The sequence below is a fragment of the Helianthus annuus genome, chromosome 7, assembly GCF_002127325.2.
Source record: "Helianthus annuus cultivar XRQ/B chromosome 7, HanXRQr2.0-SUNRISE, whole genome shotgun sequence".
Taxonomy (NCBI): domain Eukaryota; kingdom Viridiplantae; phylum Streptophyta; class Magnoliopsida; order Asterales; family Asteraceae; genus Helianthus; species Helianthus annuus.
Window position 1 is genome coordinate 136,017,672 of NC_035439.2, and position 72,089 is coordinate 136,089,760.

At 37.0% G+C, this 72,089-nt stretch overlaps 2 protein-coding genes across 2 annotated transcripts; both read right to left on the bottom strand.

Annotated features, from left to right (window-relative positions):
- Nucleotides 1–35,606: 35,606 nt before the first annotated feature.
- Nucleotides 35,607–55,008, bottom strand: LOC110866993 (cytochrome P450 71A8). Its single transcript, XM_035975046.1, has 2 exons — nt 54,121–55,008; nt 35,607–36,218 (listed from the first exon to the last, which is right to left on the bottom strand). Exons 1-2 carry the CDS (start codon nt 55,006–55,008, stop codon nt 35,607–35,609), a joined length of 1,500 nt encoding a protein of 499 aa, XP_035830939.1.
- Nucleotides 55,009–68,505: 13,497 nt separating this feature from the next.
- LOC110866992 lies at nt 68,506–70,320 on the bottom strand. The gene has a single exon (XM_022116138.1). The coding sequence runs from the start codon at nt 70,318–70,320 to the stop codon at nt 68,506–68,508; it is 1,815 nt and encodes a 604-aa protein (XP_021971830.1).
- Nucleotides 70,321–72,089: the final 1,769 nt, after the last annotated feature.

The window sequence follows — 72,089 nt, forward strand, 5'->3', positions numbered from 1 at the left end:
AGTTTTGTTTTCTCAATAGTGATTTCAGGATCGTATCAGTAATTTTTTTTTAAAACAAGATATTTTATACAAATTTCGAGTATGTTGTTTCGATGTGGTTATTATTTATATTCGCCTAGATACAAATTTTAATAAAAACCATTTCGACATTAACCGGTACAGATACTATTCTAATAAATTGAATATAAACTTAATAAATATTTTAAATCAACATCCCGCCGGAATGCACGGGTTAACGTCAACTCGTTAAATACAAAAATTAAATGAAGTAAAATAAATCATTTTAATTGGCTGAAATTTCTTCTTTTTTCTTCTTAATTTTTTTCTCATTTAAATACTCCCATATATATATAGGGTAGGGTTATAGAGCGAACAACCTCCCAATAGTGAATTGTGAACTGATCATAGCACTTGATTATCTTTTTTGTTGAAAAGGATAGGATTGTAATTGTACATTAAGTTATTATTAATTATTTATTTTAATTAATAAATAAAAGTTACACTTTCCTATTTTTTTTGTGATTACCCAAAATATCTTTTAAATCTAAACAAGATCTATATTATAATCACCATTCAAAACAATCCAATTTTTTTTTTCAATCGAGCAGTTCTTCATCATCATGTATTTTTTTCTTTATCGATAAAAAACCTAGATTTTGATTACGTACAAACATGCATGAATCCCAAAGTACACCTGTGTATTTAAATTTAATAGACCTATATACAGACATATACGCAAGTGTACACCCAATTTACACAGGTGTATACACAGTTTATACCCATCTGCATAAGCAGAGTACATATGTGTACACTGACCTGAAACACATAACTACTACTATACACATGTGTAAACCCATTTGCATAAACAGAGTACACATGTGTACACCGACTTGAAACACGAAACTAAACCCTAACATATTCAGCATCATCACCTTCATTCTCAACCATCATCTGAATATCTGCATAACGTCTGCATAACATCTACTCACCACCGCTACACCGTAACATATTCAGCATCGTCACCTTCATTCTCAACCATTATCTCATTCATCACCATCCCGTTTCATCATACCATCACCCCCGGTCGTCTCCATCCACTCCGGTCATCGTCTCCGATCATCATCTCCGGACGTCTGCATCATACCTTCTTCATCTCACCAACAGTTCCGTCATACTTGTCGGATTTATACATCAAACATAACGAATCTGAGATGAACATGAAAATACACACCCGATACACTCACCAGAGAACACTAATCATGAATAGGAACCACCTGCCACTGTGGCCCCAAGTTTTCCGGCAACTCAGTCGCCGAAGAGACCTCCGGTCGTCGGTTCTTTACTGTTTTCTCTAACGAGGCCACGTACAACCACCGCGCATCCACCGACGAGAATAACCACGAACCAAGTCAAATCTAACCCACCGCCACCTAAAACCGAACAAATTTGATGAGAAACAGTACATACCGGAATCACTCTAGATCTCCCCATTGGAAAAATGAGTGTTCACCGCCCTGAGTCCCTGGTGCATCATTGTTGTTGCTGCTGTTGATCGCCACGCGCCGCCATGGCCGTTGTCGACCACCACCATGGCCGACGGTCCATATTTTCCACTATTTTGCCTCTCTCTCGAGATCCTCTCTTTCTCTCTCCCTACGACCCTCTCTCTAGATCTGCACAGTGTGTTTGTTTGTGTGTATGGTGATTTGTGTGATTAGATTTTAATATAATGGAAACAATTTAGGTTTCCTGTTTTAATTCTTTTTTATTATGTAATTACACATATACCCTTTTTGTATTTAATTAAATGGAAAAAACTAATCAAATAATTACCATCATGCCATTCATTTAAATCTCAAGATTATAAAAATCAAGAGTCTAGATCTGTTCACACAGTTCACAAACAAGGATGTTGTTCACTCATGAACCTAACCCTATATATATATCATCCATGGGGAAGGTTCATTTGGGAACACTAAAAAAGTGGGGAACAACAGGGAACCGACTCAAACGAACTCCGATTTGACTCATTCTAGCGGCGTTGGAACCGGCTCGTCAAACCCTAACTAGGATCTCTTAACCCTACACCCTAAATCCTAACTCCTAAACTCTAAACCCTAAAGCTAAAAAATAAGGCTAAAACCTAAGCTAAACCGTAAAATCTAAACTATAAACCCTAAAGGCTAAACCTAAAGCTAAACCCTAAAGCTAAACCCTAAAAGCCAAACCCTAATATATTTAGGGTTTAGGGGTTATGATTTAGGGTTTAGGGTTAAGAGATCCTAGTTAGGGTTCGACGAGCCAGTTCCAACGCCGCTGGAATGAGTTCAATCAGAGTTCGTTTGAGTCGGTTCCCCACTATTTCCCACTTTTTTAGTGTTCCCCAATGAACCTCACACTATCATCCATATATAATTATTTCAAATGAAATTCTAGTATTCTTTAGCGAGACACTCACACACAGAATACACCCATGCGATCTCATAATCTATACTATATAATAAAAGAAACCAATAAAAGGACACGTGTCATTATTCTAGGCCATCTATTATTACTTAATTATTATTTAATTTAAATTATTAAATTTAATAAATGTTTCAAACATTTAACAAATTACAGATAAAGTTCCATAAATTATCTTATTATTTATTTATATTAACAACCGTTTAAACAACCAGAACTTTATTGTATTTATTTTTTAACCCCAAAGGTCGACTGTCGTGTCTTTAGTTCCCCCTTGCCTCACATAATGACTATGGATCACCAAACTTCATTCGAGTCCATTTAAATTGATGTGCCTTGTGGGGTTTATAACAATAAAAGTAAATAAAGTGAATATATCAAAAACATATTCAATAATATATTCTTTACAAAATGAAATATAAGTAATCTTATTCTAAACCATCTACTTTTACTTAATTGTAGATAATTATTATTTAATTTAAATTATTAAATTGAATATTTATTTCAAACATTTAAGAAATTACGGATAAAGTTCCATAAATTATCTTATTATTTATTTATATTAATTACTAGGTTAGAAATTATATCTTAATAATTAAAATAAATATCGAGCATTTTCATAACGAGGGTGGAGGGAACGATTTTCTTGCTTAACAAATAATTTATTTATTTAATATATTTAAAATACAAGAAGAATAATAACTACATTTATCATACTAATAAATTTATTAAAAAACAACCATTCTTTTAAGATGCAACTCAAGTCCATATATTTAAATTTTAAAGTTATACAACTTAACAATTACCGATAACTTATACTTATATAATTAATTTAAATATTATTTTGTAGCTATAAGTTTATCTAAACATTTCAACAATATTTTTAGAACTAATAAATTAAGACCACTGTTATTTAAATAAAACTTTGGTTCACGTCATGAGAAAGTCGATGATACAGTTTATCTTCTAATCGATGGTTCAAATGCTTTTATATTTATAAACTTGACAAACATCACAAGTTTTGATCATACATAAAACAAAATTTTGTTAAGATATCAGAAAAGTGTCTTAAAATATCGTTTTATAATTATTAAATCTTCGTTATTAACTATTTGATATTTTATTTACTTAACCCGTGTAATATACGGGGTTATAACCTAGTTATTGTATATATTAACACGAGCACTTATTCACATAATCACTTATCAAATATCAAATTTCACATAAGTCATTAACTTATATATTTATTATCCATGAATATTTATATACACACACTTATTCACATAGGGGGAGGTTCATTTGAGAAGAAAATTAAATTGAGAAGAAAAAGAATAAAGGGTACAATTGTAAAACATTAAATAGTTTTTCTTTCATCTCATTTATTATTAATTTTGACTAATTAATTAGTCATAAAGACTATCATCCTCCACACTAAAATTTTTGCCTAGACACATAAAAATTTATCCTACACATTTTTGAAATTTATATTACATATACTGAAATTTATCCTACACAACTCGTAATTCATCCTACACACCTCATAATTTATCCTACACTTTAAATTAAATTTTTCTTCTTTGCAAAAATATATTTTTTTTGAAAATAAGTTACAAATTTAATTTAGTTAGTTATTAAAAAGAATGACTAACAATTAATGATCTATCTAATTTTACTGATATACCCTTACACCCATATTAAATACAAAAATTAAATGAAAGAAAATGAAGCATTCTTATTGTTTGAAATTTATTCTTTTTTATTCTTACAAAAAGTTTCTTCTCATTTGAACCCTCCACTATTCACATAATCACTTATCAAATAATGAAGACGAATAAGAGTGTGTTTGGGATTGCTTTTTCAACCTGATTTTTTGATTATTGTGTTAATCTAAAACGTGATAATCTAAAAACTAATTTTTTACATTTTGTAGAGATCAAAAAGTTTTGTAGAGATCAATATATATATATTTGCCAAACACTCAAATAATTGATTATCTGATTATTGTGATATCAAACAACATAATCAAATCCAAACATTATCTTTCTGTAGCACGTTTTGTTACAGCTAATTATCTGATTCTGATTATTCAAAACGTATAATCTATTTTCAAAACTCAACCCAAACACCCTCTAAATATACATGATAAATAATGAAGACGAATAAATATACAAACTAGTACTATACATGAATTTGTTTTTTTTTTTTTTTTTTTTTTTTTTTTTTTTTTTTTTTGAGATTTGAAAATATCTACGATATAGCCAACTTAATAATAAATTATTCAATGAAGTACTTGAAATAAGATTTGACGAAAAAAAAAGATCGTGTTAACACGCAACCAAGAACATTGATTTATTATAAAAGTTGCACAACTACTTTGACCATAGATCAACGATTCTACCGACGGATAGTTAACTCATGTCCACACAAAATGAGTATAAGAAGGAACTTGGTGCGAGACAAGAAGGTAAGAAAAGCAGCATCTCCTATTTTAGAAAATACAACAATGACAAAATCTTAAGCATGACCCACCCATTTAAGTCAATGAATTCATCTCACACGTCTCCTATTTCACATTTTGATCCATTTTTCTTATTATGTAGCAATCTAATTTTGTTGTTTCAAAAATATCACTATTCTGTCCCTTCATTTCCAAAACTAACACCCTAATTTATCCTTTTCATCGGAAAACAATATAAACTTAACAAACAACTCTAATCAACATATTTCACACTCTTGTATTGATAATTCAACAATTTAGTTTATCTATATAACTATATAAAGCAAATCTAATGAACAAGATTGAAATTTTATTTCACGTATAAATTTTGAAGCATTATGTACAAGAGAGACAAACCATTTTAAAGGGGGTAAACTTGCCCCTTTTTCTAAATTTTAAGACACCTTTGTAAGATTAAATATATTTTTATGTTATATTTAATCTAGTAGCCATTATAATCATTTACATTATATAGATCAAAATATATAACAACCTATTAAATAATTAGTTGGTAATTGTTGATGGGCCAAATTACCCTTATTAACTAATTAGGGTTTCCTCTTGGGTGCATATATAAGGAGACTAATGTAGAGGTTTAAAGGTTAGACAACTTGATTAAACACAGAACATCAAATCGCATCCTCTCCTAACCGATTCCCCTTTATCGGTTTCTTCATCACCATCATTAGATTGCACCCTAAGAAGGAACTCGACCAATCTGAGGAACATGACGTCTACTTCATTCTCTAGTGTGGTTACTGGCTAATAAGGTACACACGTCTTATCTTATTGTTCATGATTGAATTTACACAATTAGGGTTTACGTTTTACCCATGTTCTTATGATATAATCAACATGTGGTATCAGAGCAATGTTGATTATATGAATTTAATCATGATACATAATTTTGTGTTTTTTAATGTGGAAACTATAATAAGTAAACAATATTTTAATACCGGGCATCATCAGAAAGAGAAGGGAATTTCGAAGCCCATAGCAGAAACTTATTAACTTTCTGACTTTCTGCAAATTGGTTAAATCTTTTGATGAGTCTAAATACGAAGAAAATTTAATTGATTTAACTTTCAAAGTGTTAATCTTTTAATGAATTAAATATGGCACTTATATTTTCTCAAAAGATGTGTTCCTCATAACTCATTGTCGCATGGATATCTGTATTCATACACGAAGGATGTGAATTAATTAAGTTTTCCATAATATAGAATTATTTTATTTTTCTTAATTTATATGAAGGATATCTTAAAAACAATATATATCCCATTACGTTTTTGATGACATAATTCTCACATCAATCTTAGTTAGGGATAGATTTAGAATATAATTATGTTTCCTAGAAATTGTGTAGCTTTATCTCCAAGTTTCGAATAACATATTATTTTAATTATAATCGAATAATTAACTTGGATAGATACAGATAAGATATTTTGAATTTATAATCAAATCCCGTAAAATTAGTTGATTCAACCTTATCACACTAACAACTGTTTATAGAAGGTTCGGGATCATCCTTAACGAGTCGAGACCAAGATTTCGACTCGAGACCGCAAGGTTGCGACATGAAATCATAAAGGGTTTTAATATTTACAACTCGAGACCATAAGGTTTCGACTCGAGACCACTGAGGTTTCGACTGGCACTAGTGACTCGCAATCTGATGATTGCGATTCGAGACCTTAATGATTCGAAACCTCATAATGATTCAAGATGAGTCGAGACCTCACTCGAGACCTCATAACTGAGTCGAGATCTCATAACTGAGTCGAGATCTCACTCGAGACCTAAGACTAACTTGATATCTCAACCCCATTACTTTATTAGGCTGTTTAATGTGAATTGCTATTAAATAATTGGTTTTGTAAATACTTAGTTAATTAATCAGAATCAAATAATGTTTTACAAAACCAAAATGGCTTAACTTGAATAAGCTTATGATGTATCATTTCTGGCCAAAGCTGATTTAATACATCTATTTATCGTTCAAGTATTATGAAAGCCATGTTGAGTATGCATTACAAACGTGAATGTCTTAATTTCTGGCCAAAGCTGATTTAATTCATTCATGTATAGCATTCTTAACAAGTGCATAACTAAAGTGATTGTCTCATCTCTGGCCAAAGCTGATTTATCACGATTACTTTGCACACATGCTTAAATGATTACACTTCTGGCCAAAGCTGATTTGTCTTCGTTTAAGTAGAATTTTAACTAAGTCTATTATTTTGATGTTAGTAATAGACATATCACAACTTCTTCATATAATGATCCTCACATTAATGATCCTTCATTAATCTTATGATCATTTTGTCTGCCTTATTTTTTAGTACCCATAATTTTACTCACTGTAATTTTTTTCTAAAAATCAATATCTCATCCACTCTAATTCCGAAACCTAAAATGTTTTGTTTTATTTTAAGTTTTATAAGAATTAGCTCTTAAATTAAATCCTTGATTATCTCTTAAGATACGATAATTCTATTGCTTTCTTCTGATAAAGGTACTACAGAAGAAAAGTAGAGCATGATGAATAGGACAAATCGAACATGATGTCTCTTATGATAATCAAGATCTCTCTAACATAAATGCTATCACTAAAAGGTTATTCCAGATTAAGTTTTTCCTAAGACTAATCTATTATCTGTGGAATAATTACAAGAACTCCTAAGATGGATGTCTTCATTTAAAATTCTAAATTATAAGGTTAAGTGGCATTCATGAATACATTAAAATGTACAATACCATGACCCATAAAATTAACGGCTTACGCATGGAAATAAGTACATTTTTCTAGTACATTACATACTAAGATTTTCACTTGTACAATTTGATGCATTATAAATCAACTATAACACTCAAAAGTACCAAAGGAAAATGAGTGTGTTGGTAAGCAACATATGTACAAAGAAATAAATGTTTGAAGCTGGAAAATAAGTTGTTACTCACCTTACAACCACTTAAACTTTAAAAGAGGATTGTTCTAAGGTCCATAGACAAATTACAAGTGCTAATTCCACATCTAAGGTTCTTCAAGGGAAAATCTCACTGCATAGTTATACCATTAGACTAGGCATAAGCAACGAGACTATCCATTATTCAGAAGAACGGTTGGATAAGTTAATTAGGTAGTCACTTCCTATGATATCTAAGTCTGCTGATTTTAATATTCCTATTAACACATGATAAGTTGACTCTAGTTCTAAACGTTTCCTTACCAGAACTCAACAAATAATTAACATGAGAGTTAGTGACAAAATTAAATGTTAAGGCTATAAAAACCATAATAAGCAGTCTTCTAACAAAACTTTTCGATACCTTACATATTCTGAAGATTAATCAGAATATAGTATCATAATTAAGCTATGTTATGAAGGTTGTGAGGTTTGCATAGTCAACATAAAGTCACACTTACCATAAACTCTCATTTTATTTGTTCTAAATATCTGGATTGAAACATTACTAAGATAAAACTAGATGATACCTTACACTTTCACAACTTTTGTCATCATGCAAATGAGAATTTGACAAAAGGAAAATGAGACTTATAAATTTCATCCATTATAATCGTTCATGAGAAATCATGACATGGTTAATGAGGATGATTTTCTTTCATCTAATCTCATTCTAAGTTATTTTAGATCATGACGTTAAAGCCATAAAATATTACTTGGCTTAAGAAATAAGTATGGGTCCATCATAAGTCATTCGTTGACATTCATGGAACTTAGAATATTCAGACATAATTCATTTATCAATTAAAGACTATCTGCTTGTATCTAAATTAGTCGCATATGGCCCCTGGTCTTAAAGAAATCTATTCATATATGTGCGTAACATGATTTCTATTAAATATGTCCCTAAGTTTCTTATGGCATCTGGACATTAAGGAAATCAAGTAAAGTATAACATATATATGATAGGTTCCCACGTCACACACCTAATTGAAACTTATCTTGTAGCATTTCTAGAGACATCATAGATCAGTGGGAGCATTAAGTGTCTTAATTATAACTTGTAAAAAGTTGCAAGAGGTGGGGGAGTGCAAACTTCACTTTACTTCAATTTACACCTCTTGTACAAGACACTGCTCATTTTGGCACTGTTTCATCAAAATTTGTCTCCTTACAATCTAATGCTACACTTACAAAAGTTTCATTGTTGCTTAATTGTGGGCACACTTAGATTTCTTACCTAAACTAACATAATCCTCAACAAGAGAAACTACAACGAATAGCGTTACTAATTTTGTGTTTCTCTATTAGAATTTGTTGGTCGTTAAAATATTGACCCTAAGCATGCTGAGTTCCTTAAGATTTCTAAGGGCAGTGGTAGCAGTCAAAGTCCTTATCATGACTTGCAAGGAATACAAGAGGCGGGGGGAAGAGTGTCATTAAATTTCACTCTGAATTTAACTCCGATTACACCTCTTGTACACCATATTGCACCAACTCTTACAAACTTAGAATGAAAATGATAGCAACCTAACCAAGAGCTAATCCATAAACTGAAACTTCTAATAAACCCAATAATTAACTCAGGAGGTCATCTAGGTTTAAAAGCCTACTAACTTTGATGATTATATAACCTCCCTAATGAAGTTGAAATGGATTTTGGAAATGTTTACTGATCCTATCTCTTCAAATTAAGCCATTAGCGTCAATTAATCGTCTAAATGGAATAAAACAGTTTTCTAGTAAAACTGATTTTAAATGTTCGTATAACGTTTGGGATTTGATTGAATTACCTAAGAGTGTTCATAACTAAACCAAATCCTGATATAAGCATTAAGACATGAAGAGGCATGATTGATTGTCAAAGGTTATACTTAGGAAGAGATAAATTATCAAAGATTTCTTTGAGGATCATCACTGTTCTAGTAGCTTATAATAGCTTTGAGCTGCATTAGATGAACATTAAAACAATTTTCCCTAACAATTGGATGACACATTTACATGTTCATAAAGCAACCTGAAAGCTCTAAACTTAAGGTTAAAGAATAGTTTGTCTATAAGCCAATAAAATCCATGTATGGGTTAATGCAAACATCATAATGTGATGAAATCTTAACACAATTATTTTCATCAAGAATCAAGTGGATTAATGTACCTACCTCAAAATGAGTGGGAGCAACTAAGATAAACTTGTCCATATAGATGATATTCTTTTGACAAGTATATGTTACATAAGTCAAAGCATTGTTAACACAAACTTTGATATGATAAATCTCAGAGATATCTCTTACGTGATTGATATCATAACATACCGAGATAGACCCAATAGGACATTAGTTACGTTCCATAAGTTTAACATTAAATGGGTCCTTACATATGTAACAAACAATACTGCTCTTCCTTTAGAGGATAATAGGATAAATGAGATTATTTCCTTACGCTTCATCAATCAGAATCCTTATGTAAGTTCAAGTCTATACTTGTTTAGATATTACTCACATTGCAACACACTAGATATGTCTAGATTAATATGAAGCATCTAATGGAGTATTATAATATCTTTAAAAGAAACGAGAGGCTACAATTTAAAGAAGAAGTGAGAATTAAAACCGGTTGATTACTCTAACTTTGTAATATTCAAAGATGCCAAAAATGTAATTTCGGGTATATCTTTATGACAGCAGACAAAACCTATCTCATGGAGGAGTCATAATGGACTGATATCAACAACCTAAGTTATAACGACATAATATAGTCACTAAATGTTGTTGGAAATTTATCAGTGGACTCATAAGTTTATTAACTCTATATAATTAATGTTTTGAAGACTTAGTGTGATAAAGTCAGCTACCATGACTCCTTGAACAGTAACAGTTCAAGAGGTGCTGCATTAAATTTTCGATACACAATTAATTATTCGTTTATGAACGAATTGAGGAAACTAAGTTTTGTATCGAATACATTCATGATATGCTTATGGATCCTACAACTGAAGGGCTATTACCCATAAGTCTTATTAAGAGAGCTCATAGACGGGTATTAATTAACGGTCGTGCGCAACTGCATATCGTACTATGAATGACTAAGTATTAGTTAATTTTCCTCATAAGTTTGATTTTGTATGTCTCTAAGAATATGTCAAGCCGGCATAATGGCATATAGACAAATAAAGTTACAAATCAAACAAAGGGCTTATGTGTATTTTGATCATAACGATTAGGTTTTAAATTAAGGCTATAGTATGACTAATGGGGGTCCCGAGTCGCATAATGATTCAACGGCTGTATTTCTCTGCTATAGTTCTTGTTTAAGGCTAAATGAGTGTTAACTCCTGATCAGGCTTAAATAATACTCGTAGTAAATGATTACTCGGCTAACTGGGAGAATGTAAGATTAAATATATTTTTATGTTATATTTAATCTAGTAGCCATTATAATCATTTACATTATATAGATCAAAATATATAACAACCTATTAAATAATTAGTTGGTAATTGTTGATGGGCCAAATTACCCTTATTCACTAATAGGGTTTCCTCTTGAGTGTATATATAAGGAGACTAATGTAGAGGTTTAAAGGTTAGACAACTTGATTAAACACAGAACATCAAATCGCCTCCTCTCCTAACCGATTCCCCTTTATCGGTTTCTTCATCACCATCATTAGATTGCACCCTAAGGAGGAACTCGACCAATCTGACGAACATGACGTCTACTTCATTCTCTAGTGTGGTTACTGGCTAATAAGGTACACGCGTCTTATCTTATTGTTCATGATTGAATTTACACAATTAGGGTTTATGTTTTACCCATGTTCTTATGATATAATCAACAACCTTAAGGGTGTTTTAGGGATTTCATCCATGGAAAAACCCTACAATTAACTTGATGTGTGTAAAATGCAACATATAAATCACATCAATTAAGGCATAAAACTAACCCTTTTTAAGTACTAATGTTGGAAATATAGTGTTTTTGTCTTCCTTTTGCATTTTCAGGATTAAATGAGCTCAAAATCACAAAAGAAGCAAAAAGACAACTAATTCTAGCATAAATACAAGAAAAGGAACAAAAGTAGACTGCCCGGACCCTCAACGGCACCTCCCAAAGCAAAGGAGAAGAAACAGAGTCTGAACACGCCCCGTGTCCAGCGAACACGGGGGCGTGCCCAGGAAGCAGCAGAAAAGACAAACCAGTAGAAGCTTCCATTGCCCACCACGGGGCCGTGTCCAGCGGGCACGGGGGCGTGGTGAAAGTACAGCAGGCGCATTAATTGTAATTCGCAATTACAATTAATGAAGAGAGAGAATGTCAGACGGGCACGGGGCCGTGTCCAGCGGACACGGGGCCGTGTCCAGCCTTCTGTTCAGCCTATAAATAGAGGAGCTTGGCTTCATTTTCTCTCATCCCTTGCCACACCACCTCTCTCACACTTCATCCACCACCCACCACCACCATAACACCATCATCCACCACCATCATCCATTGTCCATCGTAGAGTGTGTGAGTCGTCTCGAGATCCAAGATTGATCGTAAGAGTTCTTGACAATCAAGGCCATGTTTGCCTAAGTCTCTTACATCACTTGGTGAAGACAAGTGTTTAGTATAATACTTTTTATTTTTAATCTTTTGCACTTTTCATTTGGTTTTGTATTAATGACTTTAATAACTAGTTACTTATGTTGAAGGTGATCTTTCCTTATCGTTTGTCCGTGGTGTCTTGGCATTATTTTACTGTCTATATAAAATAAAAGATTTTCACCATTCATATCTCCACAGTCTATATGGAGGTATGTTGGCTACCTGGTCGGGGGTTAAGGGAACGGTTTGGTAAGGGTCTTGCCGTTGTTCAGCGTTTAGAGGTCCTGCTTGGGACCTGGGTCAAATTTAGTAGGATCTCCTTCAATACCCATAGGTATTGGATGGCGGGGATCCAAACTCTTTGACCCCCTCATAAGTTAACTACTATTAATACTATAACCCGGCTATTTAGGACTGTATCCCTGCTGACTCAGACTACTTAGCCGAGGGTAACGTCACCGCCAAAAGCGGGGCCTACCACAATTTGCATTAATAACTTAATTCATTATCTTTCAATAATCCGACCCTTTAGGATTGTATCCTTGCTGACTCAAACTACTGGGTTGAGGGTAACGTCGCCTTCAAAAGAGGGGCCTACTACAATAACTAAGATAATCTCTTAAACAAGTGCAAAAGTGCAAAAATAATCAAAGGTTATACTAATACACATGTCGGATCCAAGTGATTCATCTTGTCTATCTGTTTTTATTTTATTTTTATTTTTCAGCATTTAGTTAGTTTTTATTTTTCTTAGTTTAAAACATTTTTCTAACTTTTTGATTTGATTAGACGTTGAGGATAAACCGGTATTAAAAGCTCTTGTGTCCTTGGACGACCTCGGTATCTTACCAACACTATACTACGTCCACGATGGGTGCACTTGCCCATATGTGTGTTTAGTGTTAGTGAATATCGTGTTTTATAAATCTAAAACTTGACTAAAAGTGTAAAAAAGGGGCTTAAATATACATCAAAAATATATACACACCGACACACATCAAGTTTTTGGCGCCGCTGCCGGGGACACAAGGATTTTAAGAAAGTTAGGAATCAGCGGCCTAATCATATTTTTATTTTTCTTTAATTTTTTTTAGGATTTTTTTTAGTTTTTCAGCTTCTGCAGAGCTCAACACGGGGCCGTGCCTGCTGAACACGCCCCGTGCTCAATCATTGGAACTGGCAATCCTGTTTTAAGTCAGACAGTAGGCTGAACACGGGGCCGTGTCCACTCAACACGCCCCCGTGCCCAAGATTCAGTTGCTGAAAACAGAACCGTTAGATCCCGGCGGTTGGTAATTTCTGACACAAACATGAGTGATAGTAATTCTTTTTACTTTCGGCATTCTTATGGTTTGTGGTGTCGAATATGTGGAGGCGAACATGAGGAATTAAAATGTTATTTTCTCACTTATAGGCCCCACTATATAGACCCACCGATTCCTTATTACCTTAAGAGGGGCGAAAGTAAAAATAAGCACTATTTCTCCCTCGAATGCGCCCAGCCAGATATTCTAGGAGAAATGCTCCTTGACGAGTTATTTCAACTAGAAGAACTACTTCTCAATTGGTCAAAAGAACTTAGGAAGGATTTTTTAGATCCATCCCAAGATGATGACCATGAGGAAATGTTGGAACCGCATTCCGACAACCTCGTTGCTCCCGAAAATACCTTCTTACCTAGAAAAGACGTGGACGATAGTCGTCCCTGTGCCGATTGTGCCGTGAAGGACTCCCCATCGACCTCGTTCGGTGCATACATAGACCTGAGCGATTCGGCATACACCTTCTTTAACGAGAGCCCGGGAAAGGGTTGGACTTGTCCACCTAGAATGAAAATAGGAATTACCCTCACCGACAACCTCTTGCGTTCTCGCCTTAGTATAGGACAATTAAGGTATCTTAGGCACTTTGGGGTTGTTCCAACAAGTCAAGAGCCACCCGATATAGATTAGCTCCTTAGTAGAGACAAAACTTCATAAAACAGCTTTCCGACACGGGGCCGTGCCCGGCCAACACGCCCCCGTGTCCACCACAAGATTCCCTTCTGATCAGAACGTCAGAATACGGACAAACTGTGTCAGAATTTTATCTGCACACGGGGCCGTGTCCAGCAGGCTGTCGTTTTCTATAAATACAGCCAAAAATCCTGCACATTTGGACCAACTTGGGACAGAGATTTGAAGGAATCTTCTCTCAAACAATCCTAGGTAAGTCTAAAAGAAGTTTCCAACAACCCATCTTGTCCTTTCCTCTTCTAGACATTTCCTTCTTCTTCATCTTTCTTCAAAAGCTACCATGAAAAGTTTGAATTTTTCAACTTTTGTGGTAGGAAACAATGAGTTTTGATCATGAAATCTTGGTAAAAACATGTTGTGTAACATTGTTTAAAGTTATTTACTGTCAAAAAGTTTACATAAACTCAGGAAATAACTTAAAAACCCAAGATTCCTTGCTCCAAAATTCTGCAGAAAGATGAACACGGGGCCGTGCTCAATGAGCACGGGGCCGTGTCCAGAAACTGTTTCGTCATATAAACTGCTTTTGGTTTATTTTTCGTAGAATGGCGAGTGAAAACAGCGAAACATCATCCGTTCATTCCTCAAACAGCCGAAGGGGAAGGAGGCCCTCCGTTGAAGCTACACTTGTGCACTACGTGATAGCACTAAGGGAAGCTCTCGACGAAATGACGTCAGTAGAGGAGGTCCTCATTGACCGTATTAACGATCTTACAATGGGACTTGAAAGCAGCTTCCAAGAGATTAACCTTTTGCACCAAAGGTTAAACATTTTGGTAGCACCTCCTATGGAACCAGTCCTTCCACAACAAGACTGGAACTTGGCACTCGGGGTTAACAACCCTACCGGGTGGGGAGACTTTCCCGCAGAACCTCCCATGGAAAACCCACAAGAAGTTCCAACGGAAGTTGAAACTCCTCAAACTAATGCGAACGAGCCCTCTTTTCTCCTTCCAAGGGAGGTAGAGGAGTGGCTTGCCGACATATGAGGAGAACCACGCCCGGAAGAAGGAGTTCTAAAAGCCTTACCTAACCAAGATTAGCAGCTTCTTGGAAATTTTGCTAAGTTAAAATAAAACATAGGGCTAGAACTCCATAAGTTTAATATTTATGTACTTTTATCTTTATCCTTATGTAATGCCTCTCTATGATTTGCAATGTTATGACGGTTTTTAAGATTGATGGTTGTTTCAACAAATAAAACACACTCATGGTGGTAATGAATGAAAAAGGGAACGAGAAAAATGGAACCATGCACGAAGAACAGAGCAACCCGACAAAAATCTCCATCAGAGAAGGCTCAACACGGGCCGTGCCCAACCAACACGGCCCCGTGCTGAGCCCCCTGCAGAAAATCACCCAGTTCAGGTAACTGGACACGGGTCGTGTTCAGCGGACACGCCCCCGTGTCCAGGCTTCTGTTTCAATTCTCTAATTTTTGTTACTGGCACTTGACCACGGGGCCGTGACCGGTCAACACGAGGCCGTGTCCAGGATGCCAGTAACACAAAACTTTGCTTTTAAACCCACTTTTACACATTCTAATCAACCAAAAACTTTATTTTTGGACACATTGAGGACAATGTGTAATTTAAGTGTGGGGGGATGCTAAAACCTTGAAATTTTGCAAAATCCTAAACACAAGCCTTACACAAAACTCTATTGGAACCGCTAAACACCCCAAATTTTTTTCAAAAACTTTTTCATTTTTTTTATTTACTTGTCTTAGTTTAAGTTGGGAATAACAACTTCTAAAAAGGTTATATTTTTACAAGTTTACAACCGATAGCGTCGTGATAAAAAAAAGAACCAACATAAGAAAATTATGAAACGGCATGACAAGCTTAGTTAAAAACTCGATTATATATACTTGGTCACATTAAAAACCCATTCCCACAAAAGTGAGTTTTGAGCCTTTATTGAGCACAAAAATATACATATTTAGATTAAATGCTCATTTTTCGTTTCTTGTGTGAATAGCCGCTCGGTTCTTATAAATCTAGAACTTGCCACGAGGATACATTCCCGGTCCTTACCAACTTAAACCCAAGTAAGTAAATGATGGAGGCATTAGGACTAACCATTTTTCTTTCAAAACCATTATTTTTCAATTTTTTTTATCACCTACCCAAAATCCCCCTAGATATCCCCTTTGAGCCTAAACCTTTCATTTCATTACCCCAAAACCCTTTTTACCCACCAAAAACCTTTTTATTTTTCACCCTTTATTTTAGTAACAAGCTCGCTTTTTCGTAAACTCACCTTTTTATGTGACGATCAAAAAAAAAAATATATAGTGATGAAGTCAAAAACAAACAAAAGCTATATAAAAGCTTGTTTGGAGAAATACTTCAAAAATAAAAAAGTCACTAAAAACAAGGTACTTCACGAAAACCGACGCTTTTTACGATTTTCGCCCTTTTTACTAACCACAAACCCAACCACCCACCTTTAACCCAAGCCTAACCCTTCACCCAAAAGTCCTCTTGATATTTACAAAGGTAAAAAGTTAAAAAGGAGGAGGATTGATTGCTTGGCAAGCCTATGGAAGGCGTAAGTTCCGTGCCGCTCTCGAGTGATTCACTAAAATATACACCTTGGATAAATAATTTATCTTATGAAACGTTCAAAATAAATCATAACGAATAGGATTGTAAATAAATAAAAATAAAACTTACAAAGACCTTGGATTCCCGACACTCTAGGACAAGCTAAAAACTTCTCTTCTACCTATTCCATTTGGGAGTGTAAGCCAAATTTAAAGAGTTTTGCTTGAGGACAAGCAAAAGTTCAAGTGTGGGGGTATTTGATGTGTGTAAAATGCAACATATAAATCACATCAATTAAGGCATAAAACTAACCCTTTTTAAGTACTAATGTTGGAAATATAGTGTTTTTGTCTTCCTTTTGCATTTTCAGGATTAAATGAGCTCAAAATCACAAAAGAAGCAAAAAGACAACTAATTCTAGCATAAATACAAGAAAAGGAACAAAAGTAGACTGCCCGGACCCTCAACGGCACCTCCCAAAGCAAAGGAGAAGAAACAGAGTCTGAACACGCCCCGTGTCCAGCGAATACGGGGGCGTGCCCAGGAAGCAGCAGAAAAGACAAACCAGTAGAAGCTTCCATTGCCCACCACGGGGCCGTGTCCAGCGGGCACGGGGGCGTGGTGAAAGTACAGCAGGCGCATTAATTGTAATTCGCAATTACAATTAATGAAGAGAGAGAATGTCAGACGGGCACGGGGCCGTGTCCAGCCTTCTGTTCAACCTATAAATAGAGGAGCTTGGCTTCATTTTCTCTCATCCCTTGGCACACCACCTCTCTCACACTTCATCCACCACCCACCACCACCATAACACCATCATCCACCACCATCATCCATTGTCCATCGTAGAGTGTGTGAGTCGTCTCGGGATCCAAGATTGATCGTAAGAGTTCTTGACAATCAAGGCCATGTTTGCCTAAGTCTCTTACATCACTTGGTGAAGACAAGTGTTTAGTATAATACTTTTTATTTTTAATCTTTTGCACTTTTTATTTGGTTTTGTATTAATGACTTTAATAACTAGTTACTTATGTTGAAGGTGATCTTTCCTTATCGTTTGTCCGTGGTGTCTTGGCATTATTTTACTGTCTATATAAAATAAAAGATTTTCACCATTCATATCTCCACGATCTATATGGAGGTATGTTGGCTACCTGGTCGGGGGTTAAGGGAACGGTTTGGTGAGGGTCTTGCCCTTGTTCAGCGTTTAGAGGTCCTGCTTGGGACCTGGGTCAAATTTAGTAGGATCTCCTTCAATACCCATAGGTATTGGATGGCGGGGATCCAAACTCTTTGACCCCCTCATAAGTTAACTACTATTAATACTATAACCCGGCTATTTAGGACTGTATCCCTGCTGACTCCGACTACTTAGCCGAGGGTAACGTCACCGCCAAAAGCGGGGCCTACCACAATTTGCATTAATAACTTAATTCATTATCTTTCAATAATCCGACCCTTTAGGATTGTATCCTTGCTGACTCAAACTACTGGGTTGAGGGTAACGTCGCCTTCAAAAGAGGGGCCTACTACAATAACTAAGATAATCTCTTAAACAAGTGCAAAAGTGCAAAAATAATCAAAGGTTATACTAATACACATGTCGGATCCAAGTGATTCATCTTGTCTATCTGTTTTTATTTTATTTTTATTTTTCAGCATTTAGTTAGTTTTTATTTTTCTTAGTTTAAAACATTTTTCTAACTTTTTGATTTGATTAGACGTTGAGGATAAACCGGTATTAAAAGCTCTTGTGTCCTTGGACGACCTCGGTATCTTACCAACACTATACTACGTCCACGATGGGTGCACTTGCCCATATGTGTGTTTAGTGTTAGTGAATATCGTGTTTTATAAATCTAAAACTTGACTAAAAGTGTAAAAAAGGGGCTTAAATATACATCAAAAATATATACACACCGACACACATCATAACTCTTCAACAATTGAGTCGTTTCTTTTCCTTCTGCAATTGAACCATCTAAGACGCCCCTCTATGTCTTTGTTATCATCCTACGTTTGGATCTTAAATAACAACCTATTCCAATTATAAAATCTAAAACGTGATCGAATCATAAATATGTATTTTAAATTAATTGAGTTAATTACACAATTAGTCCATGTAATATAGTTAATTACATTGCTAATAATTAATATATCTCTGACTAGGGCTCCGACCACGTTTAACACATACACAATCATAGCAAACATAATATATGTATTATATATAAACCAATTTTATCATTAGATCTATATCTATCTATACTTTCTATAAAAGGAGAAATCCCAATGAAATAAGAAAAGCTGATGTGGCAGCCGTAGAGGCTGTCCAACAAGGCTTTTCTTATGTCATTACTGCATCATAAACCTTAATATATAAAATCACTTTAATTTTCAAAGATCTGACCCACATCTATACTTTCAAAGGTCTGTCCGTTATTAAAAATTTAAACCCCTGCCCACATACAAAAGGGCAGCTGTTTATACACACTTCAAACCTCTGCCCATAACTTCTACCCATACTCAAAATTTAAAATCCTGACTCCAAATTCAAAATTCAAACTACATATGAATCTGGCTCCCTATAAATAATATATATGAATTTGGCTCCACATCAAATTTCAATTTATCTCTCTCACTCGTATTTGTGTTCATATCTCTCTCACTCAAATGCATAGCTCTCATGATTGAGCCGGTTAATCTCCGATTACAGTTCTTTGTTCGAACATTTGTTGACTTTGTTTACACATTATCCTTCCAATATCATTGTTCCAACATCGTTGTTTCATTGAAGCTCTGTTTCACACATCAACATTTCACCTCAGCTTTCCTTATGTCACTTGGTTTTCTCTTTTTATAGAAAGTATAGATAGATTATTGCAGAATGTAGAATTTCCATATTCAGTCTGTTCATCTCCGATTACAGGTTTTTGTACTTCACGTAATTTTTCCAACATTATTGTTGCAACATCGTTGAGAGTATGTTTTTTTTCTGTAATTTTGAATCTTAAATTCTGAACTGATCTATTCTAATTCTCGCTTTATATTTCAGCCTAATCAGAGTTGTTTGAAATTAAAGCAATCACTTACGGGTTATTTTAGGTTTGTGGATTCTCTTAAACTGTTGATAATTTTGATTTTAAAGTGTCGATATATTTCAGCTTTGTTTTTTTCGAGTGAGCAGTGGGAAATTCTTCTGCACTGTTCTTGAAGTCTGATGTAGGAGAGTGGAGGACTTCATGAAGCAATCCGATGCTGCTCTAGGTTTTCTTGTATATATTATCACTGGTGATGTCGATTTTATATATTAGTTCTTCATTTGCTCAGTTGTGTTCCACAAACCTTGTAAAGGTCTGTTAAAGTTAAATTTTGCCAAAAGAGAACAACTGCTTGAAATCATCGCCTGCTGATGATTAAAGCATTATAATGTCTTCAGAACATCAAAAGTCCATTCTTAAAAAATAGCTATTTTTAAAAAAATAGCTAAAAAATTTTTAAAAGTCTGTTGAAAACAACTGTTTTTAAAGATCTGTTTGGCTAAAAATTCATCCACTGCTGAAAGCTATTGTCTGTTCTCATAAGTTCTGTTTTATGTAATGACTGTTGAATTGCTACTATTGGCAACATCTGTTATTGCCCAGCAGCGGTTTCCAAAAAACTGACAACCATTAACACAACTGAAGTTCTGAACATCTGTTATTGCCCAACAGATCTTTGTAAAATGTCAACACAACATCAAAAGTCCATTCTTAGAAAATAGCTATTTTTTAAATATTTTTAAAAACTCTTAAAAGTTTGTGGAAAATCTCTGTTTCTCTAAAAATTCCGGTGACTTAAGAAAAGTTGATTTGGCAGCCAGAAAGGTTGTCCAACAATGCTTTTGTGAGGTTATTATTGCATCATAAGTCTTAATATATAAAATTAATTTAAAACTAATCATCAGTGTTTTCATAGTATTGGTTGATTTTTGTGAATCAACTTCTGTTTGGATAAAAATCCATCCACTGCTGAAATGTATTGTCTATTTTTATAAGTTCTGTTTATCCTAGCGATGAAGTGGTGAAAGGTTGATTTACCACTGTTTACAATATCTGTGTCCGATGAAGTGGTAGAAGCCTGTGTTTGTCATGTAGAGTATTGTTGGTGTTTAAATGAAGAGTTTTTTTTTAATTTTTTATGCCAGAGGTTTAAAAATCTTTCCTTTCGGTTTCTTGATATTTAATTTTATAGTTTTCCCATGATAATTAATTTTTGAAAGGTTTTGCATTAAATGGCTGCTGATATTTAATTTATATTTTTAATATGAATTTATTTGTTTATATTAAAAATCTGTTGAAAAAAAATTGTTTTCAAAACCTCTGTTTGACTAAAAATTCAAACACTGCTGAAGGGTATTGTCTGTTCTTATAGGTTCTGTTTAATCTAAGGACTGCTGACTTACCACTGTTGCCTAACATCTGTTGTTACCCAACAGTGGTTTCCAAACAACTGTCATCCATTATCACAGCAGAGGTTCTGACATGGACAGATGTTAGCCATCAGATCTTTGTAACGTCTGACAAGTCAGCGTTCACTTTTTCACTTTATAAAACCCCGTTTCATCCCCAAACAGAGGTTTTACTGTCGTCTCGAATTTAAAATTCATCAAAGCAGTTTCCACCTTCTTCTTCAACACTTCTTCGTCAACATCTCGCAAGTTTCAATTCCGATCATGGCTATGATAATGAAAAAGCAGCATAACTACCTGGCTATTTTGGAGAAAACTGAGAACAATACTCTCTAGCATTCAATGATTGATGTTCTTACATCATCAAAATATAAGGCCATTCTTACCACCGACGCACCCATTTACCAAGAAACACTTCGCGATTTCTGGGCAAATGCGAATATGAAGAACAAAACAATGTTGCATTCAGTATAACTTCAAAAGTCGGAGGTGAATCGGTTGCTATTACCCCCACTACCATATCAACAACATTTGGGGTAAACGACTTGGCAGGTAAGACATCTTTCTCGAAAAATGAGATTCAAACAGAGTTGATTGAGAGGGGATATGATGGACAGTTGAATAAGGCAACTATGTTTAAAGGTAATTTTCCACCACCAATGAAATTCCTGTTCCATACTCTCTTAATCTGTCTCTCAAATAAAACTACTTCTTTTAATGAAATACCTTTGAAACTTTAGTCATTCGGGTATGCAATTTTGACAAATACTGATTTTAACTACTCCTAGGCACTATTTGCTGATTTGGTTGCAAATTTAAGAAACATTAAAAAGGGGAAAACTGCTGCTTTTCTTATGTTTCCTAGACTATTAAGCTACTACCTGCAAAAAACATGTTTCTCAAAAAGCTTTTGAAAAAGGTAAAGCTTTTAAAGTGAATAGTCTAACATCTGAAACTTTTACTCATCTTATGGCTAAAGAGTCAGATGTTTCCAAAACTGAAGCAGAGGGGAATGAGAAAATTTTAGATGAGTCCACAACTGCTCCTCAAACCTCTGTTGCTGAGCCCACTGCTCTTGGTGATCACAGCACTACAACCACTGCTGTGAAACCCCTACCAACAAAACCCAAAAAGACCAAAAAAAAAAAAAATCCAAAAAGCTCACCGAAACCACAAAAACGGGTCCTCTGGAATATGAGAGCCCAGAGGTTAACCTTGTGACAACACAGATGTCATTACAAACCACTGTTGCTACTTCCTCACAACATGCGGAAAGATCTCAACCCTTAAACCAAACTCCTCATGATTCCTCACAAAAGGAACATTTTGTATTCACAGGGACACCACAATATGATGTCATACCCTCATATGAGAGTATACTTAAAAGCCCTTCTCCCGGGGCAATGTCTCTTTCGACAACAATCCCTTCATCTTCTATTCCACCAAAGTTTGTAACACTGCTTCAAGCTATTGACATTCAGACTCATAGCAGTCCCTCCCACAAACACTTTACTGAGAGTTTAACTTCAACAATAGATGTGTCTGAACCTGTTCAATTAGCTAACCCAGAAACAGTTGAGGAGGCTACACCTCTTGAATTTCAGGAAATTCTTGATGGTATTTCAAGTGGAACAGCTACTACAAATGTCAAATCCACTGATTTACATTTGGACAGTAGTTTCATCAGTCAGACTCCCTTGAAGGCAACCACTGCTGTGTCTACCAAGGTATCCACTGGTGAGTTCAAGTTAACCACTGGTGAGATCACTAAGGTAACCACTGATGCAGAGGGAAGTCCCTAGAAACAAGAATAAGGGGCATCTGTAATGAACATTTGGAGATACCTCCTCTTTCAAAAGCAGATACAACCACCTCTGGTGGGAATTCAGATGATCCTATTAAGTTAGGTGATGGATTAAAATACCAGGATTTGACGGAGAGGATATCCAACTTGGAAACAACTATTGCTGATATGAAAGATCAATTGAAGCAGTTGGTGGATGCTTTCAAAAGTCGACCTTCTCATCAGCAGTTATGCCAAGAGCTTTGGAATTTAGTACAACCCATTCTTGCAGCTCAAAGAGAACTGGCTGAGATTCAACTTAATTCCCACATGAAGCTAATTAGAGTTATGGTTGAAGCAAGATACAAAGAAACACAGGCTAACATCAAGGGCATAAAAGAATCCATTACAAAGTTAACTGGTACTACCCATGCACATGTGTTTGAAAAAGACGATGAAGATGATGCGGAAAATGGGGAGAAGGATTCCATGAAAAACTTTGGCAAACCAACACCAAGGAATTAGCCAAAACAAAATCCAAAGCCTGCCAAGCAAAATCTGATACTGGTAAGAAAAAGGGAATTGATGATACCCTTAACAAACAGACAGAAAAGGAGATTGAACGAAAGCAAAAGAGGAAGTATACAAAAGAGGAAGACGAAATGCTCAACATTGGAACCTCAAATAGAAGAAAATCACACAAACATAACAAATATCCTATTGTGATATTTCCTAAGCCAATATCACCACCAGAAAAACCAACCACTGCTACGAAACTTAAAACCACTTCTGAACCTATGAAGCCAGATTCTAGTACTGTCGCAACCCCCGTCCCCTAACAAACCCGGGAACGGGCGGCCGCGGCCAGTTTTGGTGGTATCTAGGTTTGTCATTTTGGCAGCGGAATTTACGTCAGGACCGTAGTTAGGAAATATTTTATCAGAGTAAATTACCACACATTTTCATAGGGATAAACCCTACTTTATTTAAATAAAACATCTCTTTATTTTAGGTAACTTTATAGCCACTTTTCCAAGCCTTCAGTGCTGTACAACTGGCTTCTATTTGGCTTTCACATTTTGTTACCTGAAACGCGTTTAAAAACATTTTGTGTGACAATTGTCAAATTTGCATGCATCCGTACGTTTAATTAATATTGATTGGTGCTTAATGACTATGCTAAATTCCAACTGATGATTAAACTACTCTATGATTTTTGTGTCATAGATATATATGCATCACATTTCATACTGTCACTCCATTTATTGCACACAAACCTTAGTCACAAACTTGATGCACAAAGTACAGTTAGCACAGTGAGCGGATAATTCAGAAACATGCTGACAATGCCATCACATAGACAAACAATGTTTTTGAGGCTAGTATGAGCCAGAGACAGGATACTACACTAGTATGGAGTGTAGGGAAGTAAGGACCGTAAAACTGCATCACTGGGAGATAGTTTAGGTGCCGGAAAGTGCCTAAAACCCACTTAAACTGCAAAATTCTGCATTTATAAGCAAAATTCAGCATTTTAATATGCTAGTATTGTGCAAAAACATGGCAAAATGGTCATGTATGCTTTCCTAAGTGTCGGGAATTGAAAGTGTCACAAAAAGTTACATAAAAGACACTATACAGTATAACTTAGCACTTTAACGGAACGGTATCTAACCGAACAACCAGACACTACCCGAAACACCAAATTTTCACTAGAAGCATTGTTTCATCATTACCAAGCTAGTTATGGTCCCCGAACATCAAAACACCCCATATAAATATCTCGTAACTAGATCTTAACTACATACTTAAAATTTAACTAGTAACTAACTAGTTTAGTTAAACCTAGTCTATGGCCAACACATGGCCTATTTAAAAGATTTTATTTCAATATAATATAAGATCTTGTCTCCTACTACAAGACATATTACACAATGGATGGAATGATTAAATGGGTTATAAGTATACATGGAAGGTTAGAGCTCATTTGTGCACACACTAAAACACACACTTGATCATCTTCTTCTCCCATTGGGAGCTTTGAACCCAACACCCTCATCATCATCATTTTTCAACTAATTCTCATACATTCCAAGCTTATAATAAGGTGCTAGAAGGTGCACAAAGGAGCTAGGAGCTTTCGGAAGATCAAGAACCTTCACCGTTTGCTTTTATCCACTTCATTTATCCTCTTGATCATCCCTAGCGTTGAGCTAGTGGTAAGAACCATGATCTTGCTAGTTTACTTCTATTTTTGGTGGTTAAAAGATGATACAAGATGATTATCATGAAGAACACTAAGAAACTTGAAGATGAAACATGAACATAAGCATAAAACTATAAGAAATCTTAAAGAAATCATGTTGTTTAGTGTTGTTATGATACTTGATGATTGATGGTTTGTGTAAATGATGAAGATCATTATATGATCTTGCTAGATCATGATTAAAAACATAATCTAGTAAGATGAGAGGATGAAAATGTTAGAGATTTATAAATCATCCTCATGCAAGACATGAACTTGAAAGAATATATTGTTTTCCTGAAAAATAATGATTAATGTGAGTAATAATACTTATAGATCTAAAGATTTATGGAGGATTTCTAAAGAAACCAAGCTAAAAATATAAGTTTCGCTAAAACCTGGTGCTTACATAAACAAATCTTATTTTTAGTGGTTAACCAGTGTAGAAACACTTGTGTAACAATAAGAATACATAAAGAAATATTTTTGAAAAATATGATTACAAGTTGTAAACATCTAGATCATACAAGAATGATATTTTTATATGAACAACCACACTTTAAAGGGTAACTCAACTTACTAAACACACTACCAAGTTACTACAAATTGTTACAAACTTTCAAGTTCATGAAGTAGTAGAATATGCATGATTTTGGCAAGATTGGTAAGTGAATGTTGTTTGTTGATGATTGTAAATTGTTTGTGATGATTTTTACAAAAGAAAATGATATGCTTGAAAGCATGGAAACCTCCATTTTTAGGGGAAACTATGGCAAAATTTTCTAAAAATATAAACACTTAGAAAAATATTTTTAAACAAATATTCACAAGTGTGTTTATAACCTTGTTTTTCAAAATAAACTTTGCCATAGGTTTTGTTACAAAAATACAAAGTGTTGGAGGTTGGTTTTAGTAAATAAAATGGGTAAATATATATTTAGTATATATATTTTATATTAAGACGCTTGTGTGGATATTTGTTTATCTTGTGGAATAGTTATATTATTTTAGGGTAAAATAATATAACTTAACAAAATACCATGACATTTACAACTCCAAAATAATACCAAAAATCACAAGGAATGAAATATAAGTTACACCATTGATATTGTAAAGCCGAACGATAAAACGTAACTTATGAAATATTCTGGAAAATATTCTTATAAATATATTTTTGGCAAGTATTATTACGGGAACGAAAGGAGGGAAAATATGATTTTCGTACATATTACCAAGTATATCATATTTTCGACAAAGAGAAAATATATTATTTTTGGGGAGTTAAAAATACATTTTTCCTAAGTATATTTAGAAAATATATGATTTTTGGGAAAAATATATATTTTCTTGGAATACATTATTTTTTACAAATAAGTTATATATATTTTCTAAGTGAGACTTGAAAATATATTGTTTTGGAAATATATATTGGGAATATATTGGTATATTTTCAATTGAAATAATACACCGGAATACGACGCCAATACATGGCTAAAGACACACATACAAAAATACGAATACACATGCATGAGATACCCCCATCCTTGGGAAGGAAATACGAATACAAATACATGAGAAGTATTACTACAAAAATATTGTTTAACAAATTATTCCAAAAATTCAAGTTAAAATATTTATTATTTTAACAACTAATTATATAACTTGGAATAATGATGAGGACACTTGGAAACGTAACTCAAAGGCACTAATTAATACTAAGTCAAGGCACAACCCGCTCATCTAATAAGACCATAGTACATTGTAGGTAGTCGTGTACACCAGAGGACACTTTGAGTTGCAGGCAGATTCGAAGAACGCAAAACAGTGAGTTCATGTCCCCCTTTTCTTTTAACTGTTTTCAGTTTTACAACTTCGGGGGTGAAATACATGTTTTATACATGGTATGATTAGCTAAGGAATGTACTGCTAGATCACGTGAATGGGTAGGTGATGCGTATCAGTGTGTATATGTTTTAGGTGTATATTTTAAGCCCTTTTTACACTTTTTAGCCAAGTTTTAAATTTATAAACACGATATTTACTAACACTAAACACACATATGGGCAAGTGCACCCATCGTGGACGTAGTATAGTGTTGGTAAGATACCGAGGTCGTCCAAGGACACAAGAGCTTTTAGTACCGGTTTATCCTCAACGTCTAATCAAATCAAAATGTTAGAAAAAGATTTTTTTAAACTAGAAAAATAAAACTAACTAAAATGCTGAAAAAGAAAATAAAAATAAAAACAGATAGACAAGATGAATCACTTGGATCCGACTCGTGTGTAGTGTAACCTTTGATTATTTTCGCACTTTTGCACTTGTTTAAGAGATTATCTTAGTTATTGTAGTAGGCCCCTCTTTTGAAGGCGACGTTACCCTCAACCCAGTAGTTTGAGTCAGCAAGGATACAATCCTAAAGGGTCGGATTATTGAAAGATAATTAATTAAGTTATTAATGCATAATGTGGTAGGCCCCTCTTTTGAAGGCGACGTTACCCTCGGCTAAGTAGTCTGAGTCAGCAAGGATACAGTCCTAAGTAGCCGGGTTAAAGTTTTAATAGTAGTTTAACTTATGAGGGGGTCAAAGAGTTTGGACCCCCGCCATCCAATACCGTTGGGTATTGAAGGAGGTCCTACTAAATTTGACCCAGGTCCTTTGCAGGATCTATACACTGAACAATGGCAAGACTTTTACCAAACCGTTCCCTTAACCCCCGACCAGGTAGCCAACATACCTCCATATAGACCGTGGAGATATGAATGGTGAAAATCTTTTATTTTATATAGACAGTAAAATAATGCCAAGACACCACGGACAAACGATAAGGAAGAATCACCTTCAACATAAGAAACTAGTAATTAAAGTCATTAATACAAAACCAATTAAAAAGTGCAAAAGATTAAAAATAAAAAGTATTACACTAAACACTTGTCTTCACCAAGTGATGTAAGAGACTTAGGCAAACATGGCCTTTGATTGTCAAGAACTCTTACGATCAATCTTGGATCCCGAGACGACTCACACACTCTATGATGGACAATGGATGATGGTGGTGGATGATGGTGTTGTGATGGTGGTGGGTGGTGGGTGAAGTGTGAGAGAGGTGGTGTGCCAAGGGATGAGTTGCAAGAGCTCCAAGCACTCCTATTTATAGGCTGAACAGAAGCCTGGGCACGGCCCCGTGTCCACTAGGCACGGCCCTGTGTCCATCCGACTCTCTCTCTTCATTAATTGCAATTCGCAATTTCATTAAATGCGTCTGCAACAGTTGACCACGCCCCCGTGTCCGCTGAGCACGGCCCCGTGGTGGGCAGTAGAAGCTTCTATTACTTTGTCTTTTCTGCTGACACTTGGGCATGCCCCCGTGCTCACTGAGCACGGGGCCTGTTCAGTCTTCTGCCTTCTTGTTTTGCTTTTGGGAGATGCTGTCAGGAGGTCGGGCATGCCACGTTTGTCCCTTTTCTTGTATTTATGTTAGATTTGGCTGTATTTTTGCTTCTTTTGTTCACCTGAGCTCATTTAATCCTGAAAATACAAAAGGAAGATAAAAGCACACTTTTTCCAACATTAGTACTAAAAAAGGGTTAGTTTTATGCCACAATTGATGTAATTTATATGTTGCATTTTGTGCACATCAGTAGGCTATTGTCTTAAGACCATTAATCCTTGTATAAGGACCGATGGGCATGAGTGATAGATCTATTGGGTGTTGCAAGCCCCACCCATGGGCCGGCGAGTTGGCTGCATGTGGTGACTATGTCGTTCCGCCGGAGGGGCCGGTACGAAATACGCATACAGGTTTGAGTGCTTCCTAGGCCATGTCACTTATTAATGTATTAGCTACACATTAATTGATCTGTTTTTCCTTATTGCTACATACTAGGGACATACATTTATACAGACATACTTTAAAGGCTTATTCATACACACACATGAACTCGCTCAACTTTTGTTGATGTTTTTTTCAAACTACATGTATTTCAGGAAATTAAGTATGGATCTGGCGGGCGTTGGAGTTTCAAGTCATGTTAAGCATAAAAATGTCATCCATGGTCTTTGGATTTGGTCAGTGTGTCTTACTCCTGGACGAGACACGTCTTCCAAACTTTGATTACAACTAATATCTTTGACGAGTCCTTAGCGAACTTTTACACAATTCATATGGTTTGTAAAACTTAAATTTGAAGTCTACGTTTTAGATAGTGTTGTTATGTTTTAAACTCATTTTATGGATGCCAAATCTTTGGTTTTCTTCATATAGTTGTTTGATATGGTTGAATGCAATGATAACAAGAAAGTCACACCATAATCACGCTTCCGCAAAAGTCAGGGTGTGACAGCTTGGTATCAGAGCTTCGATCATAGCAAACTAGGATTCCTTCTCGAGTCTAGACTACGATCATTAGGGCTCTCACGAAAATGTTTTACGACATGTTTTCATTGCATACAAAAAACGTCCAGATCCGGGGAACAAACATTTTTACAAACAAAAGGCACAAATACACATTTCAAAATTTATGTTTATAATTCAGTCTTAGAGACTGAGGGAGGATCAGTCTTAGAGACTGAGGGAGGTTCAGTCTTAGAGACTGGGGGAGGTTCAGTCTTAGAGACTGAGGGAGGATCAGTCTTAGAGATTGGGGAGAATTAGTTGGTCTTAGAGACCAGGGATTTAGTCTTAGAGACTGGGGAGATTTGGTCTTAGAGACCAGGGATTTAGTCTTAGAGACTGGGGAGATTTGGTCTTAGAGACCAGGGAGTTAGTCTGAGAGACTAGGGAGTTGAGTCTGAGAGGCTGGGTGGGATAGTCTGGGAAGACTAGGACGAAAATGTGAATACATGATTACATTACGAATTATCTTTGTTTGCAATACACAAAGTGTTAATGATTAGTGTGAATATGCATGCTATGACTATTATGTGCCGGCACACACGTCACCTTCCTCAGGGAACGACTTGTAAGATGATATTCTTTTCCTACGTTCATGCGCTCCTCTATTGAACCATCCTCTCATTAGGAGGGAAAGGCTCTTCAGACTGAGCCTTAAACACGAATATCCCTTCTTCATTGTCAGCTGAATACCCTGAGAGGGCAGGCTGTGAAGAGGTGCCTTCGCTCCTAGGTGAGCTGGACAACTGACGATACGCGTCGGAAGGTCCTTGGTCGCTCATACTGTAAACTAACAAATAGTCAAATAACACACAACAATAAAATACAAATATACACGTAGTTCTGTAAAAAATTTCCTAACAATTTAAATAATATCTTGGTGTCAGCAGAACACTTCTGTGGTTGAATCAGTGGCTTAGCTCTGGTACCACCTTCTGTCACAACCCCCGTCCCCTAACAAACCCGGGAACGGGCGGGGCGCGACCAGTTTTGGTGGTATCTGGGTTTGTCATTTTGGCAGCGGAATTTATGTCAGGACCGTAGTTAGGAAATATTTTATCAGAGTAAATTACCACACTTTCATAATATTAAACACGTGGGAATAATCCCAAGTTTTAATTATACATATTTTCATAGGGATAAACCCTACTTTATTTAAATAAAACATCTCTTTATTTTAGGTAACTTTATAGCCATTTTTCCAAGCCTTCAGTGCTGTCCAGCTGGCTTCTATTTGGCTTTCACATTTTGTTACCTGAAACGCGTTTAAAAACATTTTGTCAGTGGGAAATACTGGTGAGTGAATCCCAGTTTAATCAAGTTAAGTAAAAACCATTGTACAGTATTGAGGGCGGTCGCGCAATTACATTTGTTTCCATCTATTCAATTACCACCCACGGTACTGTCAACCCGACTTGTGGTCATGTTACTCCTCGCAAGGTAGTAACAAATTTTGTATACAAAACCCCAACATACCGATGATAATTGTAGAATACAAATACTCAATCACTGTTTAATATATTATTAATTGTGTGAGGTTTTGTAAAAACAATTTATAAAAAGGAGATTACTCACATTGCTGTCTTAGGGTTTCCTGGTGATTATCTATTAAATACACAAATGCACACGCGTTAGTATAATAACCCAATATTTATATTAACAATACCCTCCCAGAGACGACATTCCAACGACTACGTCGGGCAGAACCACGACAGCCGTTACGGAACCCTGGATCAATCGGGTAGCGTATCTAATATGTAACCGGGGCTATGATACTTACAACGAGGCAAAACTTTGTTATTTAGGGGGGTATTATGCCCGGAAATTATCTTTGCTATTCAGAATATTGAGAGAGAGATCGAGAGATGAACGAATTGAAACTGAGGCTGGAGGCCTCAATTTATAGGTGACCTTTCGACTTCCCTCGCGGCCCGCGAAGGACGTAGCCAGGAGCTACGCGGCCCGCGTAGTAGGGGCAGTAGGGCCTAGCTTGGCCTGGTCACCACTATAGGCTCGACACTTGTACACGACGTGGCACCACCGGGTTAAGCCTGGTGGCCCGTCTATCGCGCCCCACGTAGGAGGTAGCCAAGGGCTACGTGCCCCGCGAGAGACCACTAAATCTTGTTTTTATTTAATTTTTACAATATCAAAGGTATTCGGGGTCGGTTTTCGCACAATACAAGTTATTCATCTTAACACTTCTATAACATGAATTTAACATCAACATTACACAATTCTTCCATAAACTTTACTAATTTTTCACTACCTTTCACAATCTCAAGTGCGTTTTACCCCAACTACTAATACAATCGAAATAGCACATAACATAACTCCTAATTGTTCATATCATCCAACATATAGGTTCAATTTCATACAAACATCATGAATTACACATAACCTACTAATTCAAACATTGTCAATTTATGAACTTAAACTTACTTGACACTTATAACACTTAGGGGATCATGATTCCTATCTCTTGCATCGAAAATTTAACCCTTTTGCCTTCTTAATTTGTAGAATTTTAGCCAGAATTTAAGAACTAGGGTTTACCCCTTTGCTCGCTCTCTCGTTCGTGTACACACCCTCACTTAGAACACTGACCAATTCCTTTTGATGTTTTATTTTCCACATTTTTCATTTTAAACCCCCATCTTTTAAAAACATGACACTTTTCATTATTACATACTAATCTAATAAACTTTCATACATATTTATGAAATTTTGGATTTGCTAAAAGCTATAAATCCTAATAATGGTAAAAATTCTATATTCACCATTTCTTTTCGTCATAGTATTGTGATTTTAGCATTATAATATGTCATACGAAATTTGGGGTGTTACACAAGTCAAGAAGATTTTGCTAGAGACCTGAGTAAGAAAATGTCAAATCTGTCACCAAATGCTGAGTTACAAAAGACATTAAGGAACGATTTCTTGAACATTATCATGGATACCAAGCCCTACAAAGCCTACAGGTCTGATTTCAAAGACTGGCCCCTTGAAGCTCTTAAAGAGGAAGTTAATGGAATTGAAAAGATGAATAAACATCCTCAAATGCAAAAATCTGCTCCCAACTGGAAACAATACAGAATGGTTGAAGTGGATGAAGTGTTGAAGTACAAGAGAATAAGGGCAGAACTTGTAGCAGCTAAGTATGGGACTGCTAGACAAATTGGAAAATGATCTAGGCAGTATATTGATCAAGCTTACAATAAGCTAGAAGAGCGAAAAAAGACAGATCCATCCCTTCCTAAAAATCCAGTATACAAAGATGAAACCACTGTTAGACGTCGGAATACCATTACCTCTAAAAAGTTGTTCTCATCAGCAGATGTATCCATCGCTGTTTTGAACCAAAGAAAAAAATCAACAACTGATTGATGAGGAAGATGAAAAGAGAGAAGCTGAAATCAGAAAAGAGTCTATCAGAAATCAGTTACGATATGGATTGGATGATGCTTTGTTGCAATTACAAGCTCAAGTTGCTCAAACACTTCAAACGTTGGCAAGAAGGCCTCAATCGCCAAACTCCTCTCAAATAAAACTTCTCCCAAGAAACCCATTAGACCCAAAAATACTAAAGTGGAAGTCTGACAAACAAACCCATGAATTGAATTTGATCAAGTCTGATGGTAGTGTTGAAAAGATATCAAGGGAGAATGCACTTGGTCTGAATCCAGTTGACCTCCAAGATCTTTTTAACCTTCAGCTTGATAGGGATGAAGATGATACTGATTCCTTGGATTTTGAGCTTCAATTCAAAGGGCAAATCCTGGAAAGGTTGATGAGAGAATAAAGATCTGCTGATTTATAAAGTCTGTTGATTCCTTGATTTAGCTTTGCTGAAAATTGTTGAGGCAGGTGATTGTGTGTTTGTAATTAATGTTTGTTAGAATTTAAGTTGTATTCAAATTCTATTAAGTTTTGTTAGACATATTTTATATGTACTTATGTCTATAAACTGTTTATATTGTCTTTTTGGGTAAACAGTTTACATTGTCAATGGGTGGATACGTGCTTTTTTGGATAAGAGAATGGAAATAATCGTATGTAACTGATATATTAACCGATAATCTATGTTTATAGCTGTCTTTTAGCTATAATAGATAATACGTTTTGATACAATATCTATATACCTATCTATACTTTCTATCAAAATGTGTTATGCATGGTTTTCTAAAAGCGAACCGTGTTTGCACACGGGTCTTACCGCTAGTACTTCTATTATAAAGTAAACCTATTGGAGACACATGTCGTATTATTACGCATCCTCATAATTATTTTCCCACCTTTTTTATCTAATTTAGTTAATTTCTTTCAGATTTAAATATTATTTATATATTTTCTAACTGATAAGTGATAAGCCATAATTATAGATAGATTTTATTTATTTTATTTACGTATTCTTTATGTTTAAATATTATTTATATATTTCCTAATTGATAAATGATAAGTCATAATTATAGATAAGTTTCTTTTACGTGTTCTTTAGGTTCAAATATTATTTATATTTTTTTTTACAAATTTCATAATATTATTAATATTCTTAAGGCTATTTTTCAATTCATTCATGATTTTATTATTATTATTATTATTATTATTATTATTATTATTATTATTATTATTATTATTATTATTATGTGGTTTTATAATCAGGATGCTACTCAAATAAAAATACATAAAAAATGACCGGCTTATAACCTAACACTATCATGACGTGTGATAAATGTGTTTCGACAAATTATCTACTAAACTGCGTAAAATACTTTTATTAGTATTAATATAATTAATATTGTTGTTGTTGTTGTTATTATTATCATTTTGCATCATATGTTATAATTTAGTAAGCCGAAGATTTATTTCCCCTCTTATTTCACTCTCTTTCGGACTCTATACCTATGGGGACACATACTTGATTAATAAAATATTAAATAGTTATTAAAAAGAAGAGAAAATAAAAGAAATAGTTAAGAAATAAAATATTAAACAAATAAAAGATAAGCGGGAAATTATGATTTTATAATATGTGAAGTATATAAAGTATATTTGTTCTCTCTAAATACTGAATTAACCGGGTTTATAATCTAGCTTTAAACTTTAGATACATAATAAAAACTAATTAAGTTATATTTTCATCAAGTAAAATATATATATATATATATATATATATATATTTCAAGCTTTGTGGTTTTACATTATTTTCAAAAGTTATTTTAATAATTTATTATAAAAAAGAACAAAAATTAATCTTATTAGTTATTACTAAGGGTGTTCAAAATTCGATTTAAAACTGTGAAAGCGATCAAAAATGGTCATCGGTTTGATTTCACTGTTTGATTTGTTATTAACTTTCGGTTTATGTATTAAGTTACTAATATATTACTTTCGGATTCAAATTTAAAATTTTAATTAAAAAAATTAATAATATCTAATCACAAAAACTGTTTTATAGTATTCTAATCTTCATTATTAAGCTTATTTATTTATTTAACCTGTATAATACACATGTTTCTAACTTAGTTAAATATATAATGAATTAACGACAATCATTCACATTATTCGAAATCAAATGACCTCTACATTGATCTCACAAAACTCATAAATAGTGCCAATAAAAAATCACTTAGAAATGCTTAAGTACATATTTTGACGTATAAGCTTTACAAAGAAAATGGTGTGGCAACAACTAAAAGAGGAATTTTTTTACGAGTGATAATGCCAGGTTGTTCATTCATATCTAAATCATCTTCATTCTCTCCATTTGGCAACTCCCAATCAAATTTGTGCAAAAGATTAGCCAACACATTCTCATTTGTTGTCATTGCAAAAGAAATACCGGGACATCCCCTCCTTCCAGAACCAAATGGAATCAAGTTAAAATCATGACCTCTGAAATCAATAGTACAATCCAAAAACCTCTCAGGATGAAATTCATTAGGATTATCCCACACTTTTGGATCTCTTGCAATGGCCCATGCGTTGGTGATAACCCTAGTTCCTTTTGCAACATCATAACCCATGACTTTGACATCTTGTCTCGCTACTCGAGGAACGAGGGTTGGAATTGGTGGATGAAGACGGAGAGTTTCTTTCAACACAGCTTTTAAGTACTTCATGTTATCTATGTCATCTTGGTTTATCCACTCCTTACCTTTAAGAATCGTCCTCACCTCATCTTGTACTTTCTTTAGAACCATAGGATGTTTTAAAAGTTCTGTAAATGCCCATTCTAGTACCGTTGCCGTCGTGTCTGTTCCAGCAGTATAAGCATCCTACGTGAAGTAGAAGAGAATTAAGTTGTGAGTAATAAATATGGATTAAGCATGTTTAGGTATTACTTCGACAAACTACAAATGTTCTTATTCTAGTCTTAGATATGCACTTTTAAATAATATATACATTATAAATCATTCTTAAAAAGAGTACTTAAATACAAAAAAAAACATGTATTTTACAAGTGTATTGATTTATTTAACGTATTTTTCTATTCATTATAAATCATTATATCCGGAAAATATATATATTTCACCATTTGAAAATACCAAACCACCATGACTAATTAATTCAAAATCCAAACACATGCATAAGTCTAAACCTACATCATATTAAAAAGTGCATACATGAACCAAAATGGTAACCTGAGAGAACACAAATCAACTACTAAAACTGCTCGGTATGGGGAGCGCCTAGGGCCGGCGAGGGCCGGCGACGCCCCAGCACACCGCCCCCTAGGTCCGTTCCCGTCGTCTTCGGCTTCTCCGACACCCAAGACATGCCTCTCTCTCTTTTTCTCTGTACACACACATACATATACATACAAAGTCGGCTCAAGCCCAAGTATTTTGAAGTTTGGTCTTTGGGCCTCCAACTTAAAAAAAAAGATTATATATGATATTTAGGCTGGGACGCTGGGTTGCGATGGATATTTTCGATGTATAGCAAATTTGAAGGGGGCATATATAGAATAGGTCGTAGGGTATTATTGTGGTTGAGCGGCAATTGCGATTTAGTAGATATGGTGATAGAAATCACCGTCTGGAATGCCGCTGGCGCTAACAGAGAGGGAGAACCAGAACAGTCGCTTGTAAATCTTCATCATTTATCATCCGCCAACAATAACCTTTTAGTTTATTTTGCCGGTCGGAGGCCCAGATAGAGGAGGAGCCTTTTTCTCAAACAAGGGTTTTTTTTTTTTTTTTTTTTTTTTGGAAAAAGACCTCAAGTTTTTACTTTGCTTTAGGTCACTAAAATGGTTGAGCCGGCCCTACATACATTCACACACACACACACACATATAGGGGAAGGTTCATTTGAGAAGAAATTTAATGTGAGAAGTGTTGGTGCACTTGTGTCTGTACTTTGTCTGTATTCGGTCACGATGTAAACGATGTCCTTGTCAGTCCTGTAAGTTGACCAAGTCAACCGTCCTCCTGGTTTGACTTGGCCAACAGTTAGTAAATTAGTTGTATTGTTCTGTGTCGAAGGTTGATCTATCGAAGGATTGATTCTGTCCTTCGATGACCTCGAAAGATATGTTTCGAAGGATGATGTTGGACTTCGAAGGATATGCCATCCTTCGAAGTATATGTGAATCCCTCGAACACTTTGTCATCGATAGATGATCTTTCGATCATCTATCGGATCCTTCGACTAGACATGCAGTGTATGGGTATATATACCCATGCAGTGTGTTGAGAACAGAGATGCACACAGACAGAAAGATAGAGTTCTTGAGAGCATTCTGTCCGAAAACACACACACACACTTGAGAGTTTGCAAGTTAGATTTGTAAACATTGTGCTTGTAAACCTTCATACGTATTAATACAGTGGTGTTAATCGGTGAACCTTGTGTGTTGTGCTTTTTACTTGTCTCATCCCGGTTTGCTTGCTAGCTTGGATTCCGCACTTGCTAGTGGGTTAGTATAACAAGGTTTAGGTTCGTAATCCTCCGAGAAGGGACCTACAAGTGGTATCAGAGCTAAGGCTCTTTACCTTGTTTAAAACCGGGTTTTATTCAAGTTCTTGGTGTGTTTGGACATTTGGTTTTGCACCCGTTTTTTTGGAGTTTTTATTGCACTTTTAAACTGAAAAACGTGTTCTAAACTTTCGGGAGTGTTCAAGGTTGGGTTGGGTAACTTAAAAACTTGTTTTTTAAGCTTTTGGTGATTTCCGGCCATATCTCCGGTCATTATTCCGGTGACTGGTTCTGGATAAGGGGTGTCCATTTTGGGTAAAATTTTCAAAGTTGGTAGGAAAGTACATCTGACCATATCCTTTCTGCCGAAAGTTGACTTACCAACCCATCACCTTTTCACCAACCTGTCACATCAGTGTCAGTGTGTCAGAGTCGCTCGAAAGATATCTTTCGACATCGAAAGACCATCTGTCGATCAAGGAAGGCTCGATAGATCATCATCTTTCGACCCATCCTTCGAAGTCCGAAACATATCTTTCGATCAGGGAATCTATTCGAAAGACTGCTATACGGAAGATAAGGATATATACTCGAAAGATAGGGATCTTTCAAATAGTGAATCCTTCGAGTTTGTGAATCTTTCGAAATCATTGTTCGAGATTCAACAGTGATCTTTCGAGTACTGTTGATCCTTCGAACAAGATTTGATCTTTCGATTGTGGTATGCTTATTGTTAACACGTTTCTGTGATTTTAGATCTTTCGAACAGGATCCTTCGGCTGTGTGTGATCTTTCGGAATATTAACTTAGCATTTATTTTGCTTATCAATCATGAATCCCAATTGGTGGAATCCGGCCCCAGACAGTGGTAAATATACAAGTTCAGGTTCCACTCCCTCATGGTGGGGTACACCGGCGCCAGACAGTGGAAAATACACGTCTACAAGTCTATCGCCTTCATGGGCCGAGTCTCCGGTATCGACATCTTCTCAGGGAAATCAATGGGCATTGGTATCGAATCAAACTCCGAGTATCCAAAGTATCTTACTGAGCGAAAGCGAAACAGGGAGTTTGAATCGACCTCCAAAGCTGATGCATTTAAACGAGTATCCGGGTTGGGCTGATAGATTCCGTACATATGTTCTGGGTCAAAATACAGAGCTGTGGATACGTTTCACCACAGATTTTGATCAAGCTATCGAAGTCGCCGCTTCATCAACTGCTAGTTTTGCCGACCTTCCAGAGGATCAAAAGAAAATATATGATCTGGAAAAGAAAGCCTACGCCATTCTCACTCAGGCGTTAAGCAAAGGCATCTATCATCAGTTTGTCAGCTTCAAGACTACAAAGAAGTTGTGGGACGGTTTGAAAACCAGAGGAGTAGGGAATGAGGCAACACGCCAATTGCGTCACGATCTTCTCAAGAAGGAATTTGACAGTTTCACATGCTTAGATAAGGAGTCTTTGGGAGACATGACAAGTCGGTTTTATCATTTGCTTACTGAGTTGAATAATTTTGGGGTAGCGACAACTCAATCAGAAGTGGTGAAAAAGTTTGCTGATGCTTTGCCTCCCCAATGGAGTAGTTTCTTGGAAATCCTGAAGTATAACGGAGTGTTGAAAACTACAAATATCAACGACTTCGTGCAGCTTTTGGATAACAAAGATCAGGAGGAAACATTAAAGGCGAAGAGAGTTCCATTGCCACAAAATCCAGAAATGTATTTTGGAACTTCCAGTACTTCGCCTGCAAGAACAGGTCCACATGCTCCTTTACAAACGGCGTTTGTCACAAGCACGGATATGTATGGCAATCCGGTGCAAGTTCCTGTTAAGCCACCTCCCACCACAGACATGTATGGAAATCCAATACAACCACCTCCTCCTCCTCCTGCTCAACAACAACATGCATGTTATGGAGGAACATCATCTGCTGGTCAACAATCAAAGCCAAGTACTGTACAGCTCGACACTTCAAGCTTTTCTAAAGTCAGTGTAGAAGTAGCTAAGGAACACATGGAGCTGCTTAACACTGTAGTGAGCGCGTACTGTGGGTTAATTGAAGGTCAGATTGGCAACATTAATCTGACACAAGAAGATTATAGGCAGATTGATAAAGAAGAGATGGACTTGATGGATATCAAGTGGGCCTTTGCGAGTGCTGTGAGAAGGGCAAAGGATTGGATGGAAAGTACTGGCAGAACCAGCTTGGAAAGTAAGCGAGACACCAAGTATGGGTTCGATAAACAGGCTGTAAAGTGCTTCAACTGTGGTGAACGGGGTCACTTTAAACGGGAATGCACAAAGCCAGCACAGCACGGGAACCAAAACCCCTTCAGAAATCAAGGCAACCAGCAGAACAGAAACAATGAGCGTACATTGGTGCCTGTCAACAACCAAACCAACCGGGCACTTGCAGTTCAGGTGGATGAAGGTTGTGACTGGTCAATCCAGTTGGGTGGTGATGCTCCCGATGGAACAACATGTTTTGCTCAGATTGTGAAGGAGTTAGTTCACACCAGTGGTGGAGAATCTTCTTCCAGTGGTGGTGAATCGTCTGAAGATGAAGACTCGTCTGGGTACAGCAGGAGTGTTGATGAAGAATCATCCAATTCTGGTGATGATCATGTGGGTGAGACATCAAATGCAACTATCGATGCAGATATTGATGAACTTTTGGAGGAAGCTGCAGCAGAAGCTCAAAGAAGATCTATTCTGGTGGATCAAGCTGCTTATACTTCGTCTTCTCTCCATTCAGCCTTTATGGCTAATGTCGACGGTTCATCAAGTCAGGTATGTGTCGATGAACCCACTGCTATTAACTGTGATGAATGTGATAGATTGCATGCTAGGTGTGCTGACTTAGAAGGAAACATGTCTGAGTTGCAAGCCAAACATGATGCTTTACAAGCTAGTTTGTTTGACTTGCAAGACAAACATAGTTCCTTGAGTGCTGAGTGGTGTGACTTGCAAAGCAAGCATGAGGCTTTGCAAGAGAAATATGATGTGACATTCATCCACAATCAGAAGTTGACTGTGGATCTCTCAAAATGCACAGAAGCCAACATGTTTTATGAAAACCATGAAAAAGAATTTAAGTCAGTAATTGAGACCTTAAAGAAAGATAAAACTGAACTGACAAAAATGGTTTCAAGAAAACAAACTGATATTAATTTGTATATATCTCGCCTTGAGATTATGCAAAAAGAGATGGCTTGTGTGAAAACAGAAAGCGATGCGATCCAGCTTAAGCTAGATAGTTATTTGAGCTCTAGCTATGTGTTGGATCACATCATTGATGTTCAGAAGGAAAAGAAGGATGTCACATGCATTGGCTACAAGAAATGTCCACCACCAGTTAGACACAATTATGATGCCATGCCTGATGAAGAGGACAGGGTGTTCTTTGAACCATCTGTGCCTCTAGATGTGAAAGAGTTTGCAGCAGGACTCGGATACCAAAAGGAAGTATCCTCAGATTCAGATGTGTCAGCAGATACTTTTGTAAGTGCTGAACAGAATCAAGATCCTCCAGTTGTGATTGAGGATGCTGATTCTTCTGATGATGAATCTGATGATGCTGTCCCAGCAAAGTCTGATGCGGTAGCCAAAAATGAGGACATACCTCTCGAGAATCACATTCTATGTGATCCCCCTGTAAAACCCGCTAAGACTGTTGCAACTGAGTCCTCATCTGCAGAAGAGCCGGAGAGTGTGAATTTACTGTACACTCTTGTTGGTGATGATAAAATTTACTCAGACAAAGATTTTCCCATTAAGAATGTTAATCAATCCTTAATCTGTAAAGTCTTTGAAAATTCGACAAGTAAGTTTCTGGGAAAGACAGGACCACGTGTTACAGTTACACAGTGTCCTCCTATTCCAAAGGCTGAAATTCGAAAACAATTTGGCAACAAGAAATTACCAACAGTGCCAAAACAGCAAAATCACACCAAGCCCAAAGAAAAATCACCGGCTCAAGTCCAAAAGAAGCCGAATCAAAAGAAGAAGAAAAACGTTAACTTTGTGAAATCGACGGGAACGGACAAAATTGAAACGTTTGAAAATAAATCTAACTTAGATTTTGTCAAGAAAGCTACTGTTTTGAAAAGAAATGAACAAAACAGTTCACAGCCTAGTACATCGGGTTCACAAAGTTCAACATCATCGGCTAAGCGATCACATGATACTTCGGGGTTTGTAGAACGAAGATCATGTTTTGAGTGTGGAACAATTGGACATATAATTAGAAATTGTCCATATCTTCATAAGCAAAAAGAAAAAAGTTGATGTTCCCCGTGACCACAATGACCGTAAGCGATCTGTTTCTGTGAAGCAAGATCCCCGCCTTGCAAAAGAAAGGGAAAAGAAACAGAAACGCCAACAGGTCAAGAAGATTGAAAAAGCAATTAAAACCGATGTGGTTCAAAAACAATCTGTTGCTGTAAAACCAGAAAATTCCAAAACTTCAAACAATCAAGAAGTTAAAATTTTAAAGAAAGACACTGGTAAAACAAAACAGACCTGGAAACCAAAATCGGTTACTGAATCAGGGGGACCATCACAATTCACCAACCATCAAAGACAAGAAGTTATTGTCATTGATGAAAATGGAAGACCCAAGACCACAATGGCTTGGGTCCCCATCTCCAACTAATTCATTTGAGTTCATGTGCAGGGTGTTCCAGGAGGAACTGTCAGTAGTCATTGGATTGTTGATAGTGGGGCATCCAGGCACATGACAGGCGACATGAAGCTTCTCTACGACGTCAAATCTATTAGAGGAGGTTATGTTGCTTTTGCTGGAGATAAAGGTGGATATATAACGGGTGAAGGAATGATATCCAACGGGATTGTCAGCTTTGACAAGATCAACTTTGTGCAACAACTTGATCACAATCTTCTTAGTGTTTCTCAAATCTGTGACAAGCAGTTTTCAGTACACTTTGATGCTAATGGATGTTATGTGCTGAAGCCGGGCTTCAAAATTCCAAAAGAATGGATTCTCTTGTCAGCTCCAAGGATAAATGATTTGTACGTCCTTGACATGAGCCAAGCTATTACTACGTCTTCACAAGCAACTTGTTTCGTTTCCAAAGCCACAGAAAAAGACACTATCTCTTGGCACAGACGAATGGGTCACATTCACTTACGCAAAATGAATCATTTGGTTTCAAATGAATTGGTGAATGGTGTTCCCCTCAAAAATTTCCATCTTCAAGACGTCTGTGTTTCGTGCCAGAAAGGAAAGCAAACGAAGAAGAAGCACCCTACAAAGAAGATCAACACGGTGGCAGTTCCTCTTGAACGTTTGCACATGGATTTGTTCGGTCCTGTCAAGCACAAGAGTATTCGGGGTGATCAATACTGCCTCGTGATAACTGATGATTATTCAAGATTTTCTTGGGTAGCATTCATGGCACACAAGAGTGAAACCTTTGGTATTATCAAAAACTTGATCGTTCAGATTGAGAATTTGTATAAATTGAAGGTTAGGCGGATACGTAGCGACAATGGTACTGAATTTAAAAATCATTCCATGACGGAGTTTTGCACTTCAAAGGGTATTCTTCATGAGTTTAGTGCAGCTTATACTCCTCAACAGAATGGCGTCGCTGAACGTAAGAACCGCACATTGATCGAGACTGCTAGGACAATGTTGGTAGAGTCGCAGTTGCCCATTCCATTCTGGACTGAAGCTGTGGCCTCTGCATGTTACACATTGAACCGAGTCCTTACAGTCAAAAGGCACAACAAGACCTGCTTTGAGCTTCTTCAAAAACGGAAACCAGATTTGTCTTATCTTGAACCGTTTGGAGCTCCATGCACAATCATCGATCCTAATGGAAAGTTTGGGGCAAAAGCAATTGATGGATACTTTCTTGGGTATGCCACCCCTAACTTACGAGTCTGGAATCTAGAGACTAAAAGAGTCGAGGAATGGTCTGAGGTCAGAGTACAAAGGCACACCCTGCCAGTCAAATGTCCGGGTCAACCTTGGATGTTTGAGTACGATGACTTCTTCAATTCGATCAATGTTGAAGCCGTTGAAGAAAGTGCTGCGGCTAGGATGTTTTTCGAGAGTGACAATGCAACAGTTTCACCGGTGGTTCGTCCAATTCTTGTTAATCAAGAACCATCTTCTTCGGTGAACAATAATACTCTCAACAATGAGGATTTTCATGATGCAAACGAATTGAACGAATCTTCAGAGGATGATGAATTTCTAGATGCAGATCAAGAAGCCCCAACAACAGCAGTTCATGGTACTTCAGAGGGTACTCCTCCAGTGGATGCCCATAGAACAGCTGAGGCTACTGCAACATCCTCTTCGTCAATTCCGGGCCTTGATTTGGTTGTTGATCTTAATCTTAACAACCTGGGTATAAATATTCCAGTTCCAGATAATCCAGAAACAAGGATTCATAATACCCATCCTCAACAAAACATCATTGGAAATGTGCAAAGTGGCGTTCAAACAAGAAACATGTTGCGGAACAACAACAATGCATGCTTGTATGCGGCTATTCGAGAATCCGGGCAACAAAACGATTGGTCTTTCGCGTGTTATGTCTCACAGGAAGAACCAAGAACTTGGAAAGAAGCCTTGAAAGATAACGCTTGGGTTGAAGCAATGCAGGAAGAGCTGCAACAATTCCAGAAGCTGGGTGTCTAGAAACTCGTAGAGAAACCTGCTGGATACAAGAAGATTGGTACCCGTTGGGTTTTCAAATGCAAAAAGGATGACCGCGGAGTTGTTATCCGAAACAAAGCACGTTTAGTCGTTCAAGGTTTTCGTCAGATTGAAGGGATCGACTACAACGAAGTGTATGCACCAGTGGCACGTCTCGAAGCAATTCGAATCTTTCTAGCCTATGCGTCTTTCAAAGGATTCAAGGTTTATCAGATGGACGTGAAAAGTGCATTCTTACATGGTGTGGTTGAAGAAGAGGTATACGTCGAACAGCCTCCAGGTTTTGAAGATCCTATCCATCCCGATCGGGTTTGGTTGCTCAACAAAGTTCTTTATGGTCTTCATCAAGCACCGCGAGCTTGGTATGCAACCTTATCACACTATCTGCTGGAGAACGGTTTTCGAAGAGGTCTTATCGACTGTACTCTTTTCATCAAAGAACAAGATGGAGATCTTCTTCTGGTACAGGTATATGTTGATGATATTATTTTTGGTTCTACTAATGATGTCTTGTGTAGGAATTTCGAGCGCATAATGCAGGATAAATTCGAGATGAGTGCTATGGGGGAAATAACCTTCTTCTTGGGCCTACAAGTACAACAAACTGAGTCTGGGATATTCATCCATCAGACTAAATATGTTGGTGACATCTTGAGCCGGTTCCAGATGTCTGATGCAACGCCCATTGGTACCCCATTGCCAACTAATCACGGAATTACTCCAGATTTGAAGGGAGAAGCTGTTAGCCCCTCAAACTATCGCGCAATGATCGGATCTCTTATGTACCTCACAGCATCAAGGCCAGACATAATGTACCCAACGTGCCTGCTTGCCAGATATCAAGTCAATCCAAAGGCCTCACATCTTGCAGCTGTTAAAAGGATTTTTCGTTATTTGAAGGCGTACCCTGACACCGGTCTGTGGTACCCTAGGGATAATAACTTTGAATTGGTCGCTTTCAGTGATTCTGATTTTGGCGGATGTAAAATCGACGGCAAATCCACAACGGCTGGATGTCAGTTTTTAGGAAATCGCCTAGTCACATGGCAGTGCAAGAAGCAGACATGCGTCGTTACATCAACATGCGAAGCTGAATACATTGCTGCCTCAAGTTGTTGCTCCCAAGTTCTTTGGATCCAACAACAAATGCGGGACTACGGTTTTGAATTCCTAACTACTCCTATTTACGTTGATAATTCTGCTGCTTTAGATATCACTAGAAATCCTGTGCAGCACTCAAAGACCAAACACATCGAAATCAAATATCACTTCATACGTGATTGCTTTGAGAAAAGGCTAATCGATGTTGTTAAGGTCCACACCGATGACCAACGTGCCGACTTATTTACCAAAGCATTTGACAAATCCAGATTTGACTTTTTACTATTGGTGAACGGCATTAAGGTCAAGCAAGAGTAAAACCAACATCGGAAAATCATTTTTGTAAATATCTTTGTGTTTTAAATTTCTCTTAGTTTATTGATTTTAGGGGGAGTAAATCCAAATATCTGAAAATCCAAAAACATCGAAAAATTTCAAAAACACAAAAACAATAGAAAAGCAAAAATGAGTTTCCTGGCGAGCAAAAGAGAAAATGATAGTACATCAGTGGTCTATCCAAACCTCTTTAAACCTTAAATGAAAAACGATAAGCAGCTCTATATAAGATGTATCGGTAGGCTCACAATCATTTTAAAGTGTGCAGGGTGATATAAATCTTAAATCGACTGAAGATCAGGTGGGAACCATTCATTGGCATATGGTCTTAGTACCGAAATTTCGTTTGATAGATTGCCGAGGTTCTGAGATATTCGGTCTTTATGCTGCTTATCATCTGGGTATCATGGTTGTATCTTTTACCGAAAAAATAACGGGGACGCAAGTCTAAATCTTCCATGATACTATACATACGTGTACATATTACATACTGCATACTGCATTCGACCTCAATAAGTGATAAACAATCACATGTCCATATCTAATAAGTGATAAAATATCACATTTATCCGGGTGTCAAGTTCGTCTCTCTGCTGTAGGAAGTACTGACCTGTTCACGGACTTGCTCCTGTGCCTCATGCATATGAAAATCAAGTTCCTCATCAATAAGTGATTATATCACATAGGGCTTGTTTTCAAATCAAAATAAGTGAGAATCTCACATCATATACGGTCAAACAGATGATAATCGGTATACTCACCGGTAAGATGAACCCTCGTGCATACCTTGATATGGGAATGTGTCGTGATGTGGATGAACACCGGTCGATAAGTATAAATCATACCTTAACGTATCCCATTGCCATGATTACATTTGATAAGTTGAGCTTAAGTGGACAACAATACCGATAATCGTTATAGGATGCTTATCTTAATGTTAACTAACTGAACAACAAGAGCGTTTTGGCATGACCGTACACTGATATGATTCTCTTACCCTCGAAACTCGCAAAAAGAATGTCTGTATATATTTATTTACTGCTTTCAGTCTTTACATTTGAAAAATTCAAAAATTTCAAAAAGATTTTACTTCTGCTTTATTTTCGATCGTACGATGTTGGAACTCGAGTCTTCGTTACCTGAAACCTGAACGAAAACCGAACTGACTAAATCTTCATAAACGGTCAAAATTTGAAAGTTGGAAACTTAAATTGACAAATTTTTAAACTTTCAAACTGTCGGACGGTGTTTGATTGTGACATGGTCATTCGTGTGTCATTTGTTTATACTATATTCCAAGCAGTTGTTCTCATTACGCGTTTAGATTTCTGGCATGTGCAGATTCTAAAGGCTAGGAGAACATGGTCGATGACGAGCTTCTGAATGAAGACACGACGTGAAGGCACTCAAAAGATGAAAATGATCGAGTTGCCGCTGGCCATCATCAACACCACAAGGATTTCACTTCATAAAGATCAAGTCATTCACGAGCATAGCTCAAGGGGGAGCTTATGTTAAGGGGGAGTTTGTCAACACACTTCCTACATGATACGGGTAGTTTGTTGATACACTCTCTGCTTTCAAGACGTGAAGACTTTGAAGATCCTCCGACATTGAAGACTTGAAAGGACATCAGAGTCTTGAAGACATGAAGATCAATGATGATCAAGATCGAGACAAATCTGCAACCATCGAAGATCGAGACAAAGCTACAGCCAAGGGGGAGTTTGTTGGTGCACTTGTGTCTGTACTTTGTCTGTATTCGGTCACGATGTAAACGATGTCCTTGTCAGTCCTGTAAGTTGACCAAGTCAACCGTCCTCCTGGTTTGACTTGGCCAACAGTTAGTAAATTAGTTGTATTGTTCTGTGTCGAAGGTTGATCTATCGAAGGATTGATTCTGTCCTTCGATGACCTCGAAAGATATGTTTCGAAGGATGATGTTGGACTTCGAAGGATATGCCATCCTTCGAAGTATATGTGAATCCCTCGAACACTTTGTCATCGATAGATGATCTTTCGATCATCTATCGGATCCTTCGACCAGACATGCAGTGTATGGGTATATATACCCATGCAGTGTGTTGAGAACAAAGATGCACACAGACAGAAAGATAGAGTTCTTGAGAGCATTCTATCCGAAAACACACACACACACTTGAGAGTTTGCAAGTTAGATTTGTAAACATTGTGCTTGTAACCGAAACCTTCATACGTATTAATACAGTGGTGTTAATCGGTGAACCTTGTGTGTTGTGCTTTTTACTTGTCTCATCCCGGTTTGCTTGCTAGCTTGGATTCCGCACTTGCTAGTGGGTTAGTATAACAAGGTTTAGGTTCGTAATCCTCCGAGAAGGGACCTACAAGAAGAAAAAGAAGAAAGGGCATATTAGTAAAATACTATTTCATTTATAACTCATATCATTAATTTTTCTCTATTTAATTAATTAGTCAACTAATTATTAATTATCCTACATTTAATCTACAAAACCTACACATATCAAAATTTTCCTACATATACCCTACACATTATAGAATTTTATCTTACACAGTCGAAATTTATCCTACACACCTCGAAATGTATCCTACACAACTCGTAAGATATCCTACACAACTATTAATTTATTCTACACTTTAAATTAAGTTGTTTTTTTAATTTGGAAAAAATATATATTTTGAAAAGAAGTTACAAATTTAATTTAGCTAGTTATTAAAGGGGAAGAAAACAAATTAATGATTTATGTAAATTTACCAATATACCCTTATATTAAAATTAAATACAAATATTAAATGAAGTAAAATAAAGCATTCTTATTGGTTGAAACTTCTTCTTTTTTCTTCTTACAAAAAAATTCTTCTCATTTGAACCCTCCACCACACACACACACACACACACACACACACATATATATATATATATATATATATATATATAGGGCATGGATAAATCGAAAACCCACTCCAGTTGACTAAACCCTGAAAACACATTAATCACCATTGATCAAAGTTGATGGATGGCTAGGATTAACTTTTGCCCCATCAATTGCTTTTGTGTACTTTGTCTCAATTTTTAATGTATTTAATGTAATGAAGGGTAATATTGGAACAAAGAAAGTGCAGTAAAGTACTGTCACCCATTAATTTATATTTTCTCTCTCTCTCTTGATTAAAGTACTTTTCTTTCATCATTTTATGTTTTCTCTCTCTGATGATTAAAGTTCTCTCTCTCTCTCTTGATTAAAGTACTTTTCTTTCATTAATTTATGTTTTCTCTCTCTCTCTCTCTTGATTCAAGCAACCATCAACAAAAGCACTGATCAAACACACATAGAGCAAAAATGTACAAAAAACTCAGTGAAAACAAAAATGTAACACGGATACAGCAAAAATGTATAAAAATCTGAGGCAAAAATAAAATGTAACATGGTAAAAACAAAACCAAAAAATCCATAACATATAAAATTCTCGGATTCAACACAGCAAAAGTCTATATAAATCTCAGGCATTTTTGCTTTGATTGATTGTTACATTTCTAACACAAAAAAAAAAAAAAAATGTAACAGGCATTTAACTTTGATTGTTACATTTCGTAACTATGTTCAACATCAAACATCTTTTGAATCATCTTCAACATCTGAAACATCATCTTCAACATCTGAAACATCATCTTTAAAGTGTAGATTTCCAAACAAAGCTGAAAAAAACATACTTATTCACCTTCTTGAACAAGATCTAAAACAAATTTTACACAAAAAATGATGTAATCAATAATAAAAACAACAGTCTAAAAAAGTGTACAACACACTTTATTTTCAGTAACGTGCATTATTTATGTAACACGAAAAAATGTAACATGCATTTTTTAATTATCAATTTATGCCAGAAACACAACACACTTTATTTTTCAGTAACGTGCATTATTTATGTAACACGATAAAATGTAACTATTTATGTTTTTTTTAGAATTTTTAAATATGTAACTAACAAAACATATTAGAATTGTTACATTACTAAACCCATCTATGTTGGGTTACATAAAGATGTTACACAAAAAACAAGAAAAGTAACTTCAATTTAATTCAATAAACAAGAACTTAAATCAAATTGTTTCGATTTGTTCAGAAATCTGAAACAAATTTTACACAAAAAATGATAAAATCAAATAATAAAAAGCAATATGTATAGAAAACAAGAACTTAAAAACCTTCATCTTCTTGAACAAAAAATAAAAAAAGTTATAGATCCACAAAAAACAACAAAAATGCAGAGTAAAAAAATTGCTGATTTGCAAAAAAAAAAAAAAAAGCTTAAAAACATACATATTCACCTTCTTGAACAAAAAATCCGAACAAAACCCTTCAGCATCCTCAAAAAACGTAAAAAAGGATGTGTAATTTTACTGGATCTTTGCCTGGTTCGAACAAAAACATCATCTTCAACATCGGATTTGCAGATCCATAAAACAAGAACTTAAAAACCTTTATCTTCTTGAACAAAAAAAATTGCAGATCCATAAAAACAAAAAAAATGCAGACTAAAAATGCAGCCTAAAAAATGAATCAAATCGAGCACCTGAATTAAATAAGCTTAAAAAAAAGGCTTCAAAATCAAATCGAGCACCTGAAATTTGAGCTATCCTCTTTTGTACATGAAAACCCCAAAATTTTATTTCGAACAAACCCTAACCTTCCACCAAATCTGCAACCACCGTTGCAGATCTGGTTCCCGAAGAGAGAGAGATGGGAGATGGTGGAAAGATAGAGGAAGAGTGATGTTTAATTCTGATTATTTCCGATCTAGATCCGGATCCGGCTGTGGGGATGAGAGTTTACGGCGGTGGTAGTGGTGGTGGAAGTAGGTTACGGCGGTGATGGTGGTGGTGGAAGGAGGAGGCGATGTTGTTGGTAGAGGGATGGAGTAGAGAGTTGGAACTTGGAAATGAGAGTTTTGTTTCAGATCTTAGATCTGGAATGAGGTAGAGAAGTTTTTGATCTTGTTTCATCTATATTGGAACAAGAGAGAGAGAGAGGATGATTTATGTAAGGATTCTTTCTTTCACTCTTCTCTCTTGTTCGATTAAATGATGTGAGATGATGAGAGATATTTATTAATGAGAGAAAAGGAAGGTTGTGAGAGGAAGATGTGAGAGAAAAGACAAACTTTCTTTAGTTCCACAAGTACAACTTTAATTAATTATATGGTGACAAGAAGAAGCAAGTATGAGAAGTCTGCATGTGCAGACACATCACCAACCCATCACCATAATGTCAAAAATGTAAGATAGAAAAAGACGATCATGCCCTTACTCCTTTCAATCTAAATTTAAACGTGGATCAATCCTAGCCACATGTTAGAGTTTTTAGAGTTTAGTCAACTGGAGTGAGTTTTCTCATTATAATTAGCCTATATATATATATATGTATATATATATATATATATATATATATATATATATATATATATATATATATAGGGTTGGGCTATATAGAAAACCCTAAATATTTGAGAAACCCGGGAAACTCAAAGCTCCCGACTTTTTTTTTTTGAAAAAAATAACACATGTAATATACATGTTTTTAAGAGTTTTGGGCCAAAAAAATCAAAAAAGCGCCGAAGGGTTTTTTTTTTAAAAAAAACAAATTTCAGCAACTTTCAGCATTTTTTGTCTAACACATGTTAGTCAATGAAGTTTTTGGAACTTGTTTATTTTTTTTAAAAAAAAGTACTCGGCGCTTTTTTGTTTTTTTTGGCCCAAAACTCTTAAAAACATGTATATTACATGTGTTATTTTTTTTCAAAAAAAAAAAAAGTCGGGAGCTTTGAGTTTCCAGAGTTTCCTAAAATTTTTAGGGTTTTTTGTCTAGCATTACCATATATATATATATATATATATATATATATATATATATATATATATATATATATATATATATATATATATATATATATATATATATATATATATATAGGTAGAGGATCCTGTAAAAAGTGCTCAAAGTGTAAGAAGTGTGAGAAGTGTATTATAACACTATATATAATACTATATAACACCATATAAACACCGTATAACAATATGTAACACCATATAATACCATATAACACTATGTAACACTGTATAACATTATATAACAAATATAACACTATAGTTTGTCTGATAGCATGTCTATGATAGATGTATAGTGTTATATTTGTTATATAATGTTATATAGTGTTACATAGTGTTAAATGGTATTATATGATGTTACATATTGTTATACGGTGTTTATATGGTGTTATATAGTATTATATATAGTGTTATAATACACTTCTCACACTTTAGGCCCTTTTTACACTATCCTTACCCTATATATATAGGTAGATATATATATATATATATATATATATATATATATATATATATATATATATATATATATATATTTAAGCCCATCCTCCATACCCCAGGTCAATCCCCTTTAGACTCATTCTCACATCCGCTTACGTGTACGCCTACGTGATGGAGCATCCTTTGAGAACTACTGTCCTCTACAACCCATACTCTAAGTTGTAACTCATGAACACACCCTCTCACATGAAAAAATCAGAAATCGCAAACCAGACAAAAATCGACCGAGACTTGTGAAATCAAAACTTAAATCACTTAAAATCTAACCTTGACATCTCTCCCAAATATATTTTGACAGAAATGGAGATGAAAGAGGTCGTATTCAAAGATGAAGATGTCACAGAAGTTGTGAGGCCTAGAGGGTGCGATGCAGATGCCATGATAGGATGATAAAAGGATCGATAACGGCCCATATGTTTTAATGAGAAAATGACATTTTAAAAATATTCTAAAAGTCCTTCTAATAAAATAATTTTCCAACGTCATATAACAGATCTTCCTTAATCTAACTACTATAATAAAAGAAACCAACTTTTAGACACGTGTGATTCATTGAAAGTATCATCAAATCTATATTTATCTTATATTAACTTAATAAATAATAAATTAATATTAAATATTATCATACATTAATAAAATATTATCCTCAAATCTAGATTGTTAATTTAATATATTTTTAAAACAAATACCTCTCTTATCTACTTATCTTATATTAAATATATAAATAATAAATTAATATTAAATGTTTTCCTAATTTATTAAAAATATAATTTTTTATTATTTGATATACAAAATTATATTTATTCAACTCGTGTAAAACGCAGGGTTTTTAAGGATATAATTTTTTTTAATTATTTGGTAGATTTTTCAACCCGACTATATACGTGTATTTTTAAAGATACGACGTTTTTATTATATAATATACAAAATTACATTTATTTAGGATATAATTTTTTTATTATTTGGTAGATTTTTCAACCCGACTATACACGGGTTTTTTAAAGATACGACGTTTTTAGTATTTAATATACAAAATTATTTATTTAATCTGTGTAATACACATGGTTTTTAAAGATATAACTCTTTTTTAGATCTATTCAACACGTTTAATATACGGGGGTTTTAAAGATGTAATTTTTTATTATTTGTAGATTTATTCAACCCGATTATACACAGGTTTTTTAAAGATACGACGTTTTTAGTATTTAGTATACAAAATTACATTTATTTAATCTGTGTAATACACATGGTTTTTAAAGATATAACTTTTTTTATTATTTGATATATAAAATTACATTTATTTAACCCGTACAATATAATGGTTCTCATAAAGATATAACTTTTAATTATTTAATATATAAATTACATTTATTCAACCCGTGTAATACACGGGATTATAACCTAGTTGCTATATATTCCAAATCAAAAGGCTCACAAATTTATTTTCGGCTAAAGATAGAATTAAAATTAAGTTTTGTCTAAAAAATTGTAAATGAAATTAAGGCATAGTATTATAATTTTGTCTAAAAAATTGTAAATGATATTAAGGCATAGTATTATAAGTTTTAAGCATAGTGTTATTGTATAACACCAGGCTTAAATATTTCAAAATATCACACATAAAACTTAAATCAAAATCTACCTTCCTTTCTATACTAAAAAACAAACAAATCAAAATTAAAACCAAAATCAAAACCAAAACCAAAATGGTAAAGTAGTAGAGAAGAATGAATTGAGTTACCAACAAGATTGCTTTGATGGCCATCCTGTCGAGACTCACTCCTATCCTATCATCTTTTTGAATCTTAAGCAATACATCAACAAAGTCTTCTACACCATCACCACCACCCGCGGTCGATCCCTTCTGCAACCGCTCCTCCACCACACCATCCACAAACTCATGGATCTCTCTAGCAACCCTATCAACTTTTGCATTAAACCCTCTCAACCTATCCACCCATGCAAGCTGAGGAACACAATCCTCCAAACTAAGACCACCCAACACCTCAAAAAACTCTTTCAACATCTTCCTAAATTTCTTCTTACTCTCCTCCCCTTCACCATACTTCTTTCCAAACGTCACCCTACACACCACATCATTCGTAAACGTCACAAACAAATCACTCAAATCCACCACCTCCATATCACAAGCTAATTCCCTTATTTTTTCAACTATAACCACTATCTCTTCTTCCCTAATATTCCTATTGGCTTCTATCTTCTTGTTACTCAATAAATGGACAATCATAATACTCTTGGTTTGCCTCCAGTAGTCACCATAAGGCGCAACTGATACGTCTTTCAAGTCGCAAAGGAGTTGCCGAAACAATTTAATAGCGGGTCGATCCGAGAATATGATATCGTGTGTTTTCATTATCTCACGGGCTGCATCGGCTGATGAGACCACTAGAGTTGGGACTGATCCCAGGTGGATGAGCATGAGTGGGCCACCGTGTTTTTGGGATAAGGAGTGGAGGGAGTGGTGTAACAGTGGGCCGAGCTGGTGGAGGTTGCCGATTAATGGTAGTTTTGGTGGTGAAGGTTTGGTGGTAGGGGGATTAAAGTAGAGTAATTTGATGAGAAATAAGAGTAGGGGTAACATGGCAAGAACATACAACAAAGGAGTCATGGTTGATTTGTTTGGTCAGTTCTATGGTTTGTTTGTGCAATTTTGCCATGATGTGTATTTATAGGTGAACATTTGTTACAAGGCCGTTCTTCCGTTTTCGGAGACCCTAAACAAATTACAAAGTGGAGGCTATTTTGCAAAATTATTCTTTTCAACATATTTAGTAACAAAACCCTCCTTCTTTACCCGGACTTGAGACATGCAATTAAAAACTAAAAATTTTATAATTGGCATAGTTAAAAAAAATTTAAGTTACATTTTTTTTATAGATATAGCATATGTTTAAATAAAATTTATTTTTCTAGCTTTAATTGAGGCAAATTATTTGATAAAATTATCGTAATCAAATTCTTCTAAAAATCTTTTTTGATTGATATAATAGCTAATATTGTAGGTCTTTCAATTTGGATAATGGACTAATGAGCTGTTTCAATTGCAGGCCTTTTTAGTGGGTTGTTTAGTGCATTTTGTTATAATAATTGAGTTTAGTATAAATAATGCACAACAAATTTTGGTGGCCTTTTAATTTATATGGTCCTAGACCTGGGCCTAGGGTCTGAAGCCCTTTGAGCCGACCCTGATGTCTTACATCTTATATATTATAATATAAAACTTAATCTTATAGAAAATATATATTTATAAGTTAGTCTCAACTTCTTTTATCTAGTTTGAGTGTTGTGAGGTTCTTATTTTTACATATTTCATAGGTTTTATTTTTTATGAAAAGCAAATATATTAATTTTGTAATTAAAAAGCCTTTTGACCTTTATAGCTATATCCAATTTTATAAGAAAGTCTCTCTTAATGTCACCTAAACGGATTATATAAATGTATAAAATTATACATTAATTAAATATTAAATAAGCAACAAGTTTTAGCTTAGGGTAGTTGTACCCTTAGCTTTGGGTGTGTTTCAAAAAAAATATATCCACGCATAACAAAGTGCTTTGCATTGTAGGCATTATTTTAATGGAGGCTTTAATGATGATGATGATGATCAAGTTGATTTGTATTAAATTTTGAGATTATATATCTTAAATTTTGATTGAAAGTAATAGAGATGTTTGCAATTTTAAGATGTTTTTAGGAAAGTTGGACAAGGGCCTAGGTAGTTGTGAGGGGGGAAATGGTTACCAGTTTTAGCGAGGAATTCGAGGTTAGCAGATCGTTAGAAGGCTTGTCAGTCTGGGAGTAGTCGTCTTATGCCAACATGTCATCATATTACCTTCTTTTTGTAAATGCAATTTGTACTTTTTTTCTTACAACGTTTGACACAGATGTTTATATTTAGGGTTTATTCTTTTGGTGCTCTAGCGAGTGCCGATGTTGTAACGAATCAAACAATACCAAACAGTCTTTTTGGCTTTTATGAAATGTGAGTGTGAACCCGGCCGCAACGTGGCGGTTGTTACATCTAGTTGAACTAAATTCGGACCAAAACCAAACAATGTATGGTTTAGATTCTAGGCTATGCCTATTAAAAAGGAAGTCTTAGTTACTAAAGAAAAAAATTTATTTAATTAATTGGTGTAATTTTCAAAAAAAAAAAAAAAAAACATTGGAGTTAATTAATAACTCAAGAATGAAATTATGTTCGAATGGAACAAATTCGAAAGTGCATGGGATATAGTAAAGGAGCCGAATGAATTACCCGGCCCTAACCAAATTTTATATAGTCATTACTGATTAGCGATTACTAAATTCGGTAGCATGACAAATCTAGTTCTATACCTGTCTGATGGAAAGAGATTTTTTTATATCATAATAACATAAGTTTTTTTTATTTAAAACATAAAGGTCATCAATTTATAAAGCCAAAATGTATGAAATGTATTATAAACACGATTCATATTTTTAATCAATTATCTATATATTAAATTATCTATGAAATGAACAGTAACCATTTAAGGCTTTTTTTCCTTTTTTTATTTTATTAAAAATACATGTAAAATATAGATGCAAGCAGAACCATAAAAAATATTAGTCTTTCATATTTATTTACACGTTACTCATTTAAAAGAACAATAAAAGCTATTTTTTTCATAAAAGCTAATGCTTAATATTTATATACACGTTACTCATTTAAAAGAATAATAAAAGCTATTTTTTTTAATAAAAGCTAGGTGCTTAATATTAAATTAAAATATTAATATTTAAAATATGTTTGGTTTTAATTTATTAAACAAAAAAGAGTAAATTTTATAGAGTACCCGTATTTTAGGTTTTAATTACCTAAGTACCTGAATTTTCATTTTGTAACATTTTAAGTCTAAATTATTAACTATGTTAAATTTTCTTAGTTATTTTTTGTGAAATGAACAAAGTACCCTTACAATTAAATTAAGAGTAAAAGTTAAATATAATATTTTTTAAAAATATATGTTAAAGTCCACACACATGATGAACCGATGAAGAGTCAAGATTGGTAGGTTTCTGAATTTCAACATATGAAATAGACTCCATGGTTTGAATCGGCGCCACCGAAAAGGCTACATTATTAGACTTGCGCATGTTGAATACCCAAATTCCTGGTTCGTTAGATGGATCTTCGCTGACGTCAAGATGCCTCTGTCTTCGTTACTACAAAAGAATAAACCATTAGCCTCGTCACGGGGGACCCCGGGGGGGGGGGGGGGGGAGGAGGATCCGTGACCAAGCTCCGGCGTGAGAGTAAGTAAACTTGCCGGAGAATGAAAGGAGTTTATTCCGATGAGTATAATCACCGGAATAGTTCCTCTAAGGTGTGAATCTAATAAATGCTTGAGTGTATTTAATGTGTAAGAATATTGGTCGGAACCAATGAAGGGAGAGTAAATGAGAGTGTGTTAAATGTGTTCATACCTCCTTGTTACCGTTTTCTTCTTCTTATATAAGCATACAAACCTTATCTTGCATGTGGGATATTTGTTGGAATGATCCAACGATTTCTGATAATCTTCGGGGGGCTCAGACACGTGTCTGACCCCCAACGGATGGATGATGGCCTCATTTAATACTTCCGGCTGGAGAAGTACAAAGCCAGCCAAGATGCCCTTCACATCGGGCATTAAATGCTTCCCTCTTTTCTGAATCCTAGTTTCCCGCTCATATTTACATGGGCAAAGTCTTAATGGAGAAGTAAATTCATCTGTGGGCCTCATGTGTTGGGCTTTTATGATATCAGCCCAAATCGGGTAAATGGAGCAATCCATTGGCTCGTCGTCAAGTCATCTTTAGTCCCTGGTTCTGAGACCCGAGGCTCATGATCCGGGGCTGAGCTATATTTATTTTCGAAAGGTAATCCTCTGGTCAGCAAATGTGGGCCCGTACCCTAGGCGGTTATTATTCACCCTCTACTAGACTGCCGAGTATTAATGGCATGGTTTAATCCCATCAATACACGTGCCCCTTTTTTTGAATTTCGAAAGGACGGTGATGTGACGGTTATTTCCACTATCAATTATATCTTTAAATACCCCTTTAGCCCTCTTGATTACTTGTTCTACTTCCATTATTATCCTCTGTTTTTTCTTAACATTTCTCCGATCACCATTTCTGCATCTGTCATGAGTCGTTCCGGCCGCACAGCGATAAGATCAGTCTTGACAGCGAAGGACTTGAAGTCCTTTGTCGAGACATATAACATTCCCGAGCAGTTTTCTCCTTCTTTGCCGGGCCCTAATGAATCGGCTGAGTGTACGCCGGACAAAATTCCTCTTTATACACTGGCATTTTCCTCTTGTGGAGTCCGGTATCCTCTTTCACCTTTCAAGGTTGCTTTGCTTCGCCACTTTAGGGTTCACTTCTCTCAGTTGCATCTCTTAGGTTTTATGAGAGTGGTACATTTTGAGTTGTCTTGTGCAGCCGTTTACGGCGAGCCCTCTATCCCTTTGTTCTGCATGTTCTATAAACTAATCTTCGACGGGGATTGGTTTACTTTTGCTAAGCGGCAGAACAGTGTGTCAAAACCCTGTTCCTCTTTTATGCCAACTTCTACTTACCCGAAGGATTGGAAGAGTCGTTATTGAGGATGTTGTTCCTACCCTGTCTGCTACCGAGACCGTTCTGTGGAAACGAATGTATGAAAACCCAACGAGGGCCTTTACTTTTTCCGAGGGGATTCTTGCAATGGGGGGTTGAGCCCTTCATACCCGGTTTGTCCCAAGGCCTTCTTTGGCAAAAAAGGTATCTTTTACTCTGGGATCGCTGTTATTTTCTTTTGTGCCTTTGGTGTTTGTACAGTCATCTTTAGTGCTTTTCCTGTGCAGAATTGACCTTGTGGAGGTTGCTTCAAGGCGATTCCAAGGATGTCAAGTTTATAGTTGGTGATGAAGTTGATCCTGGCTTGAATGTGGAGGTGCAGGTTACTGGTGGGTCTGCCCAGGTTGGGGGTTCCGTCGCTGTGGGAGGAGATGAGGAGATTCTTTCCGATGGGGAGGAGAGTTCCCCTGATCTCCCTTCTGTTCAGCATTCTGATCAAAGTGATGATGAAGCTCTGGAAGTCCGTTTGGTTCGTTTGAGGAAGGCTGCAAGCCCTAATGTCACACCCCGACCACATGGAACAACAAAACGTGGCAGAAACGTCGGGGAGTGTTGTAATAGAATCATTGTTTCATAACACATGGAAATTGAAATATTGTTTTATTGAATAAAAGAGTTACAATGTCTGGACAATCAAAGAAGTATAACATAAATAACTAGTCTTCCATCTTTTATTGTCACTAAGGCCCAAGTCCGCCTAAGTGTATCTTGATAAATCCTATGCAACATAACCTGAAACACATGTGAAAATAGGTACGTCAGCATAAAAATTCCTGTGAGATACATAGGTTTTGTGAAAATAGAATTCATGACTTATGTTTGAGAAAATGTTTAGTCATGAACCTTGTAATTTGCTTTGTCTTGTAAATCATTTGAAAAACGATAAGATCAGATGATATGTATAAATAAATGTAAGGTTAAATGAATAACCAAGTAAAATGAGTTTGTATAAGACAAGTTGTTTGTAAAACAATGTATTGTGAAAAGTATGTTATTTGTAAAAAAAAATGTTATGTGTCTAAATTGAAATGATTCAAATAACGCTACGATATGTAATACCATACAAGCACTTATATATAGGACGTACCAGCGGCGTATCCACCATGCTTGTATCATATTACACACGTCTCGTTACTTAAATCACTTACTCAAACCAAACCACCATTGTAAAATGTTTATGTATAATCAAATGTGAAAATGTTTGCGTGAAAACCATGTCTAATGTAAATCATGAGTTGTGTATATGAATGTCAAAATGTTTATGTCTAATGTAAATCATGTAATGTGTATCCAAAATATCATGTATGATAAGTGAAATATATCAACTAAACCATATGTGAAATGCACAAAAACAAGGTATTGAAGTAAATCATGGTTTAAATCAAAGTTATGTTTTGTGGAACAAATGCATGCTATACTGATACAAACATCTATGTGGTCTTGTGAAAATGCATACATCCAAGCCTTGTGACTGTGGCGATAAACCCCTAAACGAATTTAAAGGTCTATCTTGTTGTTATGTTTATCGAATTCGGTCATTCCTTCCAATCCAAACAAACCCGAGATTTCAGGAATGGGAGTTGTCAAGTCCTATGGTACCATTACCTACTAACGGGCGGCATGATCGGTGTTAATGAATGTACATTGTATAATTTAAACAAACCAAATGTCATACCAAAATGTGAGCATGAATAAATGTACTAAGTATGCACACAATGGGCATACATAGCATAAAATGTAATGTAAAATAATGTACTAAGTACGCACACAATGGGCATACATAGCATAAAATGTAATGTAAAATGATGCACTAAGTATGCACACAATGGGCATACATAGCATAAAACGTAATGAAATCATGTACTATAATGTACTAATGAACATAACAAGCATATGATATGAAAGTATGAAAAGCATGAAAGTAGCAAGTAGGCACACGTGTTTCACCCCAAAACGGTTTGGAAAACAGTAAAAGATGGGGTCTATGTACTCACTTGAGATTGCTTAGTAGTCCTTGAGTAACAACCAAACAGTGCTAGAGATCACGGATATCAAATGGCACCTAATATAGGTAACTATGTTAATATACCGGACCTAAATCGGAGGATTTGGATAGAATGAGGGTTCGTAAACCAAACGAGTATGGAGACTCGTGTAATATGGTTTAACAAAGCCTACATACTATAATGAAACCTAACCTAAGTGCTTACGACCCATTACGACCCGTTTAGGTAGCTTATGCTACTTTAACGCGTCGTTCGCGTAAAACGCGTTCGGACCGCCTAACTAGCCCTATGATAAGTAAAATATGCCTTAACATGTCTAATATTGTTGCCAAATCAGTTTAGATATCAAAAGTTATGTTACATATGCTTAATATGAATTTTGGCGTAAAAAGGGCATTTTGGTAATTTACCTAACGCATATAAACTACCTATCATACAACTACTTAAACGATGTGACCATAAGGTATAACCTCGGAAGGTTATTCCCTATACAACTATGGTCACCTAATGTATTTGGTCGGATCCTAATGATCGACCAAACGGGTCGGGTTCGAAAGTATAAGCGATTGTTTAGATCGCTTATCTTACGACCCTATATAAGCACTAAACTAAAAGTGACGAGCTAAGCATGTTAAAACATGCTTAACTAAGTTTAGAAAACAGGTTTGGTATCAAAACAAACGGTTTTGATACCTATGAATAGTTTGGTTACAAAATACGCAAGAATGCACATTTTGGCCGAAACTACGACTCGTCACTGAGCCTAGATAACGTGGTGATCAATAGGTGTAGTCACTAGGGGCTATAACCATCGTGATCACGCTCACGTTATGAAGTTCAAACGAACTTCGTGTTGACCATAAGCTGGTCAACGCAGAAAGTCAAACATAGTTTGACTTTAGGACTATAAAGCGATAAAAGATCGAAAGAACACTTACGAAGGGTCCCCAAAAGCTAATCTCGATCCAGGAGCTCAGGTATGAAGCAAAGGCCTCAACTTAGAGCTTTAGATCAAATTTTGTGGGTTTTAACCAAAATAGGGGGGTATTTATAGGAAAAGCAAGACCGTTAGGATCGTTTCTTGAATATCGTGCCATGATCTAATCCGTACACTTGTCGCAAAGTTGTGGTGGCTTATTTTGCCCCCACCATAGGGTTTTGACACTTGGCGTTGCCCTTTGGAGGTTTCTAAGGGCTGTTAATAGCTGAAAATGACTTTTGCTGATCAGAAGGGGCCTCACGTGACGCCAAGGGGGCTAGGTGTCACGCTAAGGTCCCCCTGTTCAGCAAACACTTTCCAATGTTTTCATTTCAGTCCCCGTTGTGCATTAAGGCCATTTCCGACATGTTTAAGGCTCGTTAAGCCATTTTCAAGGCCCTAAAATAATGCCTAAACATTGTGGACATGAAACATGCTCAAAAATATGCCGGATATTGGCTCGTTTAGTCGTACGACCGCGATGTTCAGTTAATTACGACGGAATGCGCATAAGCGCGAAAAACGATCCAAATTGCGTGACGAATGGATTTTTCTTATGCCAAACACTAAAATAAAATATTTCAGTGCTTACATAAATTTTTGGATGTCCGGATGTATTCAGAACGTAAGTTATGCGCGAAAGTGCAAACTTGTGCACTTTTTGACGCTTTTAGTCCCTGAATGACCCAAAAGTTTATTTTAGCACACCGAACCCCTAAAAGCCTATTTATAAGCTATGTGAAGGATATTTATGGTATGTTTAACTCATGGTCATGTTCCGGAATGTCTGTTATAGTTCAAATCGGCATACTTTCGCAGTTTGTCGAATTTAGCCCCTGTAAGCGATTTAACTTGATTTTGTCATACCAAAGCCTTCAAAACTTATTTCTAAGTTATGTAAAGGTTATTTAAGGTATGTTAAGCCTATGTCACTGTTCCGGAGTGTTTGTTGCATTAAACTGGTTATATTTACGCATCGGTGCGCGTATAACCTTCCAGAAAGCGATATAGAGTTTGAAATCGAACAAGAATTGATATGTGCAAATGATACACACATTTGTACAAATCCCAAGTATGAAATATAATATTTCACTAGTTTGGTATTTGTTTGATGGCCGTGGAGGCACAGGTGTCACGCCTAAGCCGACCCCTGCTCCCCGTGATATCCGGCAAAGGCTCCGGAGTGCTAGCGGACAGAAGCCCCCTCCTTCGTCGAAGGCTGTTTCCAATCTTCCCCCTGTTGGAGTCAAGGGTTCCTTCTCTAAACACCTGAGGTCTTCAAGTCTTGTGAGTGCACCTTTGTTGGTAAGTCTCTTTTTTCCCCCGTTCTCTTTTTTCTACCTTTGTTTTGTTTTTGATGTTCCTCTTTTTGTTATACAGGGGAGTTCTCATGATCCCATAGAAATCCCCACTGGTCCTTCCTCTTCCCGTGTTCGGGATAAGACTTCAGAGGTGGGCATAGCTCGTTTTTCCTCAGCTTTTGAACTTTCACCTTCTCATGCTACGGGGACCAGTAAACCCACTCTCCTTGAAGGTCCTACTCATCGATCCCCTTTGGCTCCTCTGTTTACTGATGCTATCCCTCTCACATATGTTCCCAAATGGAAAGTATCTCATTCTTCAGTGATAGGGACTCCTGAGGCTGCTAGGGACTTTCTTACTCATGTTGTTCCTCCCTCCCATAAGTTTGTGAACTCTGCTTTGAGGGATGATCTTTTCGAGGATCAGTACAGCATGTCCCTTTGTGAGAGCTTTTTCAGGGGTGCTGGTATGCTGCAGCGGATTGATGATTTAAGGAGGGCGAATGAAGGACTCAAGGCTGAGCTCAAGACCTCCTAATATGTTGCTGCCGAACTTAGATGCCAAGTGGTCGAAGCTGAGAGGAATTTGCAAGAGGAGAAGGTATATAGCGCTTCCTCTTCCCCCTTCCCCCCCTTTTTTGTACCTTTCAAATTAATCTTTGGATTGTTTGTAATGCTTCCTGTCCAGGGGGGGGGGAGCCATGTTGGAGCAGAGGAAGCAAGCTTGGGAGAGGGAGATGGCGGTACTAGTGGAGGAGAAGGAGGAGCTGGTTGCTGAGTTAAATCATTTGAAGGAAGTTTGCTCAGTTTCCCAGGAGCAGTTGAATACCATGTATGCAGATTATGGGATAACTTCTGATGATAACCAGCGGTTGGCTAGGGAGAAACATTGGTTAATTACTGAAGGATTTGGAGCCTTCCTTTCCGCCGTCTCTCAGTCAGAGGAGTTTAAGAGTGGCTTGGAAGAGGTATATAGGGCCTACCGGGATGTTGGCTACCAGGCTGGGCTGAAGGATGGTTATGCTTATTTTACGCAGGGTCTAGGTAGGAAGGAGACTCCGCTGTACAACTCCAAGGCTAAGAAGAAATTATCCAAGCTGGATGAGGAGTTTGGGAGCAAGACCCCGGCCATTCTGAAGAAGATCCTGGAGCATCCTATGATATCGATAGATGAACTGAAAGCCCTGTTTTCCTCTGCTGGTCCTTCCTCTCCACCATCTTTGTCTGGGGATGTCCCCCAGTGATTTCTAAACATTTGTTTTTTTCGATATGGTTGTAACCTGAATAACTACTTTCCCTAGGATACTTTAAATTTTTTGTGTTTGGAAGGGGAACCTTTGTGTAGGGGTTCTCCTTAGCATCTAATCGTATGACTTATGACCGTATGCTGTTATCCTGTCTCTTGCTTGCCTTTTGTTGTGTTTGTTGTTTTGCAGGGACCTTTGCCTAGGATCAAGCTGGTGTCTTCCCGAGGACCTTTGGGCCGTTTTGCAGGAAGTTGTGCTTTAGTCTTTTTTGGTTGATCTCATTGTGTTTTGTTGCCTTGTATTTTAGCTGTTTTTTGCCGACATTATTAAGGCTTTTCTTTGTACATTTGTTCTGTAAATGAATAAAGGATGATCTCTTTTTGTAGTTTTGTTTACAAAAATGTGTTATACTTGTGGTTTGCCTGATGAACCAGGATTGTCTGTTCGAGGCCAATCATAGGACAAGTTTATAATATGAGATTATGTTTTTGGTTTGTTTTGTCCGCTTTCTTTGGGTTAGCTAGACCCTATTTTGCCCCACGGCTGGGCTTTTGGCATGTTTGATATACCTTGTACACGTGTGTTTACTTATTAGTTAGGCTTTATACTGTTTCTAGGCACGTCTGCCTAGATATAATACCTGCTATTTTGTCAAAAGAGGATATGCTAATTGTCCATTTTTCATTCATTGGGGGATTTAACTTCCCAACATAAGTTGTTACAAAAGATCTGTCCTTGGGGGCGAACCCCAGACTATCAGTTAAATATTACAAAAGTGGCTCCTTGGCCGTTTTTCCGGGGGCTTACCCCTCACATGTGGTACTTTCTAAGTTGCATGAGGTTCCATGTCCTGGGGACCTCCTTGCCTTGGAGTGTTTCCAATTTGCAGCTCCCTTTGTCGTTTGCCCATATGACTCTGTAAGGCCCCTCCCAGTTGGGGCCTAGCTTTCCGGTGTTCTCCTGTAGGCTGGCTTCATTTGCTCTTAGAACCAAATCCCCTGGGACGAAGCTGAGCTTTTTCATCTTGGCGTTGTAATAACTTTCCAGCTGCTTCTTGTATTTGGCCTCCCTGATTGCTGCTACTTCTCTTCTTTCTTCCAAAAGGTTCAGATTCATCTGGAGGTCCTGCTCATTCTCCTCCTCCCTGAGCTTCATTCGGGCAGTTGAGGATCCTATTTCAGCCGGGATGACAGCCTCCGTTCCGTAAGTTAAACTGAAAGGAGTCTCCCCGTTGCAATCTTTAGGAGTGGTCCTATATGCCCATAACACAAATGGTAGTTCTTCCAGCCATCCTTTCTGCTTCCTCCCGAGTCTTCCTTTCATTCCCTTGATAACACTTTGATTGGCTCTTTCTACCAATCCATTGCTTTGAGCGTGGGTGACGGAAGTAAACACCTGCTGTATATGCATCTGTTCACACCAGGGTCTGAAGGGCCTTCCAGCAAATTGGACGCCGTTGTCACTTACCAACTCCTTTGGGACCCCGTATCTACAGATGATGTTGTCTAGCACAAATCGCCTCATCTGTTCTCCGGTTATTTTTGCTAAGAGTCTTGCTTCTATCCACTTAGTAAAATAATCGATGGCGACCACCACATACTTGACCCCTCCTGGGCCCTCCAGGAATGGCCCTATTATGTCGATGGCCCACTTTTGGAAAGGCCAGGATGTTGAGACGGATATCATTGGATGCTTGTGTCGATGAGTCATGGGTGCATGTACCTGGCAATTGTCACATTTTTTAATCTCCTCGGAAGCTGTCTCGTACATTCGAGGCCAATAGAACCCCGCATTCGTTGCCTTTGCTACTACCGTCCTTGGCCCCGAATGCATTCCACAAATCCCTTCATGTATTTCCCTAATCACATACTCAGCATCTTGCATGTCAACGCATTTCAGGGACGAGCCCAGGTATGATCTTCGATACAGCTCCCCATCAATCAACTCATACTGCAGGGCCTTGACCCTCACTTTTCTGGCTGCCCAATCCGCCTCGGGTAAAGTCCCGTCTCTGAGGAACTTTACAATTGGTGTCATCCACGTTTCCTGTGCATTTTCGACCACAGCCACCTCCTCTGTGCCGAGGGAGGGGGTGGTTAGGACTTCTACTTTGACTTCTCTTGCCAGGTGATCAAATGCTACTGAGGCCAACTTACTGAGGGCGTCAGACTTTCTGTTTCTCCCGCGGGGGATGTATTTTAGCTCGAAGGTTTTGAATGCTTCAGCTATTTCTTTTATTTTTGCTACATATTGAGCCATGGTGCTGTCTTTGGCTTCGTACTCTCCCTGATACTGTTTGACCACCAGTTGAGAGTCGGTGCTAGCTTCTACGTTTTTTGCTTTCATCTTTCTTGCTAGCCTCATCCCTGCTAAAAGGGCTTCATATTCCACGGTATAGTTGGTGTTTTCGAAGTCCAGTCTTATGGCATAAGTTAACTCAACCCCCCTTCAGGACTTATCAAGGTAATGCCTGCTCCACTCCCTTCTTCACTGGAGGCTCCATCTGTGAATATCTTCCATACAGCCTTGTCTTCCTCCTCTTTTTCTTTTCTTTCCAAGGCTTCCCATTTTAGGAGTTCTTTTTCTTCATCCTCCAGAACTTCTGCTAAGAAATCGGCCAGTATTTGTCCTTTCATGGCTGTCCTGGGTTTGAACTCCAAGGAATGTTCTCCCAGTTCCACGGCCCATTTAGCCAATCGTCCTGACAGCTCCGGCCTCCTGAGCACCTTTTGGAGGGGCTGATCGGTCATCAAGGTGATCTTGTGTCCGTGGAAGTACCTCCTGAGCCTTCGGGATGCAAAAACAAGGGCCAATGCTAACTTCTCCAGTGGCATGTAACGTTCCTCAGGACCTTTAAATGTTCTACTGATGAAGTATATTGGTATCTGCTTTCCCTCCCGTTCTACCATCATAACTGCACTTATGGTTGTCTTCGAGGCGGATAGGTATAGGAGCAGATGTTCCCCGGGGACTGGGGTGGCTAGGGTTGGGAGTTGACAGATGTAAGTCTTCATTTCTTGGAAAGCAGCCTCTGCTTCAGAGGTCCATTTGAACCTGTCTGTCTGAAGGCAGTCCTTCAGCACCTTCATGAAGGGGAGGGTCCTGTCGGCTACCTTTAATAAAAAACGATTCAAGGCAATTAGCCTTCCGTTCAGCTGCTAGATGTCTTTTAGGGACTTAGGGGATCTCATTTCGGCCACGGCTTGGGTTTTTTCTGGGTTAGCTTTGATCCCGCCTTTGGTAACCACTACCCCCAGGAATTTCCCCTCTTCTACCCCAAAACAGCACTTCCCTGGGTTCAGTTTCATGTTTACATCTTGCATGGTACGGATAGTTTCAGCTATATCATCTATCATGGCTGCCTCAGTCAAGCTCTTGACGACAATGTCATCGACGTTCACCTCCAAATTTCGTCCTCGTTGCTCCCTGAAGAGGGTATTCATGAACCTTTGATAGGTGGCCCCGGCGTTCTTGAGACCGAAGGGCATTTTAGTATAACAAAATGTCCATTCGTCTGTGATAAAGGCTGTTTTTTCCTCGTCTTCTATCGACATCTGTATCTGATGATAGCCTTTGTAGGCATCCAAAAAGCATTTCAGGGGGTATTGCGACAAGGAGTCCACCTGTACGTCTATCTCTGAGAGGGGGTAGCAGCCCTTGGGACATGCTTTGTTCAGATCCTGAAAGTCGATACACATCCTCCATCCCCCGTCTTTCTTTTGAACCATAACTGGGTTTGCGACCCAGGATGGATACTTTACTTCCCTGACTATTCCGGCTCTGAGCAGCTTCCTGGTTTCCTCGCAGGCGGCCCTTCTTTTGCTGGGGGCCCATGCTCCGCTTCTTTTGTTTGATTGGCTTTGCCCAGGTGTAAGTATTGAGTCGGTGTTCAGTTAGGCTCCTTGGGATCCCTGTCATATCCCCGTGCTGGAACGCGAATACATCTATGTTTTAAGGGCACTTTTACACTTGTCGCTTAGGTGGCTCCCTACTTTAATCGTCTGCTCTGGGAACCTGTCACAAAGGACCCATTCTTCGACCCCCTCCTTCTGGGGCTTCCCGGGTGCTTCCCCCTCAGACACCAAAGAAACTACTTCATATGAGGATTTTACCCAGGCCAAGCCCTTTGGTGTCTGGAATACTAAGGCTCCGTGTGGGGTGGATGCATGTCCTTGTAAATCTCCAATTCCAGGCCTTCCCAGTATGGCGTTGTATTTGGAGGGTGCTCGGACCACTGTGAAAGTTAGGTTTATAGTTCTAACGCGGTCCCCTACCCCAACTGTGAATGGGAGTCTGATTTTTTCCAAGGGGTGTGACACACTATTGTTGAACCCTACTAAGGGGATAGAATCTTCTTCGAGCCGGTCTCTTACATCCCTGTCAAATCTGAGGAAACAATGCTCATATATTACTTCAACTCCGGATCCCCCATCCACATATATCCGTGATACCTTGTGACCAGCTATTATGGCTGAGATGTTGAGGGGGAGTTGTTGCACTTCGTTTTCCTCCAAGTGTGGCATGAGGATGGGAGCTCTCATGCAGTCTGGGGAGCCCAGGATTCTGGCCTTTACACTTCGGGTAGTATCAAATTCATTCCTCCTTCTAATCATATCTACATCTGCCCTCCCAGGCTCCCTTGCATCTTTCCCTTTGCGATCCCCTCCTCCCTCCTTAATTTCCTTAACCAAATGGGCCAGTCTTCCCGTTTTCACTGCGGCCTCTATTTCTCTGTTTAGGTACATGCAGTCGTCTGTTTTGTGGCCAAATCCTTTGTGAAAATCACAGTATTCGCTTGGTTGTGCCTTTGGACCAGGTTTTATGGGTGGTGGCCTTGGGAAGGAGTTTTTCACCCTCTCCGTGGCTAGTATTTCGCTCGGTGTTTTGGTGAGAGGGGTGAAACTGTCAGAGTAAGGGGGTGGGCCTCTCCTCCGAGGCCTATATGGGGAGTACGAGGGCCGGGCTCTATCGTGCAACATTCTGTCAAAAGCAGGTTTTCTGGAATAGGGTGTACCTTTGTCAAGAAGTTTTGCAGCTGGAGTGACCCTTCGGGGTGTGACGTCCGTCTCCTTAGCTTTGCTGACTGTGTCTTTTCCCCTGACAAAGGCTCTGACCCTATCCATGAGGTTGTCAAACGAGTGAGGGAACTCTTCCCCCAGTTTCTCACATAGTTTTGCATGCTTTAGCCCGTTTATGAAACTGCTGATCTTCATGACCTCCGGGACATCCTTGATGTTCATGCTCTCCTTGACAAACCTCTCCATGTATTGGTCTATTCGCTCGTTGTCCCTCTGCCTTATGTGCAGAATTTCATTTGGATTTTTGACCACTTTTCTCTGTTGGCCAAAGTTTCTCAGGAACTTCTCGCTTAGCTCTTCATAGCTGTCAATTCCTCCTGGAGGAAGGCTGTCAAACCACAGCCGGGCTCCTTCCGTCAAAGTTTGTACAAACATATGGCACCAAACCGTCATGGGCCACCGCCCTAGTTGTCCCGCACCCCTGAAGGCATGAAGATGATCTTCAGGGTCTCTTGTTCCGTCATACTGGTCAAAGTTTGGAGGCAGCTTTGTTTTTTGGGGCATTGGTGCCTCGGCAATCCTCCGAGTGAACTTTGAGACTTCAGCTAAGTCCCGAGGGAGGTAGGGTTGATCTAAACCATCATCATTTTGATTTTCCTTTTCTTTTTCTTTTCCTTTCGGCTTCTTTCCTGTGATGAGATCCTCTCTTTCCTCTGAAGACATCTGTCGAAGGGCTGTCATGAATGCTTCTAGTGGGTCACTGCCACTGCCCCTGTTTTGAGGGTCTATCCCCTCTTAGTTGGAAGGTGTATCAAAGGATAGCCTAGCTCTAAGGCTGCTAAGTTTTTCTTGCCTCTCTAAGTCTTCGAGGCACTTTTTTTAACTTCTCCCTGTGCATGGCTACGAAATCTGGAGTGATAGGCTCCTCTCTTTCCAGATTTTCCACCTGATTCTCGTTTCCTTCTTCATGAGTTATATCTTCCACCGTGACCTTGTCATGGTCGTTTTGTACCGTCTGGTTGGTACGAGAGTTGGGTGGGGTCATCATGCTGCTGTTCGTGAGACAGGCTACTCTTAACGTTGGAGTTTGATGTGGAAACACCGGTCAGGCTGATGTCCCACGGATGGCGCCAATGTCGAATACCCAAATCCCTGGTTCGTTTGATGGATCTTCGCTGACGTCAAGATGCCTCTGTCTTCGTTGCTACAAAAGAATAAACCATTAGCCTCGTCACGGGAGACCCCGGGGGGGGGGGGGGGCGGATCCGTGACCAAGCTCCGGCGTGAGAGTAAGTAAACTTGCCGGAGAATGAAAGGAGTTTATTCCGATGAGTATAATCACCGGAATAGTTCCTCTAAGGTGTGAATCTAATAAATGCTTGAGTGTATTTAATGTGTAAGAATATTGGTCGGAACCAATGAAGGGAGAGTAAATGAGAGTGTGTTAAATGTGTTCATACCTCCTTGTTAACGTTTTCTTCTTCTTATATAAGCATATGACCTTATCTTGCATGTGGGATATTTGTTGGAATGATCCAACGATTTCTGATAATCTTCGGGGGGCTCAGACACGTGTCTGACCCCCAACGGATGGATGATGGCCTCATTTAATACTTCCGGCTGGAGAAGTACAAAGGCAGCCAAGATGCCCTTCACATCGGGCATTAAATGCTTCCCTCTTTTCTAAATCCTAGTTTCCCGCTCATATTTACATGGGCAAAGTCTTAATGGAGAAGTAAATTCATCTGTGGGCCTCATGTGTTGGGCTTTTATGATATCAGCCCAAATCGGGTAAATGGAGCAATCCATTGGCCCGTCGTCAGCGCACACTATAATTTGCTGAAAGAATCATCACATATACACCATTAATGTAGGAGTTTAGACATTGCGCACACTATAATTTGCTAAAAGTACATCACATACACCATAAATGTAGGAGTGTGAAAAAACCTTTTACACATGGATACCACTTAACCTTGATACATCGTTTCCCAGTCGGATACATCTCCTCCGGTTACATTTTTTAAACAAACTTTTACACCTGGATACCACTTAACCTTGCATTTGCAAGAATTTAAACTGAAAACATTTTTATGAGGATCATGTACCATACCACTAGACCACTAGATAATGAGTACTCAGTTACTCATCAAATTACATAACTCTCAACCTATATGACTCTCAAATAACTAATTAACAATAATCTCATATGAATCACCAGATGAAACAGGTTTTGTTGAGAATTTTTTCAAAATGTCTAAAAATATATTTGGTTAAGTCTTACATATTTTAAATGAAAGAAATTCGGCTGGTTTTTGTTAGGGGTGTTCAAAAAACTCGTGGCTCGCAGCTCGCTTGAAAAACGCTCGAAGAAAGCTCGGCTCGAAATTGGCTAAGTTGTAAACGAGCCAGCTCGGCTCGGCTTGGCTCGGTTTGTAAACGAGCCGAGCTCGAGCTTGGCTTGGCTCAGCTCCTGAGCTGGCTCGATAAGGTTTACATCCTTCATTTTT

Excerpts from the sequence above, each read along its gene's own strand:
- LOC110866993 (XM_035975046.1), bottom strand. The coding sequence starts at position 55,008 with ATGACTCCTTTGTTGTATGTTCTTGCCATGTTACCCCTACTCTTATTT. Across the intron at positions 36,219-54,120 it reads CCATCAAAGCAATCTTGTTG|GATGCTTATACTGCTGGAAC; the intron begins GTAACTCAATTC and ends TACTTCACGTAG.
- LOC110866992 (XM_022116138.1), bottom strand. The coding sequence starts at position 70,320 with ATGACAGCCCTTCGACAGATGTCTTCAGAGGAAAGAGAGGATCTCATC.